Source organism: Schistocerca gregaria, chromosome 4 (genome assembly GCF_023897955.1).
Source record: "Schistocerca gregaria isolate iqSchGreg1 chromosome 4, iqSchGreg1.2, whole genome shotgun sequence".
Taxonomy (NCBI): domain Eukaryota; kingdom Metazoa; phylum Arthropoda; class Insecta; order Orthoptera; family Acrididae; genus Schistocerca; species Schistocerca gregaria.
Window position 1 is genome coordinate 208337746 of NC_064923.1, and position 72089 is coordinate 208409834.

At 40.4% G+C, this 72089-nt stretch overlaps 1 long non-coding RNA gene across 1 annotated transcript; it reads left to right on the forward strand.

Moving 5' to 3' along the window:
- The first annotated feature begins 20009 nt into the window (after positions 1 to 20009).
- LOC126266934 (uncharacterized) lies at positions 20010 to 39788 on the forward strand. The gene is made up of 3 exons (XR_007548950.1): positions 20010 to 20160; positions 25579 to 25757; positions 39514 to 39788. It is a non-coding gene; the product is annotated as an uncharacterized LOC126266934 (long non-coding RNA).
- Positions 39789 to 72089: the final 32301 nt, after the last annotated feature.

The window sequence follows — 72089 nt, forward strand, 5'->3', positions numbered from 1 at the left end:
AGCAGGAAGGGCTGTGTGTACTGAACACTGTTACAAGCGGTTCCTCTTGAGACAAAAACGAGTAATTTCTTCTGTCAACGGCCGATTCGGGCGCTAAGCAGGAAGGGCTGTGTGTACCAGAACACTGTTACAAGCAGTTCCTCTTGAGACAAAAACGAGTAATTTCTTCATCTCAACGGCCGATTCGGGCGCTAAGCAGGAAGGGCTGTGTGTACTAAACACTGTTACAAGCGGTTCCTCTTGAGACAAAAACGAGTAATTTCTTCATCTCAACGGCCGATTCTGGCGCTAAGCAGGAAGGGCTGTGTGTACTAAACACTGTTACAAGCGGTTCCTCTTGAGACAAAAACGAGTAATTTCTTCCTTTCTGTGGACATAGTGTCTGTAGTTGCTTTAAATTTCTTGAGAGTACTTTCGTTCTGTCATTAAAGTTACGAAAACGCATGATTTTTTTTTCACCAGAAGAGTTTCGCTTTATTGAGGTAAAGCATCATCAGTGGTCTGTAATTAAGTTATTTACATTTTGATTTGCTTTTAGATCGAAAAACAGTTCGTTAAGAATATGTTGATTTGTACTTTCGGTGGTTTTGCTTGATTTATCGCTTAAATTTTGAAATGCCGTCTACTAGTTGTTTTTCTGCGTTAGACGGTGATAATTTAGGTCGAAATTTTAGTTGTTCTACAGCACTATGCATTTCTTATGTTTTTGACATCACGTTTTTATGCACACCACTGTTTTCTGTTTGTTTTTGTGCTTCTGTGTTTGGTTTATGTTTTGTAGTTTAGCAAACGTAACCTTTCCACTACTTCGTCTTTGACCCACAACCTTCTTTTTATTAGATTTTTGTATGTGTGTAATTCTATTTAACTATGTTTTTGTGTACGTATATAATGTGGAAGATTAGGACAGGAACAGTGATGGAGGGAATTTCTTTTTCAGTGTAGATGAGGGAGAAACCATGATGAGTGCACATCAGTGTATAGCAGTGTGATCGAGTGTAAGATAGAGGAGAATATGAGAAGCCAGAAGCGAAATAAAATTGTGAGTAGGGGGAAGGTTGTGGGAGGAGTGAGTGACGGAAAAGGCTCTTTGCCTTTACGTGTAATATCGTCTTCCCTACTCTTGAGCGCTTAAAACTCTGGCAATTGTTGTGAATGCTTTGGCCGTTTACCACTAGGATTTTAATATTCCTGCCTGTGGGAGACACTTCTTTCGATCTTACGGTGATACTTTTCGGTTTCCTACAGCTATCGATTTCTGGATTGTGTGCATCCCACACACAGTCAGCTGCCTGAGTAGCAGCCTCCGATGTGTAGTGCACACCTGGCCCATTTCGGGGGATCCTACAGTTCTCAACCTTATGACGCATCTCTAGGAAATTACAGTCTAGAGTGTCACAGAACCTTCGAAGTCTCTGGTTCAGTCCTTCTACTCGACTAAGAATCAAAGGGCCAAGGTCAGTTCTGGGGCCAACGCTGCTAATTGTGAGCTTCGTTGAAACCCTATGCGGAAGGCTTTCTTCTCAACCTTCTCTGTCACTCGTTGTGGAACGACCGAAGTATGGCCTCGGAGCCCAGCCGTGTTCCAACGTTCACCACAATCTGTAGCTCGTTCCAACCTGTTCCATCAATGGCTGCTGGAATAGCCTCTTCAGCATAATGAATGACGCCCCCAGGCATACACACTGAGTGTACTTGGTGTCCTATCCTATCCCTTGCTTCCATTTCCCTAAGTGTTACCATTATTCGCCGTACGTTTGAAATGCCGAAGCTTAATTCGTGTCAGTATATTGCAACCATGACCTAATGAACAGACGGATCAGCATTATTCACATCTCCAGCACCAGTCCTTATTCGAATTTGAATTAATACATTCTTCTTGTAGCTGGAAGGTAATTCTATTCTCAAGTTCCAATGTGTGTGAATTCCTAAGGGACCAAACTGCTGACGTCATCGGTGCCTACACTTACTCACTACTTAAACTAACTTCCGCTAAAACAACACACACACCCATGCCCGAGGGAGGACTCGAACCTCAAGCGGGAGGGGCCGCGCAATCAGCAACATTACCCTTCTAACCGCGCGGCCACTGTGCGCGGCAGTTCTATAGTCTTATATATCTCGCAGGTGGAATAGTATTTTCAAAGATCTCAATAGTTTGGATTGAATATCGTCTACTCCAGGTGCCAAGTTTGACTGAGCTCATTCAGTATTCTGTAAAATTCTTCTCGCAATAGCATAGCTCCTCTTCATTTACTTCATCCTTCCTTTCATAATAAACTCAAAGAAAAGAAAAAGACGCACCACGAACACGAAGAAATTACTGGAAAACAAATGATTACAAATTACGAGATGTTTAATGACTTACCGAAGCGAAAGATCTTAACAAACTGAGCGAGTCAATAAGGCATCGGTCCACTATTGGCCCTTATGCAAGCAGTTTTTCGGCTTCGCAATGATTGACAAGGTTGTTGGATGTCTTCCTGAGGGATATCGTGCCAAATTGGAGCATTAGATGTCCAAAATACCAAAATGGATGGAGGAACCTCCCCATAATGTTCCAAACGTGACCCTGCGGAACAAGAGAGGTTTTGGCAAACTCGCAGTCAAGCGGTAGAAACTCTCCCTGTGCGGGCGGAACATTATCTTGCTAAAATGTGAGCCCAGGATGACCTGTCACAAAGAGCAACGAAACGATGTGTAAAATATCGTAGATGTACCGCTGCGCCATGAGGGGTGCCACGAATGGCAATCAAAGGGATCCTTTTATGAAAAGAAATGGAACATCATATCATGACTCCGGATTGTTGGGGTCGCAGGTGGTCGGGGCTCAGTTAAAAGCGGGACTCATCATGGAAGACAATTCCACTTCAGTCAATGACATTACAGACCGGAGGTCGGTATGTCGACGATATTCTGTGCCCCAGTGTGAAGCTCATCCTCTTGAATAAATTATCCAGTTTTCCTGAAAGTGTGATAATTTGTTTGTCTATACATGTAAATCACATCTACCGATTTTCGAAGCATTCTGATGATTCCTTCGTGGTGCGTCGTTTCCCTCTGTTGTATACACCTAAATATTACTTTTAAATTTCAGCCTTGCCTTCTTTGCTTCATACTGGCTTGCCATGTTAGCTCTTAATATTCATAGAGCTGATTTTCTTTTTGACAAAGGTCTCTAAAATTTTTCTGTACCCATCTTGCCCGAAGTCATACATGGTTCTACAGCCTTGCGCTTATCCTCTTGATATTTCTGCTGTGCTATTTCGTACTTTCTATCAATCTCTTATTTTAGAAGTCTTTATTCTCTTTTGCCTGTTTCATTTGTTGCACTTGTATGTTTCCCCGTGTCATCAGTCAAATTAAGTATGTCTTGTGTTATCTAAAGTTCTCTACTGGACCCTCTCGATTTGCCTGTTCGATCCTGCGATTTCATTATTTCGTTTCTTAAAGTTAGCTATGCGTCTCCTGTTTTATTCCTTTCCCGTGTTTCGAAGAATAGTTGGATTATAATCTCTATGAAACTGCCAACAACCTCTAGTTATTTTAACGTATTCGAGTCCTATTTCCTTCACTTACGTTGGTGCAACTTCGTTTTTGTAATTTGCCTTTCACAACCAATAAATTAAGAAATGGAAGTCACGGTTCAGATACTTCACTTGTTGTTGTTGTTGTGGTCTTCAGTCCTGTGGTTTGATGCAGCTCTCCACGCTACTCTATCCCGTGCAAGCTACCTACTCCGAATTTTTCTTTTGTTTCCTTTACTGCTTGCTCAATATACAGATTGAATAACATCGGGGATAGGCTACAAACCTGTCTTACTCCCTTCCCAACCACTGCTTCCCTTTCATGTCCCTCCACTCTTATAACTGCTTCTACTAGTTTTTCCATTCGTCTGTAAAGAATTCTCGTTAGTATTTTACAGCTGTGACTTATTAAACTGATAGTTCGGTAATTTTCACATCTGTCAACACCTGCTTTCTTTGGAATTGGAATTATTATATTGTTCATGAAGTCTGAGGGTATTTCGCCTGTCTCATACATCTTGCTCACCAGATGGTAGAGGCCGTCAGTAGCTCCACGAATGTTGTCTACTCTCGGGGCCTTGTTTCGAATCAGGTCTTTCAGTGCTCTGTCAAACTCTTCACGCAGTATCGTATCTCCCATTTCATCTTCATCTACATCCTCTTCCATTTCCATAATATTGTCCTCAAGTACATCGCCCTTGTATAGACCCTCTATATACTCCTTCCACCTTTCTGCTTTCCATTCTTTGCTTAGAACTGGGTTTCCATATTAGCTCTTGATATTCATACAAACCGCTCTCTTTTATCCAAAGGTCTCTTTAATTTTCCTGTAGGCAGTATCTATCTTATCCCTAGTGAGATAAGCCTCTAGATCCTTACATTTGTCCTCTAGCCATCCCTGCTTATCCATTTTCACTTCCTGTCGAACTCATTTTTGAGACATTTGTATTCCCTTTTGCCTGGCTTCATTTATTGCGTTTTTATATTTTCTCCTTTCATCAATTAAATTCAATATTTCTTCTCTTACCCAAGGATTTCATCTTTTTATCTACTTGATCCTCTGCTGCCTTCACTACTTCATCCCTCAGAGCTACCCATTCTTCTTCTACTGTATTTCTTTTCCCCATTCCTGTCAATAGTTCCCTTATGCTCTCTCTGAAACTCTGTACAATCTCTGGTTTAGTTAGTTTATCCAGGTCCCATCTCCTTAAATTCCCAGGTTTTTGCAGTTTCTTAAGTTTTAATCTACAGTTCCTAACCAACAGATTGTGGTCAGAATCCACATCTGCCCCTGGAAATGTCTTACAATTTAATCCGGGTTCCTAAATCTCTGTCTTACCATTATATAATCTATCTGATACTTTCTAGTATCTCCAGGATTCTTCAATGTGTACAACCATCTTTTATGATTCTTAAACCAAGTGTTAGCTATGATTAAGTTATGCTCTGTGCAAAATTCTACCAGACGGCTTCCTCTTTCATTTCTCTCCCCCAATCCATATTCACCTGCTACGTTTCCTTCTCTTCCTTTTCCTACTACCGAATTCCAGTCACCCATGACTATTAAATTTTCGTCTCCCTTCACTGTCTGAATTAGCGTATGGCTAATACAGACATATCATGAAATTACATATACATATGTACATATTGACACACAAGAAACTTAAGTTTGTCTTTACAACTGAATATCCAGTCCTTCAATCAAGCGCACTGCATCTGGAGTTGTTAGCAGGAAGTCCTCTTTGGCGCCGTGATAGGCTCGAATCCAGGATTCACTGACAATGTGGTGAACAGTCTGGTATGGAGCCCCGCAGTCACAAGCTGGATCAGGCAGCTTCTTCCACTTAAAGAGAGCATCCCTGCATCGCCCATGGCTGGTACAGATTCTGATGGGAGTAGACCAGGTCTTGCGTGGTAAGTCGAATCCACTTGAAAGTTTAGCACCTGAGAAGATGTTATGCAGGTGCACATCTGTCACTGCTTCCCACCGACGTTTCCATTCTTCAAGAGGTTTGAAATTCTTAGCAACCATCTCAGCATCATCGCATAGAGTTGGATGGCGTGATTTCAGTCTCTTGCGATTTAAAAGTGGCAGGTCGCTATGCACGGGTAGGTTATAATTCCTGGAGATCTTGTAGAATTCTCTCATAAGGGCAGTACATCTACGTAGATCAGAAGGCATTATACCGGTTAACAGTAGAAGTCAATAAACTGGAGTAGATCTGACTGTGCCAGATATTATGCGCATTGTCGTAATCAGCTGGGTATCAACAAGCCTTGTATGATGACTATTAATCCAAACAGGTGCGCAATACTCAGCACTTCAGTATACCAATCCCAGAGCTGAAGTTCGCAGAGTGGTTGCTGAAGATCCCCAGGTAGTTCCGCATAGCTTATGGAAGATGTTGTTTCGAGTCCTCAGCGTTTGAGCTAAGTTAAGGAGGTGTTGTTTTAAGCATAGTGTACGATCCGGGATGACACCAAGATATTTTGGGTTCCAATTGTGACGAAGAATTCTGCCTCTGAAACTTACTTCCAGTTTTACGTTCGCCAACTGGTTATTCAGATGGAAGCAACACACTTCTGTTTTACTCATACTGGGTTGGAGTCTCCAGATTTTGAAGTAATTGTCTAATGCAGACAGGTCATTAGCTAAAATCTCTTCTGTTGTCATTTCCTGGTGTTTGACGGCTAGAGCCAGGTCATCGGCATAGCAGTATTTTCTGGACGAAGTGTCAGATAGGTCAGATAGATATAGGTTGAACAATAAGGGTGAGAGAACTGATCCTGGAGGCAATTCGTTGTTCAGCTTCCTCTCCTTACTTATGTTGTTTCCAGTGATTACCTGAAACTTCCGATCACTTAGCATGCTGTTAATCAGTCGAGCCATTGTTCTGCAGGCTATGATGCGGAGAAATTTGTAGATAAGTCCTTCCTTCCACACAGTGTCGAAGGTGGCAGTTAGATCAACAAATTCCACGGATGTTTTCTGCTTCATTTGGTATCCTGACTCTATGAAGGATGTGAGAGACAATACTTGGTCGCAGCAGCTACACCCTGGTCTGAAGCCTGCCTGATCAACTGGTACGTTCTCTAAAATAGCGCTACCTATTCTGCTTCGCCTTTTTAAACTCAGATGGAAGCTGACCAGTCAGCAGGATGTCAGTGAAGAATTCTGCCAGCCATTTCTTAGCTTTTCCTCCCATATGGATCAGGAATTCTGGATGGATACCATCGAATCCAGGTGCCTTAAGAGGTTTGAAGTCTTTCAGTCCAGAGTCAATGTCTGAAACTGTGAAGGGATGGGTATACTCAGATGAGGGAGATGCCTTCTTTTTCAGGTCACGAAGCTGTCGTCTGATGTCTTGTATGTTTCTTGTCAGGAGGTACTCTTGAGGCAGTAATGATGTGGGAAGCAATTTGGTCTGGTGTTACTCCGGAATTTTTTCTGCATGCTGGTGCACTTCCTCCCAGTTTTCTCAGAAGACTCCATGCTTTCCTGCTCGAGTGGGTAAAGTCCATAGTTTTGACTGTTTCTGCCCATTTCTGCCTCCGAGACATGTCCAAGCTGGACAATAGTTCCGTAGCTATCTCTGGGTCACCACTTTGCTGGAAATATTGGTACAGTGTTTCACTTTCCTCACTCCATCCTGGAACATATTCTTTTCGGTATCCTCTTGGCATACACTTTCTAGCTGTTGCTGTTACTGCACCAATGAAGCGTTGATAGTTATTAAGTGATGGATGTATGCATCGAATGGTCTTATCCAGTTCCGTTGAAAACTTCATCCAGTCGGCTTTCTGGAAATTCCATCGAGCATGCGGAGTTGATCGTATGACAGGAACAGTGTAGCCAATTTGTATTATTACAGGTCTGTGTTGGCTGTGAGGAAAGGCATCTATCACTTTCCTTGTGGTGTTGATGGGAAAGCCAGTTTCGTTGCAGCTAACAAAGCATAAGTCACGATTGGAATCCTTGTCCCAAGCAGCTGACCTGAAAGTGCCTTGATCTTTGGCATCAAACACTAGATAAAGATTATTCTCTTCGATCTATTCTGCAAGCATGCTCCCATTTTCATCATTTTGAGAGTACTTCCAAAGTTCATGGTTACTATTGAAGTCTCCTATGTAAATTGCAGGAATTGTCTGAATAATTTCTTTTATCTCATCATACATTTTATCAATCTCTTCGTCATCTGCGCAGCTAGTTGTCATATAAACTTGTACTACTGTAGTAGATGTGGGATTCGTGTCTATCTTGGCCACAATAATGCGTTCACTATGCTGTTTGTATTAGCTTACCCGCATTCCTATTTTTTTAATTCATTATCAAACCTACTCCTGCATTACCCTGCCACCGAACTTCACTAATTCGCACGGCATCTAACTTAAACCCATCCATTTCCCTTTTAAAATTTTCTAACCCACCTGCCCGATTAAGGGATCTGACATTCCACTCTCCGATCTGTAGAACGCCAGTTTTCTTTCTCCTGATAACGACGTCCTCCTGAGTAGTCCCCGCCCGGAGATCCGAATGGGGGACTATTTTACGCCCGTAATATTTTACCCAAGAGGATGCCATCATCATTTAACCATACAGTAAAGCTGCATGCCCTCGGGGTAAAGTACGGTTGTAGTTTGCCTTTGCTTTCAGCCGTTCGCAGTTCCAGCAGAGCAAGGCCGTTTTGCTTAGTGCTGCAAGGCCAGATCAGTCAGTCATCCAGACTGTTGTCCCTGCAACTACTGAAAAGGCTGCTGCCCCTCTTCAGGAACCACACGTTTGTCTGGCCTCTCAACAGATAACCCTCCGTTGTGGTTGCACTTACGGTACGGCCATCCGCGTCGTTGAGGCACGCAAGCCTCCCCACCAATGCCGAGGTCCATGGTTCATGGTGGTAGGCTTACTTCGCTCGTAATGTTCTAGATGTCTGTCTTTGACGGTTCTTGAATCAAAATGTTAAAATTTGTTTAAATTGTTCTTTGTACAAATTCCTTCCATGTTGTACATGCTGTTCTACTATTTTACCTGGCCGTCCTTTCCCCACTATCGAGTTCCAGTCTGCGCTATAAAAATTAAATGTTCGATTGCCGACAAGTAACAACGACATAGCATACCATGAGCGTGTTTACAACGCAGTAGCCGATTTTGGCCGACTTGCTTTTCAGCTTCAGAGTACTTTTTTGCCAAGTGTTTCAATGTCAAAAATAACAACCATTATATCGTTGTACTCTGCTTTTCAAGCACCTTCGGTTGCCGTTAAAAAAAACCATTCTATTTTTTTAAACCATACTTGCTTCAACATCTCAGTTAAGATTTTATGTTACATACGAAAGTACGTGCCCCTTAGCATATTATTATTTGTCGAAACCATAGTTTCGATATCTGAAACGGTTCAAGATTTAAAATATTTGTTACGGCATTTATTTATTTATTTCTCAAGTAAAGACCTGTTGTCTGTTATTAAATAGCAGATCGCACATTAATTATTTTACATGTTGTATCTTACAAATCCAGTTTTATTACTTGCATGTTTTCCAGAATTTTACGAAAGGATAAAACTGAAGATAAAATAAAAAACATAAAATAAAATGAAAAAAGGAAAAAACAGAAAAATTACAAATGTATATATACTATTTTGTTCAAATTTGTTGCTGACATAAATAATTATGCTTAATAACATACAGAATAGGTTGTGGATGTATTTTAAGTTAAAATTAAAATTTTATTCTCGACAATGGCACTAAACGGTCAACAGTTCCCGTGTAGCAGCCAATACGCACGAGCGGCCCGCCGCGTCATAATTGATGAACTTCCGTTCCTGCTTGTACTGCTATGAGTATTATCATTTAACAGAAGAAATGAACCGATGATCTGAATGTGACTTTGAAATGTGCTATACCTGCGGTGACATGCTTTGTTTTTGACTAACCTGCCTGTTCAGCAATTCTGTTTATGCTTATGGATGTATGATTTTCGATTTGAGATTGTATAAGTAAATTTTTTTTATTATTATATACGTTAGTGACACATCTCATTTTTAAAATGCTCTTGACAGTTTTCAACAATCTGTTATTGTGCATTACCTTAATAACACTTTCGGATCTCTGTGCTATACTTCTATGGAGCACTATCGACACCTAACACGCACCATTGAGTATTTACGTGTTACTGCAGGTATCTGTGGATTTAGAAAGAACCGTTTCTGAGTGTGTTCGGGCGCTCGAGCACAATGCAAAAGCGCCGAAACAGTGAATATGAGATTTAAAATTATGACGTTGCCGTTGATGTTAGATCACATTGTACATAATAAATTAAAAATTGAATCTTGCGAACTGCTTTTTGAGAATATTTCAAGTGCAGAAATTTATCAGACGCCTTAAATTCCTTCGTGTTCTTACTTGCGACTTCACAAAGAACAGGAAACGTTGATGAACTTACAGATTTCCCGTCAGAATTGAGGAGAAGTATGCAGCAGTTTTAATTCTGAAGGGGCCTGTTTTTATAATATAAGCATACAATCTGTAAAATAAACTTGAGATGCGTCTAGTGTACGCACTTCAAAATCCAAATGTCGACACCAAGATAGAACATATTATGAGACGTCAAGGGATCAATAGTTTACTGTTGGAGGAGAGTGTGGAGGGTAAAAATTGTAGCGGGAGACCAAGTGATGAATATGGAAGCAGATTCAGAAGGATGTGGGTTGCAACAGGTGAAGAGGTTTGTACAGGACAGAGTACCATGGATAGCTGCATCAAACCATTCTTCCAATTGAAGACCACAATAACAACTTACTATTATTATTGATTCCTGACTTTCCAAAACGCTGACGTTTTGATAATTTTCTATAATACAGCTAATGTTGTTTCCAGTGATTAAATCTCAGAGATTGTTCCTGATGAAGCCAATTTATAGCCCATTATAACCGTTGTAGCATCCAGATTAAAAATGTAGTTTATTTTCTTTGTAGGACGGACACGAATGATGGACGTATTGGGGATGCAGGAAGGAATATATCACTTCCCTAGCGCACAAAAACACATACGGCAAACCATGTCTCTAATTATCTTTTAAAATAATGTGAGAAATATGTATATGAATGTTTTTCAGATTATCGTTATGGTTTTAGAACATGGTGAAAATTTTTCAGTATTTACTTTAACGCAGTATACTATGTTAGTAAGATTTAAAAAATTAACCAGATTTTCAGATGATCAAACAGGAATCTGAAGTCTTTAACACGAGATGATTTCGATTCAATATGAAGAACATCGTTGTGGATAGGTGTGTACGGGTGTTTGGTTTTATTAAGAGATACTGATGGCTGGGTATGAATCATAATTGACATACACTCCTGAAAATTGAAATAAGAGCACCTTGAATTCATTGTCCCAGGAAGGGGAAACTTTATTGACACATTCCTTGGGTCAGATACATCACATGATCACACTGACAGAACCACAGGCACATAGACACAGGCAACAGAGCATGCACAATGTCGGCACTAGTACAGTGTATATCCACCTTTCGCAGCAATGCAGGCTGCTATTCTCCCATGGAGACGATCGTAGAGATGCTGGATGTAGTCCTGTGGAACGGCTTGCCATGCCAATTCCACCTGGCGCCTCAGTTGGACCAGCGTTCGTGCTGGACGTGCAGACCGCGTGAGACGACGCTTCATCCAGTCCCAAACATGCTCAATGGGGGACAGATCCAGAGATCTTGCTGGCCAGGGTAGTTGACTTACACCTTCTAGAGCACGTTGGTTGGCACGGGATACATGCGGACGTGCATTGTCCTGTTGGAACAGCAAGTTCCCTTGCCGGTCTAGGGATGGTAGAACGATGGGTTCGATGACGCTTTGGATATACCGTGCACTATTCAGTGTCCCCTCGACGATCACCAGAGGTGTACGGCCAGTGTAGGAGATCGCTCCCCACACCATGATGCCGGGTGTTGGCCCTTTGGGCCTCGGTCGTATGCAGTCCTGATTGTGGCGCTCACCTGCACGGCGCCAAACACGCATACGACCATCATTGGCACCCAGGCAGAAGCGACTCTCATCGCTGAAGACGACACGTCTCCATTCGTCCCTCCATTCACGCCTGTCGCGACACCACTGGAGGCGGGCTGCACGATGTTGGGGCGTGAGCGGAAGACGGCCTATCGGTGTGCGGGACCGTAGGCCAGCTTCATGGAGACGGTTGCGAATAGTCCTCGCCGATACCCTAGGAGCAACAGTGTCCCTAATTTGCTGGGAAGTGGCGGTGCGGTCCCCTACGGCACTGCGTAGGATCCTACGGTCTTGGCGTGCATCCGTGCGTCGCTGCGGTCCGGTCCCAGGTCGACGGACACGTGCACCTTCCGCCGACCACTGGCGACAACATCGATGTACTGTGGAGACCTCACGCCCCACGTGTTGAGCAATTCGGCGGTACGTCCACCCGGCCTCCCGCATGCCTACTATACGCCGTCGCTCAAAGTCCGTCAGCTGCTCATACGGTTCACGTCCACGCTGTCGCGGCATGCTACCAGTGTTAAAGACTGCGATGGAGCTCCGTATGCCACGGCAAACTGGCTGACACTGACGGCGGCGGTGCACAAATGCTGCGCAGCTAGAGCCATTCGACGGCCTACACCGCGGTTCCTGGTGTGTCCGCTGTGCCGTGCGTGTGATCATTGCTTGTACAGTCCTCTCGCAGTGTCCGCAACAAGTATGGTGGGTCTGACACACCGGTGTCAATGAGTTCTTTTTTCCATTTCCAGGAGTGTACTTTTACGCTCTGTAATATGCCTCGCGCTAGAGGTCTACTAACATTTCTGTGTATTTATCAGTGTGAGACGCTGTACTGAAAAATGTCTGTAATGATGCTGATGTCTGCCGTAACAAAATACACTCTCTTAGCACTTGTCCATGTCAAAAATCACACTGCAAGGGACTTGAAAGATTTGATTCATGTGATATGTAAGTTTCTGATTGATGTAGTAGCGTCGATCTCGAGACACGCATTGGAACGCGTGCAGTCAGTGCTCGCAGAAATTCCAAAGCCATATGGTACCACAGAATACTACTAGTGTATATGCCTATTAGTTCTGCACATGAGTAAAAGAATATATGATTAGATAAAAGAAATTATTGAGATCGTTAGAACTAGGAGGAATTGTGTTGTCTATGGCAGGTCCTTTCTGTTTCGGCATTTCTTGCATGCAGTCATATATACCACTTAGGAGCAGTTACATTTGCTACTTCTATATGGTGAAGGTCGAACGAGTGTTGTCAAAATAGTAATGGAAAACTGGCGACGAATCTGTTTTCCACAAAAACCTGGAAACCTACGGCACATTTGAACTAGTTTTCCTATGCAATATCTGATGCGCCAGATGGTAGCATTAAATCCATATACAAAAATCATAGCCAACGTTGTAACAGCGTCGCACAGGAAATGAGATTTTATCTTAGTAACGTAGGCCTACGTATACGACGGACACTGGCACAATGGAGCTCCACTTGGTGGTGTTTACACCAGCGCAATACCCGACTCTGGCGGCGTTGCTTCTCGTTGTAGTACACTTCTCGAACTATTTAGCGAAACGTTTCAGTGTCAGTACTAACAAGCGCTGTTGTTTTTGTGGTTTTCAGTCCTGAGACTGGTTTGATGCAGCTCTCCATGCTACCCTATCCTGTGCAAGGTTCTTCATCTCCCATTACCTACTGCAACCTACATCCTTCTGAATCTGCTTGGTGTATTCATCTCTTGGTCTCCCTCTCCCTTTACGATTTTTACCCTCCACGCTGCCCCCCAAAACTAAATTGGTGATCCCTTGATGCCTATTTATCGTTCATGTTTCACTTCCACAAATGGCTACACTCTATACAAATAATTTCAGAAAAGACTTCCTTACACTTAAATCTATACTCGATGTTAGCAAATTTCTCTTCTTCAGAACCGCTTTACTTGCCATTGCCAATCTCATTTTATATCCTCTCTACTTCGACCATCATCAGTTATTTTGCTCCCCAAATAGCAAAACTCCCTTACTACTTTAATGTCTCTTTTCCTAATCCAATTCCCTCAGCATCACCCGACATAATTCGACTACATTCCATTATCCTCGTTTTGCTTTTGTTGATGTTCATCTTATATCCTCCTTTCAAGACACTGTCCATTCTATTCAACTGCTCTTCCAAGTCCTTTGCTGTCTCTGACAGAATTACAATGTCATCGGCAAACCTCAGAGTTTTTATTTCTTCTCCGTGGATTTTACTACCTACTCCGAATTTTTCTTTTGTTTCCTTTACTGCTTGCTCAATTTACAGATTGAATAACATCGGGGACAGGCTACAAACCTGTCTTACTCCCTTCCCAACCACTGCTTCCCTTTCATGTCCCGCCACTCTTATAACTGCTTCTACTAGTTTTTCTATTCGTCTGTAAAGAATTCGTGTTAGTATTATGCAGCTGTGGCAATTCGTGTTAGTATTATGCAGCTGTGGCTTATTAAACTGATTGTTCGGTAATTTTTACATCTGTCAACACCTGCTTTCTTTGGGATTGCAATTATTACATTCTTCATGAAGTCTGAGGGTATTTCGCCTGTTTCGTACATCTTGCTCACCAGATGGTAGAATTTTGTCAGTACTGGCTCTCCCAAGGCCGTCAATAGTTCCAATGAAATGTTGTCTACTCCGGGGGCCTTGTTTCGACTCAGGTCTTTCAGTGCTCTGTCAAACTCTTCCCGCAGTATCGTATCTCCCATTTCATCTTCGTCTACATCCTCTTCCATTTCCACAATATTGTCCTCAAGTACGTCGCCCTTGTATAGATCCTCTATATACTCCTTCCACCTTTCTGCTTTCCCTTCTTTGCTTAGAACTGGGTTTCCATCTGAGCTCTTGATGTTCATACAAGTGGTTCTCTTATCTCCAAAGGTCTCTTTCATTTTCCTGTAGACAGTATCTATCTTACCCCTAGTGAGATAAGCCTCTACATCCTTACATTTGTCCTCTAGCCATCCCTGCTTAGGCATTTTGCACTTTCTGTCGATCTCATTTTTTGAGACGTTTGTATTCCTTTTTGCCTGCTTCATTTATTGCATTTTTATATTTTCTCCTTTCATCAATTAAATTCAATATTTCTTCTATTACCCAAGGATTTCTACTAGCCCTCGTCTTTTTACATACTTGATCCTCTGCTGCCTTCACTACTTCATCCATCAAAGCTACCCATTCTTCTTCTAGTGTATTTCTTTCCCCCATTCCTGTCAAATGTTCCCTTATGCTCTCCCTGAAACTCTGTACAACCTCTAGTTTAGTCCGTTTATCCAAGTCCCATCTCCTTAAATTCCAGCCTTTTTGCAGTTTCTTCAGTTTTAATCTACAGGTCATAGTCAATAGATTGTGGTTAGATTCAACATCTGCCCCTGGAAATGTCTTACAATTTAAAACCTGGTTCCTAAATCTCTGTCTCAGCATTGTATAATCTGTCTGATATCTTTTAGTATCTTCTTTCATGATTTTTAAACCAAGTGTTAGCTATAATTAAGTTGTGATCTGTGCAAAATTCTACCAAGCGGCTTCCTCTTTCGTTTCTTAGCCCCAATCCATATCCACCTACATCACTATAATAGTCTTTCCAAGACCTATTGAATGCTGTTATGAAAAGAGTATAGTTCCATAAAAAGTAAAAACAATTGTTTCAATACGTAGGTTGATATCGCAATTTAGAGCATTCTCCACACAAAATATTACGTGCCCCTCATCACACTATCAACTCCAGAAAATCTTGTTTCGTTATCTGACGTTAGGGAATTAAACTGGATGTCACATCTTAGGTGACTTACCCTGTATAGTGCGAAGTCGTGAGAAAGTAACCCTATTATTTTATTTTTCCTATGGGGTAATTTAAACAGCAAACATTCTATTTAATGACATTTTTAAATGTATACCCAAATTTGGGGTCTATGTTGCTATACGGTAACAATATATTGTGACCATTTAATTTTTGTGAACTAAATAGTGTTCGAAAGAAGACGATCACAATGCTATGCAAGTTTAAAACATACGTTCCTTGCGAAACGTGTCAATGCTTCTTCTCAGGCTCCAGTCTAGGTGTCAAAGTACGAGTGAATAAAGTACCATTACGTTTTCTTTTTTAAATAAAATAGCGATATTCCCACATCTCTACCAATACATACATAACTCTCTTAGGTTTCTTGATAAACATTTTCGCCTATGGCAAGCGTTATCGCTACAGTGGCTTAATCATGGATAATCCTAGTGTTTTGAGTGGTATCGCCAAAACGCTTGGCTCCGCTGTTAGCTAAAATGTGTAAACCACTTCTCTCGTCTATCGGTTGTTAGAGTAGTGGGAGTCCTATATTGTCTTTCTTGTTACAACGCAAGACCGTTTGTTTTCTTCAGGGAAATTCTACGGTTCGCTGATGTTCCTGGTTGTGGCTAATTTAACTTCATAAAGATACGATATACAAGTCTATATCTTATCTTAACCATCAATTGTTTATTTGGCTCCCTTATCATGCTAAGATGTCGTAGAACTGTTGCTACTTGACACTCTCACATAATCTATGATTTGATTGGAAAAACTAAATTTCTTATACGTGTGTTTTACAACAATCGCTGTTTCCTGCGTGCAGTACGCCGAAAGTCTCTATTACATAATTGTAATGTCGCCCGGCTGCCTACTTTATGTGGCTTCCTGAACTTCTTGTCTGCATGCTCTTTTCGGTCTTCATCTTCGCGTTTCATTGGACAACTCCATGTTCATGCGAGCCACCCGCTCTCCACCTGTCGACTATGTTACCCAGACTCCAGCATTCTATTTCGTTCGTGTCTCTAATATCTTTGTCGTCTTCATTCTTTGTTTTATACGGTATTTGATATGGAACCACATAGTATTAACATAGCTTGAAAAAGAGACTCGTTTTACCTGCAGCGGGAAAGACATGGCTTTTTGGACATGTATTCGTAATTTCATGTACGCTAACTAGAACTTGTTATAGGCGATAAAATCCTAGACTGCATCCATATAGGGCTATGGCATAACCACAGCAATCCATGCATATTATAAACAAGGATTTATGTATGTATGTACGCATGTAGGTATGTCCTATATCTCCTACGAAGCATCTGGACCGATTTCAACAAAATTTGATACACACATCCATCACCGTCATGCAACCATCTCTTTGGAGGTGAGAATCTCCTACCTATCACAGTTCAGGAGATATGACGTCATAAACAATGATACGCGTGAAAAACAGCCGCGTTATGAATGACGTTTACATTTATTGCTTGTATGCTACTAACTCTGTTAGCAATAAATTTCACAAACAGTACCCAGATATACCGCCAAATGTACCTACCAAATTATACCATGGTACAACACATAGTTCACGAAATATTTAGTCAAAAACACTGAGATGCGTGAAAAACTGGCGAGTTGTGCATGAAGTTTAAATTTATTACTTCCTTGCTAGTAATTCAAATCGTAACACATCTTTCAAACATTATCCATATATGCCGCTGAATGCAACTACAAAATTATATCATTGCATGATAGATGAGGAGATGTAATGTCATAAGCACTGAGATGCGCGAAAGAATGCCGTATCATGCGTGAAGTTTTAATGCATCTGTACTTTCCTAACACCTGGCAGCTCTTTTGACAGCTTTCAACTGCGAACCGCAGACGGCTGTGAGCGAAAACAATGGCTGCCAGTTGGACTATGAAGAGGCGTTGGCACAGAGGCGTTTACAAAACGCGATATAGATAAGCAAAGCAGGTGCGTGCAGCGTACAGAAACTGTGCGTTTGTAATGGAAAATTGGCAAAATGAATAGCCGGGCAAAGCCTGGTTTGTCAGCTAGTGGTATACCACTGTTATGACAATAAATTGTCGTTCGAGCTGCTGAAATAATCTCTTCATTTCACCTTTGTTTTCTCAGTAAAGGAAGCGGATTTATACGATTCGTCAGGAGTTCGTCCAACCAAATTGAAAGCGTTACAAACTTGTTCAGCAAGTGCAGTGGGAGATTTTGTTTATCACGGAAAAACAAACTTTTTAGAACTCGAAAGGCGCGCGTTCCCATATACCTCTCACTTAACGTCCACGACACTCAAGTTAGAGAAATTATGTTTGCAATAGAGTTTCCTGGTGTATGAGTACGGACTCATGTACGAGTGTATCAAATGTTTTAATTAACACCTGGGAAAATCAAGTTACGAACATGAATAAAGGCAAGCTGCGCATATGACACTTCTTGTTAGTACCTGCAACGTCGTCAGGAGATGTCGATGGATGCTGCTGTGGCGCTTTGCCCCGTACAAACATAATCTCATACTACGGCACTAAAAACAATGGATATCAGTTTTTCCAACGGCGACTGAGTCTTCACATCTATTGGTGCCGGACTGCTCCGCTTCCTTTGCTCCTTTGTCTTGGGACATAGTGAAACCTAAGACTAATCCCTGCTTATAAAGAGACTTTACAAATCGTTTGTAGTGGCCCGACACATTGCAATATTTTCGCTATTGCCTCGATTCGACAGGCACAGCGGGTGGCTGTCTCCATCATGTTGAACATATACCGTGTGAGATAAAAACAGATCAGGGACTGATTTTCACATCTTCCACTATCATCTTGAGTTTTAGTAGCGTGGTCTTCGAGCACTAGGGCCTCCGCTTGTCTTAACATTCCAAATTATTCACTGAGAGGTGGTCTCCACTTCGTTCTTCGTCATTCAGAGTTGTTAGACCACGCTGGAAGCATTTGTGGTACGTAGTTACATTTCCACAAACGTTGTGTTACAAACTCCATAAACATCATCTTTTGAATGTTGTAGCTCTTCTTATTTGCGTGGTTTCTGAGATAACTAGAGACACCGTATTATAGCTTTACCCAAGCATGTTTCACCACTCTGTGTGCTATCTTCAGTGAGTATGTTTACTATACCTCTGAAAAATTATTTTTGCATGTTATCTTCTTACGTCGGTTATATTAACTTTTGACTCAAAAGAATTTAAGTATGCAAAGGGGGAGATTATTACGGCATAAAACCACTGTAAAATTTTTAAAAGAATTATTTTTTAATTATATCAAAGATTCTTTGGACCTTCTAAAACATGAGGGAAAAATTCTAATACTTGAAAAAAAAAGGTGATCTGTGTAATTCCGAGCTCCTCTTCTAGCGCCTCAGATGACCCGAAACGGCCACCTGCGCCAACTCGATACCTGCAATAGTAGTGTCTCGGTATAGTTAGAACCATTGCAACACAACTAGACATCTACTTGGCGTCAGCAAACGTCAGTACGTGTACGATAAAAACAATTATTTCGCTTCGAATCTTAATTTTGTGTGCATTATTGACTGTTGATAGTTTATTTATGATCTTATGGTATACAGTTTTGTGTTTCAAGTAAGAATGAGCGGTACGAACGGGCAGAAAAGTGTCGAAACATCGCATCCCACGCGACGTCGAAGCAGTATGCCATCAAAGCGTGCAAAGAATAGATATGAGACTGAGAACAGTTCAGATGAAGGTAGTGCACACACAGTGAAAGGATTTTGAACTGAATTATGTTCAAATGTCTCTGAGCACTATGGGACTTAACTTCTGAGGTCATCAGTCCCTTATAACTCAGAACTACTTAAACCAAACTAACATAAGGCCATCAGACCCATTCATGCCCGCAGCAGGATTCGAGCCTGCGACCGTAACTGTCGCTCGGTTCCAGACTGTAGCACCTAGAACCGTTCCGCCACCCTGGCCGCCAACTGAATTATGTACTGAGGTATAAGATTATAAACTTACTTGGTGTGAAATGAAAAACGTGTGATGCAGCAATCGCGTTACAAGAACGAAGGCCTCGAGACTTAGGCTTCACAATAATTTTTACTTGTTCAAACTACCCACGAGTTGTTGACGAAGTAGTAAGTTTATAGGGAATGCATGTAAAACCAACAATCGAATCGCCTGGCAGTGCGCCTACTTGCAGTAGGGCTACACAGAATTGTCTAAGTTTTGTGTTTTTTGTTGAATTGACTTGAAGTATTTCAGTTGTTTTGTCATAAACTAGTGGATATGATTTCGATCGCAACTACAATACTATGACAGGCCAGTCGTGGGATACACTCTATGCATTTACTGTTATGCCTGCTGTCATGTCCATTATCGGGATTTATTTCTGTCTTATTGTTAGCAAAATTGTCATTTGTTAATGCTTTCTTTATTAGTCCGTGTGTATGTGAAATATATAACGGAGAACCGGCGGTTTCTGCAAAACGTAAGGAATTAGATTTCTCCCTGATTATTTCACAATTACACAAAACTGTTCGTTCCCGCATATTTGAATGTAGTTTCTGCGAGAGCAAAGAACGCAAACGTTTATCCGGTCACAGTTCTGGCCGAAACGACAGCCATTTTTCTGCCTACAATGAACAATACGTCACACAATCGCTACGAGTTTGTCTTCCGACGAAAATTAGTCATTGTCAGTCTGGAACCTGATCTGTACAGATCAGATTGAGCAGCAACTCCATTGCCAATTTTTTGGCAACTTCAAAATTCTCTGTTCCTTTGGTTAGTTAATAACCACACCACAAAATGCCTGGGTAAGTGAAAATAATTTTTCAAATTTCAGTCGTTTTTAGTATGTGTATTTGTGTGTTTTGCTTCGTGATAGTTTTCATATTTATGCTACGTAATTAAAAAGTTTGTTTTATAGTTCGGGTGAAAGAGCGTTTGTGACTTTTGTCACAACGCGTCTCTGGCTGTACATTCTGACACTAGCCATAATCGTATATTTTTGTGGGCCGTTTTTTCGTTCGTTTTGCTGACTACAACGAAATGTGATTTGGTATGCAGATTTATTGGGACTTAGTTAAATGTGTTTGAACAAAGTTGATGCTATTGTAGGATTTGTTAATCGGCTTTCGTAGAAAATGCAGCGATGAATTTTTACAAATTAACATTTCTCGTATGAATTTAGTTTAGATTTCGCCAGGGTTCTTGCCATTAGCGAAGAAACTAAATTAACACAATAACTTTGTTTTTTGAGGAAATCGTTTTTGTAATGAATATAATTGCTGCAGGTGAACATTATCGTGGTTTGAGCCTCAATGAAAATAAGATTTAAGTTACGTATGTAGAGTTCATGATCGCATATAACCGGGTGTGGTTTATAACCCTGATCCGGTTGTTTTTTTCTCTAATTTAGATCTGTGGATTTACTTTAACAAGAATGGTGTTTCGACCTGTACTTGTGCTCAAGAACGCTTAGAAGCAGATAGAACTGTTCCACATTTAGAATTAAACTGTGCCTTAGTCGTCTTTGCGTGATTGTTACAGCGCACAAATTACCGCGAGAGACTGTTACAAATAACACGATAATTTTCTGGAATCTTTTGTGTGTACCATTAATGTTAACGTAGTTGAATTTCGACCGTATCAAGAGACCCATTCTATTAATGCTTCTCCGATAAATAAATGTACCGTTCAGTATCATCCCCTTTTAAAACTGAATATCGTTCTTTTACTATATTTGTGCCATGATCTTTGGCGAGATTTGATATTCTTTACTTCTGAAGCACTAACAATGGACGTGATAATTTGATAGGATTTCATTCAAACTTGCGATTTAGTGTAGCCGTACATGTTGATGCAGTTTACGTTCTTATGCACGACAGTTTTTTTAAATTTTTATTATGGGTAGAATAATCACTTCATTCGGCTTTAAGAAAGTACATGATACAAACAAGCGTGATTTCTTTGAAATATTCTTATGACTGTCCAAGAATATTATTCATACGACATAAAACATTCGAGGACAATTTCTTTGGAATATTCATATGATTATCCGCGGACATGATTCATATTGCTATCCACGAAGAAATAATATCCATTTATCTAAGAAATAATATCCATTTATCTACCTGCACTTAAAGTAATGTTTCGCATTTCACGATACTGCATTTCCTCCTTAATGTCGTTCCGTAACTTCGTTTTATTCTTTGTGGTTATTCAACGTTACCTAAATTTATTTTAATGTTTACTTCTTCGTTTTAACGCACACTGAGAGAAACTGTCGTGACATTAAACTACACTTACGTAGTAGCATCGGAATTTGAGGAACTTCCTTTGCGAATAGTAATATCTGTAAAAACGCTTGTGAGTCTTACATCATCCGAATTTGCCAATATTAGCTTAAATGTAAATCAGTAATCGGAAGTTTTAAGTTCACGTATGAATTCAATATGAATGCAAATACTCGGATTTTAACAAGCAACTATATTCTTTTGGTTGATCACTCAACATATGCTAATTTTCGTGACTTTACTAAGTGAGAATGCTGTTGTGAATTCAAAACTTAACTGTTTTGATGCCTTTCTGGCATTTATTCATATGTTACAGTAAAAACTTCGGGACTAACCTTAGTTGTTGCAAATTACTGTTTAAATATATCTGTCAGATAGTTCTAGATTATATATTAGCTGCAATGCTTCTTGCCGAATACTGACACTTGATCACATAACCAGTCATAAATACTCAGCGTAGTTACTGAAGATAATTTTTGCTTTTGCGGATTAACTTTGTCATACTTGGGGTTAACTATAACATTTGTAACAGAATATCGACATTTGATTTGAACGTCGCGCATATAACCTGTCGTGGACAATTAAACTAGTCTTTGAAGAGTTTCCATTGCCCATATTTTATTATGCGCGAAACAGTTATTTCGTAATTCGAGTTCGTAAAGACATCTGCTTTTAGATGCGTAGTTTTGAAGTTTGAGGGCAGGGCAGAAAATAGTTTCTCTCGCTTTGTGTACATAGACATAAAAATGTCATTCACTAAATGTGTTCACTTCTTGTATGTTAATATGACAACACTGGACATTAGAAAAGAGAATCTTCTTAGCCGCGCAGAAATACAAGATTTGTCAGCAGCTCCATTTTGTGTGAACGTAAAGACTACGCGTAACATCCCCTGTATCCTAATAATGTCTGAAGCTGTAAACGGAGCGAATAGTGACTAGAGCCTTTAGTTATATACGAATTGTATCTTTGTATGTCAAAGGGAGACAAACGGCAAGGGATATAAATGAAACACAGCTTCGTGTTAGAGATAGTGTCGTGTTAGTGATAGTACTAACGGAAGAAACAAGGCTTATGTTAACGACGTATCTAATTGTCATTGTGTCGTTAGAGGCAGGACCGAGAACGTGGAGATTTGTCACTTAGATATTTAATTAAATAAAATATAATTCTTAAAATTTTTGTTCTGGATAAGTACATGGGCCCGTAGTGTTGAATCATACAATTCGTATTACTCCATGGTGTACAGTAACAAAATAATGCCTTCATCCCGTGGTAACTGCATTCCACTCTACATTTATCATCTCATGTGATAAATAAAGCATGTGAACATTAAATGGAGACAATATATTTCTTTGTTGGTGCTGTTGTTGCCTCTCCTGACTATACCGTATACTCCTGTGTTCTTTGATATATTCCTTATTGGTTCCCATGCTGCGTTCCTTGCTGATTTTAATAATACTCCGCAAACATAAAGCGTAGTTTTGCCGGGAGAGGGAGCCAAACCTTATATTTATATGCTTGTTACTGTGCCTACGCTACGTATTGTGCAGTATACTATGCTAGATGCTGACAAATTAATATTCTTTATAGCATTGAGCAATAATGAAGCAGCCTTTGTTTCACCCTGTGTTGCTTGTTAACTATATATTTCACAGTTGCAGTCCATACTGCTACGTCTGTTTTGTCCATTCTAGACTGTGCTATTTCCTAATGAGACTTCTGAGTAAACCTACTATCTCCGCTAAAGTGCACTGGATCAAGAGGAATACTTAGCACTAGTGGTCGGTTTCAGCCAGTGAAATATGAATGGCTTCTTTGACGCAACATTTAGATATATATTTTCAGTTTGCGGAGCGAACAAATGTGAAAGGGAAAAATTTGATTGTGGTCACGGACTGACCTGCAGATTACCCGGTGGTGTAAGTCAACAGAAGTGAAAGCAAAACACCTGGTTGTTGTGACAGACTGATTTGAAGCTTAGTCCGTTTGAAATAGTCGCCATGCTGTTTATGACGTTTGGCGCATGTTTCTACGTCACCGGTCGAAGCCCGCGATCCAGTATGGAATAACCCTTTTCCAGTGCACTGCTCTCCTGCTGCTTGTTGCTGTTGGCAGTTTATCGTCCGTCGTAGCCAAGGGCTGATAGTGCACGGTAGCCAATGAGAATCGGTCTGAATGTTTTTTCCGAAGATGTCACGATTAGGTGATGGTTAGGTTGGGGCCTAATAGCATGCGTGAAATTGCTGTGACTAATAGAACCAGAAATGAAATTAATGATAGTAATATTTTTTTTACGTTTTCCGTATTATGAATTTCGAACTGTTGTTTAGAATGGGATATAATTGCTCAAATTGCTGCAAGTGAAATAAAATGATAAATAACGTCACTTATGAAGGACATGAAATTATGAACAAGCAATATGATTGGATACAACATCATCCAATTCATAGTTCATGTTCACTTCCCCAACAGTCAGCACCGAAACAGTTACCATAGCAAAAGGCACAGCAAAAGCTGCGGATGCTGTGATTGTCCTTTTACCACTGGTTCTTGTTCTTGTAACTAGTGCTGACAATGATTTCGTGCTACTAGATACTGAGTTGTGTCGTCTCACATGCTCGCTACTGCAACCCAAGTCCCATGTAGATCATGTGGCCCTATGTTGTCTGAAAAATATATTCATATTTACAATTGTTGTAGTTGCGTATTGTAGATCGTGTTGTGCACTCTGCTACATGCTGTTTTGTGTCCTGCGCTGACTGCCTATATTATTTATATTTGTACCGTGTCTAGGATATAACACCTACGAGTATACTGCACAGTAAGACTTATATCTGATGGTGGTTGCAGACTTTTTTTTTTGCAGCTGTCATACTTGCTATGGCCTCTTCAGTACCACACTGAATGTTCTTTTGTGTCATGAGCTGAATGTTGATGTATTCATGGTCTTTGCAGTTTCAGTGCTATGCTCCCTGTTACAGCGACTGCATGCCCTTTTATGCTCCTTGCTGACAATTTCACATTCGTTTGGTTGCAGTCTATGCTGAGGCCCCAGCTGCGTGCCATGCCACATGCCTTGTGCGCCGTGTTGCTGAGTCCCTTGCTGACAGCTGACGATGTTGACATGTTCTTTGCAGAGGTGGAGTTGCTGTAATCCCTGCTGAGGCTCATGCCATATGCCTCGCTGTGTCCTGTGCTGACTGATGAAAATGCTGCTGAAAATGCACTCACATTGTTTGCAGTTGCGATCCATATTGTTGCTCCTGTTGATGCCCCTGCGGTAGCCTGTGGTGTGTGCTTTGCTGTGTCTGTGTTGACTCCTGAAAATGTGTTCATTGTTTGTAGTTGCGGTCCGACTGTGGCCCCTGCTATGCGCTGTGCCACAGTGCAGCTGAGACCCTTGCTGACAGCTGACAATGTACACGTGCTCTTTGTAGTTGCTGTGTTCCCTGCTGAAGCCCACGCTGCCCTGCTGTGCCCTTTCCTGACTGTTGACAATGTAATCAGTGTCATTTGCAGTTGCTGTCCATGTGCTCCATATTATGGCTCTTTTTGGTCCCCCTGCTAACTCCTTTGCTGCATGTTTCGCTCTATTCTGTGCTGACTGCTGACAGTGTGTTTCACATTGTAGTTGCAGTCTATGCTGTGGCTCCTGCTGGCGCCATACCATATGCCATATGTCATGCTGCTGAGTCTTTTGCTGACAGCTGAAAATGTACATATGCTCTTTGTTGTTGTGGCCCCTGTAGACACTCCTGCTGTGACCTGTGCTGCGTGCTTTGCTGTTTTCCATGCTGACTGCTGAAAATGTGCCCACTTTGTTGTAGTTGTAGTCCATACTGTGGCCCCTGTAGACTACCCTGCTATGGCCGGTGTTGTGTACTTCGCCGTTTGGAATGCTGACTGCTGATAATGGGCTCCCTTTGTTTGCAGTTGCGGTCCCTGCTGTGGCCCCTGCTGCGGCCCTTGCTGCGGCCCCTGCTGCGGGCCGTGCTGCGTGCCCTGCGCGCCGTGCTGTGTGCCCTGCTGTGTACCGTGCTGTGTGCCGTGCTGTGTCCCGTGCTGTGCACCCTGCTGCGGCCCTTGTTGCAAGCCTTGCTGCTGATAAACAAGTAAGTCCACTTCCACCTCCCCTCTGCATTTGTAGTCACGCCAAAGAAGGAAAATTAGATAAAATAATTCGTTCTGTAGAAAGTTTTTGCACCATGCTAGGAGGAAGTTATGAACGAGATACTAAAAATCCTGAGCGCTGGAGTGATCGTTTGTGGGGGCGTGTTAAATGTCACCTTATATTTTTCGTGAACAGCTCGAAAACTGTGGCTTCTAGCCTGTAGAGAAAATGTTTCTCATTACGAAATTAAACATTAAATTTATGAGAAGAAAGATTGTTGACTTTTTTTCTCTAGTTTCTGCGTTGCACAGGACAGAATAACGGCACTTGGTTAAAAATAGTTCTAACGGTAAAAAAATGTTTATCTTTAATGAAGTGGGTCAAAAACAAATATCAAATGGTTAAGAAAAAAAATTCCAAACAAGCTATGTGTGCGATTAGCTGATTTCGACCGTTGGCCATTTTCAAGAATTTACCACAAGCCTCAAGTGTCATACCAAAAGTAGCTAGTACATATGTAAAGCCACACATTTTCAGATGTGTGTGGCACAAATACAGCTGAGTGGTACACAAGATAACTTTCATATGTAACACATGTATAAAGCTCCCATTTATGGTGTTGCAGCTTTCCGTATGTAATTTTCGAATACAGCGTTAGTGCTACTTGACAGTCGCAATGATGAAATATCTAGGCGTAATGCTGCAAAGCAATATGAAATGGAACGAGCATGTTACGACTGTAGTAGGGAAGGCGAACGGTCGACTTTCGTTTATTGATAGAGTTGCAGGAAATTCATCGGTAATGGAGACTGCTTATAGGAGACTACTGTGACCTATTCTTGAGTACTGGTCGAGTGTTTGGGATCCGCATCAGGTCGTGTTAATGACGTGGATAGAGGGCGATGTTTTTCACAATGAACGCTATTGACAAACTACAGAGAACCAGAATTTGAAGCTGACTGCAAAACGAGTCTACTGAGATAGTTAAATTTCCTACTTGTAGGCTGTACCAATACGCAAGTATTGACAAATTACAGAGAACCGGAATTTGAATCTGACTGGAAAACGAGTCTACTGAGATACATATTTAAATTTCCTACTTCTAGGCTGTACCAATACGCAAGTATTACAGAGATGCTTCAGGAAATCAAATGGGGCTCCATGGACGGAGAGCGACGTTCTTTTCGAGGAACATTGAGAAAATTTAGACAACCGGAATTTGAAATTGACTGCAAAACGATTCTACAACAGCCATCGGAATTGGTTGGTTAGTAGTGGTACAGGTGCCCCCACCACGCACCCTACCTTGGCTTGCGGAGTATGTATGTAGATGTGTTACTAATGGGCGTCATCTTGTGCACTACTAGATTTTATTTCTGTCACAGACGCGCATGGAAATAAGTGCCTTCCCATATGTACTGTTCTTTATGTGGAGCTTAAGGATGTTTGCATAGCTATACTGACACTCCACTGCGAAGAATTTTTTTATTGGCTCCCGGGACCTGCTCAAACGGCCATATCAACATGGAAAGACGATACGACAGTTGACGACAATTCAGAACATTCATTAGGATCATACCGTTTCGTGTTGACTTTGCCATGTGAGGCCATTCAAGCTATTTTCGTGTCAGGTGTGACGATGCGAAGATCACGGTACTTGTGAATCGCTGACGACGTAGTATACTGACATGCCTACTGACATGTTATGAGGGTGTTTATTTTCCGTAAAATACGTTGACACTACATTGAAAGCAGATACGGTTTAAAATAAAACTAACGCAAGAAACACATGTGTACAGAATCCATGTAGATATCTGCCCAACGTTTTACACCGCTACGGGACAAGTCGATTCATAGTCGTGTACAGAGGTTGAAAGGCAACTTTCTCCACCTTTTGCGCTGCTCGATTTTCAGATAACAGACAGGTCTTTCCTTTCTCAGCATTGTCCATTAATTTGATGTGAATAGTTAAAACGAAATCACTGAGAATGTAGTGGAGTCGCTGTAACTGATGCTTTGTTAACGTGCGTCTGCGGATAAGTGTAGAGAAAGTCAGATCGATCGCAATGAGAGTGCTAATTATTAAATGGGTTTTTGGCATGTGACCATCCGTGTTATATCTACAATTAATTTAATTGTATGATCGTTTTATATTGTCTATCAATAAGTAGTGGAATGCGATGAATGTTAATAGCACTCTTGCATGAAGAATAGCACGGACAGTTGTAAAGTAGTAAAACTGAAGAATAGTGAAACACAGTGTAAAGATACACTAATTTTCACTGGTTAAATGTGTTTTTAAATTTCGATTGTCCCCTCCCTGTAACGCGGAGCCTATGTTACATTAAAGAAAACGAATGGGAACCTTTTCATAAGATGGGACATCGTCGCTACGAGTTGTTTTTCGTATTAATAAAGAACATAAAAATGTTACTTCTAAACGCCTCCACTTCAGCCCACCCCAGTGCTCACACTCCATCTCGGTCAGAGTATATTGTTTCACTCCCTCACACCATTGTACACATATTTGCGACTACATTTGATTCCCCCCCCCCCCCCCCCCAGTCACGCATGTTTTGGTGCTCGTTGACTGGGCTATTATTACTCTTCATTCATTATCATCATTCCTTTCCTTTATGAGGGATCGTTATTCGGATCGTTTGTAAATAGGTGCACCATCAGCGTTTATTCATCGCGACTTTTACTTTGCGTAGTAGGTGCAGGAAATGGACTGAAAATGTTATCGTGTTTAGAGGTGGCTACACGCATAACATCATGCTTGATGTACGCATGATCAAGTGTTTTGCGCAAGCATGCACAAAATCCCTCCGCCTCCACAAGACTCAAGAATGCGCTTGCATGTTGGTCCAAGATTGCGGGTAATTTTGAGGTCGAATTTTCCACATTGTGCTGGTTGCAATGATGGAAAACATGGAGAGTTCCTTCAGCTGCAAATGGGTCGAAGTTTTCTGCAGAATAAAGAATTGTTTAGGAGACTTTCGCATGTCACTGAACACTTTGGAATGACCATTCACAATAACTACTATACGTGTGTTCATGAGAGGAAATGCTTTTGCTTTCATGTTATAAAACTTTATTCTATTCCCTATGGTAACAGTATGATCTCTGTGGAACTATTAAATTACTTTAATTATACTTTCAAGCATGCTGTCGTATGCTTTCAGACGATTGCCTAATTTAAATTCTATGAAGCAGCTTGTACATTCTTTATGCTCCTCAAATCTATCCTACAGGCTCAAGCGTGCTTGCGCAAAACCCTTGATTATGTATGCTTGTCAAACATGCAGTTACAAGTGTAACCCCAGTTAGCGATTTATATAAGTATGAAGATGACTCTCCTAATAGTTAATAATTGTTTCGCTATGTTGTAACACGTTTTCTGACAACCTGCGGGAAAGAACTAATACTGAGCTGCTAACGTGTTGATTATTTTCAAAACATTCGAGAGCTCTTCCGACCAAATGTTAGGGCAAAGATGTAAATATTAGAGGCCTGTTACTCAATGTGTACGTTGTGCTTGATGTTGAATAAAGCTGGGACGACAGCTTCCTTCCCCTTATTTTTTATGAAAGGTTTCTTTCGAAATATTTGTTGTTGTATCGTTGTATTTTTCCTTTTGAAACTAATTGAATTGTAACGTATAGTTAACATCTCTTTAGACATGTATGCGGAGGTGGTCTAAACTGAGCGTAAAAACATTCGTCCTTTGACCTTTGAAAAACTACGATACTTGTTTCGATAGCGTCAGGCATTTATGAAATAATCATGACAGTAACAAACGCTAGCTCACTGCATGTAACGATGTTGGGATGTGCTTCCTGTCAGACATTGAGAGCTTAAATGGAACTGAATATCCTATACTGGTGAAAGATCAGTGTTCATTGGTAGGATACTAGGAAAATGCAGTCAGTTTAGATAGGAGATTGCTTGATTGCTCACAAACATGGAACTGAATATCCTATACTGGTGAAAGACCTGTGTTCATTGGTAGGATACTAGGAAAATGCAGTCAGTTTAGATAGGAGATTGCTTGATTGCTCACAAACGACCCATGTGCCCCATCGTAGAACACTGCTAAAGTGTAAGAACCCTTACAATGTGAGACTAAAACAGGATATTGAACGTATACAGAGGACAGCACGAATGGTCATACGTTTGTTTGGCCCTATGGAGAGCTTCGCAGATTCGCTGCGAATGGAACTGGAAGACGCATTAATATGAAGTATAATGGACAGTATCCTCTGCCGTGAACTACGCAGTAGTTTGCAGAGCGTATATGTACAAGCATACGCTTTAGCTCTTGCACGAACAATACGAAATTACTTTCTTTAACTTGGCAATTTCACCAAATTTCAGGAGAATACATCCTTAATTCTTGACAAAGCAGCTAGCTGTCAGAATAACGGTTTCTTAAGTTTACGGGCAGTAACTCTTCGGATGACACGTAGTTGTGTCCAACTGTCCATTTTCGTTCGAAAATTCGAAAGAAGATAGTTACAAATTACACAGCGACATAATTGATCTGGCTGTGCTAGCGTTAAACCATCGGTAGCATATGAATAAAGTGAATTTATCCCCTTAAAATAGAATTCATTTTTTTATTGAACAACATAACACAAAATTACATTGAGTGGGCTTTGTATTTGTAAGAGTAAAGCAATTTCTGAACAGTACGTAATTCATCGTTTTGGAGGCATCTGGTGTCTGAGTTAGGGCATATCGCTACGGAAAGGGGAATAATTAAGTTTGATGTAATTAGACGTTACAGCCACGGTATTCCAATAACAATAATTTTGCAAGTAACGTCTGTCGAAATGAACCTGTACAAAAATTGATGGCTGAATAACAGTAACCGAGGGTGTTTACAAACGAATTTAAATCTGTAAGTGAAACGATGTCCTAAGCACGTGACAGCATTGGTGGATATACTTAAATTCTGAAAACTTCTTTACCGTCACACATCAATATATAGTCATAATAAAGCAGTAACTTACGGCATTATAACGGAATATTTTTCCTGGGGCGGCTGGGACACAGTCACAGATACATGAAATGAAAATATCAGTGTTCGATGCTAGTGTCTTTTTATACCACTGAAGATGGTCATGTGCCCAAGCAATGAAAGAGCAGATGCCATTGTCACAAATACGAATAAGGGCATCTACGTTAGCGGATTTGTTTTTATTTTCAGACAAATTTTCGATGTAGAGAGCATTTCCTGCACTTAACATGTGGAGAGATCAGATCATTGGAGTACCGTAATGGCAGCAGTTTTATAACTTTTGCAATATGTAGAATCGGAATCCTACATTTCGTTAAATCATATATTTATCAGTTCCTCATATGGATCATTTTGTTCCCAAGCTGAAGTCTTAGGTTAGGTATTAAAGGTAATTTGGTAATGAGTAGTGAAGCTAACGAGTATGAACGTGAGATTGTTGTTAACACTGATTTTCAGCGTAGACTGATACCTGCGTTGTGCCATATTTAATGGATTTTGCACAATAATGCACATTTCTTTTTAACTAAATCTTCATTCTGAATTCAGAATACCCAAATTTTTTCGTACATACATTTGGTGCCTGCATAGTACATACCCTATGAAAGATGCAATGGAGGCACTGCATAACTTTTACCGTTTATACCGATGTAATGTCAAAAACTGACAAGTAATTCGGCACAGATCTTTTTCCCAACGTACCCACGATTAAGAAGCTAATTACACATAAACGAAAACACAAAATTCCTAAAATCCCGTCAGTCCCATATGTTTTGGGGGTCTGTTCACATATAACAGAAGGTACGATCTGTATCGAGTTTCTCTGTTGCACATATAAACAGAGGTTCTTTTCACCAATAATTCTTGTCAAACACCGTCATTAATACCGGTTACCAACGTTGATGCAGCAAAACACTTCCAAAAGATTTATTAATCTACAAAATGTTCAAATGTGTGTGAATTCCTAAGGGACCAAACTCCTGAAGCCATCGGTCCCTAGACTTATACACTGCTGAAGACCTAACTTATGCTGAGAACAACACACACACCCATTCCCGAGGGAGGACCCGAACCTTCGGCGTGAGGGGAAGAACAATCGAGGGCCACTCCGCGCGGCTATTACTCTTTACACGTCATCTAATCGCGTTTACTGTTACGTCCGTTCTAGCCTAACTATATGGGGAAATTTCCAGTTAATCTGAACAATGAAACATTTCGCATTTCGATGTTGTCTCAGCGACTTTCCATATGTTATTGCTGCATGAAGCAAAATGAATCATGGCGGATAACAAATGAAATATGGTGACGGAACTATTTTCACATTCTTCGATCTGTAACATTCGACATTTCTGGATATAGAGGCCACAAAGCTATTTTTAGACTTCAAAATATGGGTCATAATGTATCAAAGAGTTATCACCTATAATTGTTTAGTGAGTTATTCTACAACACAGGAAGCTGTATGAATAAGATGTTGGCACTGTGTATTAAAATGAAACAGGCTAATACAAAGTGAACCATAGTTGCTCTGCATATTTTATCGGATTTTTTAATGTGAGTGCTAGTTGACAAAAGGATGTGAGATTTGAAATAGGCTGTTAAGTCTTCTATTAAAACTAAGTCTTCTATTGAAGCTATAAATTGGTTTGTAATTACGATTCGTTTCATAGGCACTTTCCGGTCTTTCAGTAAATCGTATAATTGATGCGAAACATTCATCTCTGGGCAAATCGTATTTACACGTGGCAGTTCTGTTTTATCCAAGTACGAATTGTTTACAAAGATATTTACGAGATGTTACCTTAGTATTTGAGTAGCTGTTTCGTTTTCTACCAGTGTTGTTGCAGTGCGAAAAACACACGCGCACTAAATATTCTAGAAATGTATCGAAGGTCAGGGATGGGGCTTGTGTACGTTAGTTGCTCAGTTTCGAGACGTGTAGTGCCATAAGAACCAAATTTTATAGTTGGAAAATTGTTGATTATCCACTCAGAACTGTGTACTGAATAAAAACTCTGTATTGCGCATTACGGGGCAGTGGACACTTTCCTGCGAGTGTATTGGCGGACACAAACTTATCCGTGAATGATAGCGGCGTATAGCACTCATTCTTTTTTACTTACAAACTGCTACAGAATTCGGTATAAATTGTTCATTAGGAGGTTCTAACAAATCAACTATTAACACATCCCCTATATCGAAACTCAGTACGTCAATTCATACTGTTGTACTTAATCACCTTCATTAATTACTGATGGATTTATATTCATTTGCTTAAAGCGTAAATACTGCGAAATGTAATTCACGCTTCTATGTTAATGACCTCGCTGTTGTGCGCTCTTAACACATATTCGTATGCTTCGTGGGCTCCAGTCACTATATGTTCATATTTGTGTAATAGCCTGTAAAGACTGTTAATGTCTAGCGCCCGCGAAGCAGGTGTGGCGCTCTGATAGTATCTGAAAGGAGTGCAATTAAAAATATCGTCCACCCGTTAAGTAGTCGGTGCTTTTGTCCCTAGTATGTAGTAGCGCAGTTTCTTCCACTGGGGTCCTCTTTTCGCCATAACGCCAGCAACGAAATGGTTTAGATGTCTACTGAAAGCTGAATATCCACATAAGTGATTTAAGTTGCGTGCACATTTGTGGTCTCACAATGCGATTTCGTATCGAGATAGACTATTTTTCGTTCTTCAGGTGTTAGTCATTTGCCTGTTACATCCTCTTGTTCTGTGCCTCTACTGCTAGTTTCTGTTCGGTCTGTTAACCTCTTCCTTTTGGGGTTTTATTTTTTCTTTAATTGTCGATAATTTATTGCTATTTTGGGCAGTCTATTTTCATTCGTCCTCCTGGCATGATTCCTTCATTGTTCTTGATCTGTTGTCTGTCTTATGGTCTTGTCTGATTAGTATATTCCTTGTGAGACAGTCTGTAGTCAGCTGCTGTTCTTAAAACGTTTTTTCCAAACCTCGCATTTTTCGTTAACTTCCGGAAGTTTTTGTGCAAGTACCACTATTACTAAGTTCAGATCTTGCTATTGTTTTGTAGAACTTCTTTAGGGTTTCTTTCCTCATCTATTCAATCAGTGCTTGTATATCGTCCCATTAATATAATTGTTTCCCCAGAAGTTGAATTTATTTACCCTAGATTTTCTGAACGTATGTTGGTATCATATCTTTAACCTTTGAAAACCATAACATTAGTCTGAGATTAGTTATAGATCTTGCAGTTATATTTACGAGTAACTTGTAAATGATTTTTTGAAGGGTGTTTTCGCTGTCGATTTTTAGCTAGTCATCAGCAAAGTTTGACAATGCTAATGCCGTTGGCTAAATTTAAAGGGTTTAAAACTATTTTTCTACTTAATTATTGTCGCAATGTACCATCGACATAAGATATTAAAAAAGAATCAATCTGCATCCTTGTCTTAGTAGATTTCTTATTTTAACTTTCTCCTTTCCGTAAATCGCAACTGGAAGATAGGAGAGGAAGTACTGTCGGAAGTAAATCTGTGAAGAGGGGTTGTGAGTCGTGCTCGGGTAGCTTAGTTGGTGGAGCATTTGCCAGCAAAAGATAAAGATCCCGAGTTCGAGTTTCGGCCGGGCAGACAGTTTTAATCTGCCAGGAAGTTTCATATCAACGCACACACCGCTGCAGAATGAAAATTCGTTCTGGAAACATCTACCAGGCTGTAGCTAAGCAGTGTCTCCACAATAGCTGTTCTTCCGGGAATGCTAGTCTTGCAAGTCTCACATTAGTACTTCTGTGAAGCTGGAAGCTAGGAGCTCAGGTACTGGTGGAAGTAAAACTGATGGAGTGGCCATGGGTCGTTCTTGGGTGGCTCATTTAGCACAGCACTTGCCCTCGAAAGGCGAAGGTCCCGAGCTCGTGTTTTGATCCTGCACACAATTTTGATAGTCGAGGAAAGCTTCATAGCATCGTACATTCTGCAGCAGAGTGAAAATGCAGTTTGGAAATGATTTGTCTGACTAGAACATAGCCTTGCTGAAAGCAGTTTGGTCTTTCACCAGGATATTTTCTAAAATTATTGCGAATCTTTACGTTATCTTCGAAAATATTTTTTATCCTATGTTCTCAAGATATGACACTGTAATTCTGTGTTTCCCAACGCCTTTCTTAAATTTAAATATTATAGCTAATTTTTAGCTTTCAGACATTTCTCCCATTGTCTAAGTAATAGTTATGTGAAGGCACAGACTTAATTTTTGTGGTAATACCATTACTGGTTCCACACTGTAAATTCGACTCGGGTCGTGACTGGCCATGGCTTACGTATTAATATGCAGAGCTACGTGCTACCCTGAGGATTCAAGGACAGACGACATTCTGAGTCACAAAGCTGATCAGATCACCGGCAGAATTATGTAACTTCTTTAATATTACACATTTACGTGTAAATCTGTCTCCCTGAGTTTATCGCTTTTTCTTAGGATGTGACAAGTAGTGAGGATGCAATCAGCCATAATACCATCAGTGCAGTATATCCTAATATACAATCTGTGGTTTTCACTCTGTTATGTAGAATCATCTTCTGCTATAGTAAATAAGCAGAAGTGAGCAGTGAGGTTATTGTTTAGATTGTCATATTTTTTGCAGACGCCAGTTGAAGGATGTTTTTAATAATAAAAATGTCATCTGTAAGGTAGATAATCAGAATACAAGAAATAAAAATAAGTTACATGTAGACTTTGTTTCCCTCTCTAGGTTTCACAGTAGAGCTATGCAGGATGTTACTTTCACAAACTTTGGAGACATGTTTCTCAGACGAAGACAAGAAAAAAAAATTCTAGTAGACATGGGCTCCAAAATGCACACCTTAAAATCTATGAGCACTAATTCACCGATTCAGTGAAGCACACCTATTTTACTACAAGCTCTTTGCTTTCCGTATTGTGGGAGGAGGTTGTACTCACCAAAAGGCCCTAAACCTGGGTTCTAAACGAATACCTTGAGAGCTATGCACACTTGTACATCTTCTCTACAGTGAAACACATTTATTCTATCGAACTATTTCTCTAACCATTTTAGAGACCATGTATAGTGAAGTTAATTTTTTTTTCGTACTCTCTCTCCTCCCAAAATATTGCAGTAGAAGGGGTATTTCACATTAACGGTGATGAACAAGTGCTCATAGTTCTTAACGTATGCGTTTCGAAAGTACACCCGTAGTATTTTTACTTCTAGTGGTGTAAGCAATTCGTCCCCAAAGTTTACCCGCATACTCTGGAACAAATGTGTTCAGAGCTCCATCTCCCTAAGTCAAACAAGAAAAAGAAAATTAAAAACATATCTCAAATCATCATCGATCGAGATTTTTTGCGTGGAAAGAAGCAATGTTCATATTAAAAAGTGTGACAAATGTTCATGAGGATTTCCACGTGAAGCGGTCTACTTTTAGAGAGGGTCCTTATTTAGCCATCTCAAGTTTTTTCAAATTTGCTGTGCGCGTTTACTAAGCGACTAAAAGAAGATCCACATGTTTCTAGCACACAAATTTTAGTATTTTGTTGGTAGGACCCTGTTAGTGATGGGTGCACAACTGTCGCAATGACATTTCTGATACATCAGCCATGTTCGAAGAGCTGTAGTTCAGTGGAAACGTGTGTTAAAGCTACAAAAGTCGGCAAGGTAGAGTAATTTGATTTGCGCACATTCTGAAAGTTTTCTGTCAATTAGTTTACACCCCAAGTTCTCAAATTTCCTCATGACAAAATTTCTCCGATGTAGAAGTAGCTTGAACTTCTTAAGTAGTAGAATTAGAAACCTCTCATTTTGTGGTGTCATTGCCTAGGACCTTGTTTGTGAAACATTTATTACTTTTTGGTTTAGAGGTTTTTGAGATAGACGTGACGTGATTATTGAACCCTTATTACTTCAGAAGGGATATCTGAAACACTTCTTATTACTATTGTCGGAACTGACACTTCATGCACGACGTACACGGTTCTACAACTGGTTTATCAGGAAAGCCTCGATTAATCACACTCTTGCTATTTATACATTTTAAACTTTAGATTCACTATTTTCACATATATAATTACACAGAACATCCACTTTTATGTTCAGATGAAGAGAAGTAACTACGTGAGGTATTGTCCTTTGTCAGGTTGCCTACCAGCATTTAAAGACCATGTTCAGTGATGCCCTGTGTCAGGCTGGACTTAATATAGGAGTATTTCCTGATTCTAGTTCTTGTTACCAATGTACGGGATATTCTAATGTAGTACTACTCTATAATATTCATGTATTTTTTTTATTTAAAAATTTCTTTTTCTCATTGTCCTCAGAGCCATTTTTGAGCATTCTTCTGTAGCACCACATTTCAAAAGCTTCTATTCTCTTCTTGTCCAAACTATTTATCGTTCATGTTTCACTTCCATACATGGCTACAGTCCATACAAATACTTTCAGAAACGACTTCCTGACCCTTAAATCTATACTCGATGTTAACAAATTTCCCTTCTTCAGAAATTCTTTCCTTGCCATTGCCAGTCTACATTTTATATCCTCTCTACTTCGACCATAATCAGTTATTTTGCTCCCCAAATAGCAATACTCCTTTACTACTTTAAGTGTCTCATTTCCTAATCTAATTCCCTCAGCATCACCCGACTTAATTCGACTACATTCCATTATCCTCGTTTTGCTTTTGTGGATGTTCATCTTATATCCTCCTTTCAAGACACTGTCCATTCCATTCAACTGTTCTTCCAAGTCCTTTGCTGTCCCTGACAGAATTACAATGTCAGCGGCGAACCTCACGTTTTTATTTCTTATCCATGGACATTAATACCTACTGCGACTTTTTCTTTTGTTTCCTTTACTGCTTGCTCAATATACAGATTGAATAACATCGGGGACAAGCTACAACCCTGTCTCACTCCCTTCCCAAACGCTGCTCCTCTTTCATCCCCCTCGACTCTTTATAGCTGCCATCTGGTTTCTGTACAAATTGTAAACAGCCTTTCGCACCCTGTATTTTACCCCTGCCACCTTTAGAATTTGAAACAAAGTATTCCAGTCAACATTGTCAAAAGCTTTCTCTAAGTCTACAAATTCTAGAAATGTAGGTTTGCCTTTCCTTAATCTATTTTCTAAGATAAGTCGTAGGGTCAGTATTTCTTCACGTGTTCCAACATTTCTGCGGAATCCAAACTGATCTTCGCCGAGGTCGGCTTCTACCAGATTTTTTCCATTCGTCTGTAAGGAATTAGCGTTAGTATTTTGCAGGTGTGACTTATTAAACTGATATTTCGGTAGTTTTCACATCTGTCAACACCTGCTTTCTTTGGGATTGCAATTATTATATTCTTCTTGAAGTCTGAGGGTATTTCGCCTGTTTCATACATCTTGCTCACCAGTAGGTCGAGTTTTGTTAGAACTGGCTCTCCCAAGGCTGTCAGTAGTTCTAATGGAATGTTGTCTAGTCCTGGGGCCTTTTTTCGACTCGGGTCTTTCAGTGCTCTGTCAACTCTTCACGCAGTGTCGTATTTCCCATTTCATCTTCGTCTACATCCTCTTCCATTTCTATAATATTGTCCTCAAGTACATCGCCCTTGTATAAACGCTCTACATACTCCTTCCACCTTTCTGCTTTCCCTTCTTTGCTTAGAACTGGGTTTCTATCTGAGCTCTTGATATTCATACAAGTGGTTCTCTTTTCTCCAAAGGTCTCTTTAATTTTCCTGTAGGCAATATCTATCTTGCCCCTAGTGAGATAAGCCTCTACATCCTTACATTTGTCCTCTAGCCATCCGTGCTTAGCCATTCTGCACTTCCTGTCGATATCATTTTTGAGACGTTTGTATTGCTTTTTGCCTGTTTCATTTACTGCGTTTTTATATTTTCTCCTTTCATCAGTTAAATTCAATATTTTTTCTGTTACCTAAGGATTTCTACTAGCCCTCGTCTTTTTACCTACTTGATCCTCTTCTGCCTTCACTACTTCATCCCTCAGAGCTACCCATTCTCCTTCTACTGTACTTCTTTCCCCCATTCCTGTCAATTGTTCCTTTCAGTTTTAATCTATTGTTCATAACCATTAGATTGTGGTCAGAGTCCACATCTGCCCTGGAAATGTCTTACAATTTAAAACCTGGTTCCTAAATCTGTTTTACCATTATATAATCTATCTGATAACCTTTTAATATCTCCAGGATTCTTCCATGTATACAACCTTCTTTGATGATTCTTCTTCATCTGCAGAGCTAGATGGTGAGAAAGAAAATTACATCAATGGCCGTTCCGCCTCTAGAAATAAAAAAAAAATTATACATTGTTCTTTGATGCTTTCCCTGTTTGTAAATAATTTTAATTTAATATGAATACTCGCAATTTAATGAGGTCAGTAATTAAGAATATAAGAATATTTTGTTAAAAATTATAATACATTATTTGTTAATAAATATTTCCATTTATTATATACATAGGGAATTGAAATCTCCTACCGAGATTCAAACCAGTGACATGTAATTACCCAGCTATCGGTGACTACATTAAAAAGAAAAAAACTTTTTGTGCTTCAAAACTGTCGTGAATCTTCGAGTCTGCAAAGCGGTTCATTTGCAAATTGTTTTATGAGAGCTGCGTACAATTTAGCATATTAATGCCCGGTCACAGATATTAAAGTCTTTAAAGTATAAAGAAAGATCTTGTTTGTTAGCCTGTAAAAATAGAGGGATTAGAAGCTGTGATTAAGATGAACGGCACTGTTGCAGGTGCCCGGGTGAGGCGCTACCATCGTCCAACTGGGACCACAATGTGATACCAGGCTACGGAAGTACCAGCCTATGGAAGTACCAACCACTATACTATTCTGGTGCTGTTTCCTCCAAGATCTTTGTGTGCGGGTGAACATCGAAGCTGCTGGGGATGGCAAGCCCAGGCTAAACATTTCCGACATTCTGTGTAAACAAAAGTTGCTGCTCAAACTAAATTTTTGTTGTAATGTAAATCATTTTTTGGGTCATCCAAATAAAAAGGACCGACAAAAGTTTGTTTTTAATTTCATTACAACTCTTTAAATTGCTATTTACTATACTGTTCACGTATGTGCTTAAATTTATGCATAGGATTTGAAAATAAGACAAGTAGTTACACATTCATACTTGACAAGGTGCAGTTCATCAGTGTGACGTTGAATAGCGTTATCGATACGGAAAATATGATCACTCGAAACAAATTTGAAAAAGCTCACTAAAATTTATGAAGACTGAAAATATTATGCATGAATGTTTTACGAAGGCCAGATCAGGATTTGGTATACAGTGTTCTTTTGCAAATTGTTTTAAGGAAAAATATTTTTTCATACTCTGTGATCGTACGAAGAACTGCACTATTTTCCAACAATTTGCAATATGTCCCAACACATTTAAGGTTACCATGAGCCTTAACAGAAACTAACGTTATTAACGGTTTTTGTTCTTTTCAATGCACGGCAGATCTTTCCGGAAATTGTTCTAAATAAAAATATTTTTAATGTTTGTGAGAGAACTACTTACCAACATCACGTCCAAGTTCAACACATTTATAACGTTTTTCAGTGTAACCATCGCGGATGACGAATTGCCGCGAACATTGACTGATGCCTCAAAAACATCGGATTTGACACTTAAAATTTACGTTAGTGTTAACGTATGTCAGAACCAAATGAGCCCTCGGTCACAATTTTTTAGTCTTGTGACCGAGGGCTCATTTGTTACAATTTTATAAACGTATGTGTTTGATATTTGAATTCTCATCAAGATACACTGATACACGTTCAAGATTTGAAATCAAGCTATGCGCATTCCAAATATTGAAATGTTACACGAAAACATTCTCGCCTTTTTGCCGAACTGCAAAACATGCACCTTCACATATGTACTTAAATTGAACTTACGATTTTCAGTCAAGATAGCAGAAGAAACTGCAGAACGTCCAAGATTTGAAATCCAGCTACGCACATCTCACTAACACATATTTGGTACGAAAAAATGTGAAATGTTACACGGAAACATTATAGCCATTTTTACTTAACTGCAAAAGGTCTACCTTCACATATTTACTTAAAATGTATAAGATTTTCCAAGATGACAGTTTCATATTCGTACATGACTATATGCTGTTCATCAAGGTCATCTAACCGCTTGGAAGAAAGAACAGAATTCTCTATACAGAAAATGTAAACGGTGGAAACAGATCTGAAAATCTATACAATATAAAACGACACAGAAAACATATTGACGTTTTGTCTGACAGTAGCTATACGAACGCCTGACAAAATATGGTTTCATGCTTTGTAATCGTACTGAGAAAAGACCATTTTCCAATACATTTACCATGTTGTATATTCGACACCTTTATGGGTACCATGAGCACTGATAACCCACAGCTAATTGTACAATTAAACTGTACGTTAGTAGTGTTCTGCAAAACGTTCAGTCCCACGAAGTTATACGATATCTGAATTTTCACCAGGACTGGAAAAAAGGCAAAACATCCAGGACTTTAAAACTACGCCCACATGCTACGAAGTATATCTGATATGAAAAATGTGGAATGTTAAACGAGACTGTTTTCTCCAGTTCGATACCACGTAAAATCGCTCGTAAACTTATGTATTCGATATCGGAATTTTCATCAGGATAGAAAGAACGAATACCCATACAGGATTCAAAAACTACGCGTTATACACGTGTTTGTTTTGTACCATTCTCACCTTTTTTACTTAATTTATTGCAAAAGTTTCGCAAAATACAGCAGCGTAGAGTGCCTTACATCTTAACTATAATCATGACGTCATTCGTAATACGAATAAAACTTTGGAAATTCAGATATTAATAATCAGTGCCCAAATAACTTCACGCTTAATATACGTATATAAATCCTAACGTAAACACTGCAATTCTATTCGTTAGGTAAAATATGTTTGTGAACAGAAAAATTGATGCTCATGGAAAACCAGTCGTTGGACAGTATTGTCATCAGTGACTGACGAAATTCTTTTGAAAAACACACAACAAGAGTAAAAATACTAGTCAGAATCGCTAGCCTGACTGGTTTTCACAACATTTTTAACGACTCGCATTTTATTTATACAGGGTCAGTCACTCAAGACGAGCATCCATTTCATTTGATGAACGGTTACACTTCGAAAATCGAAACACGGTTTTCGGCAGATGTTATAGCGTCGACAGGCACGTAGTTTTTTGTTTGGTTTGTTTTTAGCGCTGGTATCAGCGAGATATTGAAGCGAGTTTTTTAAAATGGAAACGTATAATTTTTATAACTGTATTAAAGAAACGTGTCTTAAAAAATTCGAGAAATGTCCTAGAATGTGAGCACGGTGGCCGGATAGAGCAATTTGCAGTGCAAACACTGCCAAGCAGGCGTCTCGGACTAGGCTGCGTAGATGTATACTGTAAGGTAGGCCTCTGCTGCAAGAAAACTTTATTTCCCCTTGTACCACCTTAAAGGCCTAAAATTTAATGTTGTACAGGGTGTTTCAAAAGTCTCTCCGCAGTGCCGTATGATTGGTAGCCACGCGTGCCGTATTTGAATATACCGAAATGAAACTCAGAGAAATAAAAGTTATTAATTTATTGAATATTTATTTTCACGTTAAATGTTGTAAGTGTCCCCCCCTGCTCTTTGAATACACATTTCAATTCGTCTAATCATGTTTCCAAACCAAGCTGTAACATTTCTTATGTAACAGAAGCAGTGAAAGTCGATATTGCAGTTTTCAATTCATCGATGGATTTTGGATGGTTTTTATTGACAGTTGATTTCGCTGCATCCAAGAAGAAGTCTTGTGGTGTTAGGTCAGGCGATCGTGGAGGCCAAAGCCCCTGTGAAATTATTCGATCACCAAAAACATCAGCAAGCAGTGAGTTGAAACGCGAGCTGTATTCGCGGTTGCATTTCACTTAACACAAGTTCTCCTACGAATGGGGACAGTGTATCACGGCAGTATCGTTTTGCTTGTATTGTTTCGTTGAAAAATATGGGACCCAACAATCGGATGTCTAGAAATTACCGTCCAAACTCCTATTTTCACAGAATGAAGTGGTTTCTCATGAATACACAATGTATTTGCAGTACTCCACATACAAGAATTTTGCAAATTCATGTAAATGAAACCACGTCTCATCAGTGAAAAACATTTTATTAAAAATATCCCTTCCATTTTTTTGAACAAAATTTTTGAGCCATTGACAATAATGTCGTCTCTTGAGCCATGATCAGTATTTTTCAGTTATTTCACAACTGTCACTTTGTATGGGAAAAGTTCTAATTTTTTCCTTACAGCTGTGTGGGCCGTTCCGACACTAACATCGATTTCCTGGGCGAGTTTTCTTACTGACTTGTTCGGACTCGTGGACATTTTATCGGATATATCGAGTAGTTTATCCTCAGACAAAACGCTAGGACGACCACTGGTCGGTGCATCTGTCACTGAACCCGTACTTCGAAATTTGGTAGTCAAATACCGCATAGTATCGCAATGTAGGAGTGTTGTGTCCGGGAAAACTGAATTAAATGTCTGACGAACTAAAACTATGTATTTACCGCCAGCTTTGAACGCTTGTTCGCCTAAAAACAAACGTTCTTCAGTGGTTAGCATTTCAACAGCGACAAAATCGAAACAAACGAGCAAAGGAACTAAACTTAAAAGTTCACGTCAGCACGTAACGACACACACCAACGATACTACAGACGCTGGCTGAAATAGACGAAACAGCGGATTGTTGGGAGAGTCCACTTGAAGGGAAATAACCCAGTCAGGCGAACAGTTATACGGCACGCGCGGCTTCAATCAAACGGCACTGCGGAGAGACTTTTTGAACACCCCGTACATGTGCACTCACCCTATATATATACTTTCAACCTCATGTAAACGAATGGATACGATGTCTGTATTTTCACCATGATAGGGAAAGAAACCAACAAACATCCTGGATTAGAAAATTACGCCGCCGTACGTATTTTTTCTTTGTACAAAACATAGTTCTTAATTTAAGTTGTAGCGTTAAACTCACCGTCTGAAATAATTACAGGGAATTTTATATACTATGTTAATTTTTTTATGTGCTCAAGGTGACCATTCAAGTGACTGCAATCTTGAGAAACATGCATGATCAAGCACTCTGTGCAAGCGTGCTTGACTCTGTGTGGTAATTTTGTGCAAAAATTATGACTGTTCAAAGTCACTGGCGCTTGACAGATTTTCAATCACGGAGGCTTCAGCGGGCGTAGCAATGTACCAAAGTTTTTGAATGCTTGTATGTGTTTACCTACAAACAGATTGTACGATGGGGTCATATTCGTAGGATGATATGCTGTACACACACATGAAGCAAATCATTATGGAATCCTAGGTAAGCTAATTAGAATATGCCAAAACTAGCCTTGTCCTATCAACGTTGGACTGTCACAGCAAGCCCAAGAAGGATGTTCCATTTGTCATACTCTAAATAAAATACAAAGCAGATGACACTGTGATAGACAAATTGAGCATCATTCTCCCAAACGTAAGTACGTAATGAAAAAAAATCGGCAATAGTTATTAACGTAGATCAGGAAGATATGACTGGGTCCTAATGTCTCGTATCTTAATGTTCGTGGTCCCTGCGCGATATGTCTGTTGGCGGCAGTAGGATCACTCTGCAGTCTGCTTCCAAATAAAATTTCTCAATGTTCTTCGAAATAAATTTTTCCTCCAGGGATCCTACTTGAGCTCCCGAAGCATAACCGTACCTCTTAAAATTTAATCGAACCTATTTCTCTGATACTCATTCTTGTGGTGACAGAGCTTCTTTACTGATCCGTCGGCCGCTGTGGCTGAGCGGTTCTAGGCGCTTCAATCTGGAAATGCGCGACCGCTGCGGTCGCAGGTTCGAATCCTGCCTCGGGCATGGGTGTGTGTGATGACCTTAGGTTAGTTAGGTTTAAGTAGTTCTACGTTGTAGGGGACTGATGACCTCAGATGTTAAGTCCCATAGTGCTTGGAGCCATTTGAATTTTTACACCAATCATGTGATTATATCCTCAGTACTTAATGTGAGAATGTCGTTCGTTTCATTAACCGGCCTTTGCTAAAACATGTTTCCTCGTGTTTCTTCCCTACCACACTGCTGGCCAAAAATGCAGATAGTCTTCGGAATCCATATATTCACAGCACAAACCTATGTTTGTACAAGGATGCTACGACAGATTGTACGTGAAACGTGTTTGTGCATGCTTTCACGAAACGCTTTATGCGTGTTTGTCATACTTGCCGTTACGTGTGTGATTACCTTAACAAAGGACCATCCCCTCCCCTCACAGCGTTTGGAGTTAATTGGTTTAAAGACGTGCCACCAGAAGCCAAATGAAAATACTAAAACGATATTCTAATATTCCTTTCTGCATTGTAATGAACAAAGTACTCAGGTTCTAAATGTAAATTGCGATGCGTATGCTGAGGTATTTGGTACATGAAGAACCAAAAGTATTCATTTACAAAATTAAGAGTTAAAGGAGCCCACCGTTAGAGGGGCTTTGCGTGATTTTCACTTGAAGGGACTGTCGAATTGCTCGGACAATGGGTTCCAGAGATTCCTTATAATCACATGTAATAAACAACTATTCGTTTGGGACAGTTTCTGAACCACCGAAATCGCTTAAAAATGGTGTTGTTAGAACGATTAAGATTGCCAGAGTAGCTGATGGTTCAAAATTTGACGATGAAAGATGAAACGTGCTTTTACCATTTGTTGAAAGGCGTGACCTTTCATAATGTCATTCTGCATAATATTTCGTATTAGGTCAGGATCAATAACGCAGAATTGCATCAGTTTATGGGAAGTGTTCACTTGTACTGTGTTATTTGGCGTATAGCACTCCAGAATGGTCATGTTAGTGCAACCAAGCGTTGCCATGTTGTGGAGGTAGAGGACCGTACAGTACAGAGCACGCAAAACAGTGTGGCCGGTAGATGTGCAGTCAGCACGATTCGCGTCGGGACAGTGGTAGAGGTGGGCGTTACGAATTGGCGCAGTTGGGGAAAAGCCAAGCGCTAGAGGGGAAGTGCCGTTCTAAACTGAAGCTCACATTTTTGTAAATATTAATTGGAGCCTCTCCATGCATGGTGATTATTCACAAAGATCGGTCACATTTGCGTAGGTTAACCCTGCGGCGGGCGCATGGCGGCATACTGTGACGCCAATTTTGTTTTCGTTCAATAATTACGTCAACGCGCCGAGCACACGATAGTGGCGATAGATATGCTTCGGTTGTTTAGTCACTGCATTACTGCGCCGTCATTATACCCACCATAACAGCTGTGACTCACCTGTGAAGTGGGCGACTGCACCGAGACAGCAGGGCGTACCGCACGCGCCAGTTAATGTAAGTACATGTAGCCGTATCATTGTCGAATGTTTTGATGATTAGAAACTTCGTTTTACAACTTTTTGGGTGAATGTAGATTTAGTTATTAACATTGATTTGGTATTAGAATTATTTTAAAGTCTCCCAGGTCCGCACAAAGGAAAGGACTAACATCAGAAGAAATTGAGCGTCTTCTTCTGCAATCATCTGACGAAGAAGATTACGCAGATTTCTCTGACAGCGATGAGGAAGCAGAAATAATTGAAACTGCAGATCATTCCAGCATTCATGAGTTTACGGGATTGAAGTGAAAGGAATGCCACATGATGACTGCCATTTTTATATTGGTAAAGACCAAGAAACTTTGTGGATAAATAATCCGTTAGCACTACCAGGGAAACCAAAACGTAAGAATATAATCAAAGTCCTACCTGGCCAGAAACGCAATGATAGAGAAGCTAAAACTGAAATTGAAAGTTTTCTAAAATTGTTTGATCCTGAGATAATTGATTATATCGTAGCAAACACAAACAAGTACATAAATAGCAAGAGATCATCTGTGAATTACTCAAGGGCTAGAGATTGCAAAACTACTTCTACTTCTGAAATAACGGCTCATTTAGGAGCATTGTTTCTCATTGCTGTACAAAAAGGAGAACGCACAAATATATTAGAAATGTGAGCATCAAATGGAACAGGAATGATTATTCTAAGGGCAGCATTTAGCTACAAGTGCTTTCTGTTCTGCTGCGGTCACTCAGGTTTGATGATACTTTACAAGAAAAGAACGACTAGCAACTGACAAACTTGCTGCCATCCACAATCTCCACTCAGCATTTCTGAACAACTGCAGAAATAACTACAGTCCAGGGGAGTTCACAACAATAGACGAAATGCATGTCCCATTTCGTGGACGTCGTGGTTTTGTTAACAGTACATGCCCAATAAGCCCGCTAAGTACTGATTGAAGTTGTATGCACTGTGCGATAGTACGACATTTTATACTATTGATTTTGAAGTATACTGCGGCAGACAGAATCCTGGACCATATGTTGCATCTAACCAGCTAATGGATATTGTGAAGAGATTGGTTGAGCCAATCGAGGGAACTCACAGAAATGTAACTACGGACAACTACTAGTGTAGATACCCAGTAGCCCAGCATCCTTCAGAAAATGGGCTAACGGTCATTGGAAGATTGAAAAAGAACAAGAAGGAAACTCCTCCCGTATTTTTGCCCAACAGGTCACGAGAAATTGAAAATTGTCTTTTCGGATTTCAAGATGACTTCTGTCTTGTTTCGTGCCAAACATAAAGGAACAAGGCTGTCCTTTTCCTGTCGTCAATGCGTGAAACTGCTGAAATCGACACTGCTACAAAAAAGTCTGTTGTAATTTTGGACTACAATGCAACAAAAGGTGGAGTCGATACTGTGGATTATATGTGTACATCATACTCTACACAAAGGACCACTAGAAGATGGCCCTTAGCATTGTTTTTTCGTTATCTGGAAATTGCTGGGATAAATTCCCAGGTGTTTTTTTGCAAACAATCCAGAGAAAAGATTCAGAAGAAGAACCAACCTATCAAACCTGGCCTTTGCTCTGATGGACTGCCATTTGAAAGAAAGGGCTCAGCTCTATGCCCTACCACGAAATATTCAAGGATTTCTGTCACCTCATCAATCAATTCTCGCCAATCGCTACAAGACTGTAAGGTGTGGGAGGTGTCATCTTTGTGGTGCTAAAAAAAATAATAAAACTACTGTCACTTGCAATAGCTGTAAAATATTCGTTTGCAAGCAACATTGCCACAATGTTGTCACATGTAATGATTGCAGAGCTTCTCCAGGGGAAGAAAGTGTGTGATTCTTGATATGTATTTAGTGACTGCCTTATTCTTTATTATTACTACGAAGTTTTTATACATAGCCGTTTTTGTAAAACTGACCTTAACAATGGTAATCAATCGAATCATATCTGTGGTTATAATTTATTTAGAATTTGTTATTAAAGTAGCGCTTAGGAAATATCCTGGTAACGTATGTCAGTTATTCTGTAACAATTTTAATTTTCTCATCCACCTTGAATATATGTATACAGATCATATTAAAAGTTGCTGTTAATAAAGACGTTATAAACAATAAATAATTGATTCCACCAAAAAATTAAAAAAAAAACGCTTTTTTAAGTATTTAAATGAAGGCGGTACTGAGTGCTGCACGCGCCCGCTGACGCAACTTAAGCGCGCCAACCGCAGGGTTAATTTCTAAAAACAATTAGAGTAAAAAAAGCGGTGATTATTTTCATTTTGTTTGTTAATCAATAGTAAACGTCAGACAAGCATCATGATTGGCGAATTTTGAGTAAAACCTACATAGTTCTCTTGCTGCCTTGTTCATAGCTGCCTTTGCCAGAACTCAGGTGTGCAAACACAACTGCGAGAGAATTCGGAAGCAGCGGTTTACCACGTGAGCAGCTGAGGAAAAGTAAGATCAGCAGCTTATGAAAAAGCCTCGCTACAGAATAAACGTCTAATGTCATCAGTTATGTTGCTCCCAAACCCATAAGATTCCTCGCTTCAACAGTCTATGCCCCTTAAAAATTAAATACTTCCATTAAAAAAGTATGTAGTTACTGGAATAACACGGTAGGTAATGAAGTTCTGCATATTAAACACATGGCAGAATACTTTCCTCTTTGGGTGCCGTCGTTCAAAAAATCCCTTTTCGCTATCACAGATCGTTTATTAAACATGTTAAATATTTCACTCTGGTTTTATCAATGTCGCGATCGCAAATGAGTGTGCTACATCAGATAAATTTTCACGAGATTGGTGACAGACTGAGACCTCCACCAAGTCTAAAGACAAATTCGATATGTTAGTTGAATTTCATACACAGCAACATATTACATAATATGCACCAAACGCAAAATCCTAGCGACCAGTATTTGTCATTGCAAACATTTTTGAATTTCCCACAGTATCTTCCATATAAATATCACTGCAAGTATGAGCATTAACGAAATGATCACATCGTGAACCTGATATATAAAGCTAAAATAATATTTTTTTGCCGATTTGTTTCCATAAAACCGTTTTTCAGCAGGGCGCGCACCTCGATTCTGTTGTCATCTGCCGAAATGTGGCAAAAACTGCTGGCCTCCACTTTTGAGCAAACGAATAACACTCGAATCACTTTAGACGAAAATTGGTCACCACGCATCGTTCACTGTATCCTTCGCGGACACAAACTGAATTGTACATCGCCAACGAATTCTAAAGCATAGATAAAAACAGTAAAGCCAGTAAAACGTGAGACTTCGAGGTGCCTAACGAAAGGGTGGGTGGTGGGGCGGACACCTACTTTAGTTTGGCGGTGAATGACGAAATTGTTCCGATCTCAACAACAAATAGCTTTGTTTTAACTTGTTACTATTCAGCATCCATTACATGCCCTGCGTTTCTTGAACCTGATATAGGACTGATAAGTCAATCTCTTTGGTGGGGTATGGCGCAAGTTTAGTTTGTGAATTTTTGTTTCCGTAAGTGGCTGGGGGCAGGAAGGGGAGGGGAGGGGCAGCTGCTCTGATATCTTCTTCGTTGAATATGCCCTTGATAACAAACAATATCTATCAGTGATTCACCATATATAAAATGACAAAATTATTTTCGATTCAATGAAGTCATCAAATGTGAAAGTCTCTTCACATCTATCAAATGGTATTCCGCCTTTGTTGAAAACGACAGTAATCTTCATGTTCTGGTTTCGTATGGTCTGTTTTGTTATACCGCTTAGCATTTCCTCGATCGGAATATCGCTAATTACCATAGAGACACATTGTTCCGCATGCAAGCTTTACTGTGAAATGTATAGCCTCTTTCTACGATTAACTGCTGTTAAATTAGTTTTATTGAACGTAATGTCAACAATTAATTCCAAAATACACTGCAGTCATTAGTAAACCCCCGATTCTCTTTCAAGCCTCGTGCTCCCATGCATGAAGCAGTTTCAGACGCCTCATTAGTTTACAAGTTAAAATGCTAGACTTTCAGAAGCATATAAGCGAGAGGAAGTTATAAAATTTTTGAAATCGTGTGTTTTGCTTGTAGCAAGTCATAAAGTGCTCCCATTCTCATGTACTGAAAGAATAAAATCTCTGTAATCGCACGAGGTGAGTTACAGACCTTCACACACACACACACACACACACACACACACACACACACACACACACACACACACAGTTCCTAATTGTAATACTAGTCTTTCTGTGTTAAACTATTAACATAAGACAATACTTCATAATGAGCAGATTATATCAGCATTTTAATTTCGGTCAGTAATTTGAGAAATACTGGAAGTCGTTACACAGTCTTCTTGTAACTGAGACTGTGAAGCGGCAGTACATGAAACACATTCACTGTTGTGCCGAGTTGATTCTGCGATCCTGGCTGAACTGCCCGCCCTCCTCCAAATATTATACTATAGTGTTTACTACGCAGGCTTGCCAAATTTTATAATTTTATAAGTAGGTTTAATATGGCTGTATGAACATGAGCATCAGGAACAGTGAAACATACGTCCAGTGAGATTAGACACAATGGGCTATTGCTTAAACATTGAGCGCTATGCGTAGCAAAGACACTTCAGACTTTCAGGGCTTTAGCATGTGTCAGAGTTTTGCTAGTGCTAGATTAACAGCATATGTAATGCATAAGGGAAGTCTACTTCCAGTAGTATTGTGACATTAGATAATTGATCAATGCAGTCGATTACCTTTAGCAGATCACTCGTTTGATTACACGAGGGTTCAGTTTAGCCGAGCAGGGTACATCAGACTAATGGCTTATTGACAAAACAACCCAACAATCAGCCGCGCTAAACGCTTAATCTTGAGTTACTTTTTATTCATACATCTTACTATACCAACTGAAACTCGGTAACAGCGAAAGTACTGGCTCAACACGGCGCACACAGGGGCGTGCGCAGTCTATGTCATACACTCCTGGAAATTGAAATAAGAACACCGTGAATTCATTGTCCCAGGAAGGGGAAACTTTATTAACACATTCCTGGGGTCAGATACATCACATGATCACACTGACAGAACCACAGGCACATAGACACAGGCAACAGAGCATGCACAATGTCGGCACTAGTACAGTGTATATCCACCTTTCGCAGCAATGCAGGCTGCTATTCTCCCATGGAGACGATCGTAGAGATGCTGGATGTAGTCCTGTGGAACGGCTTGCCATGCCATTTCCACCTGGCGCCTCAGTTGGACCAGCGTTCGTGCTGGACGTGCAGACCGCGTGAGACGACGCTTCATCCAGTCCCAAACATGCTCAATGGGGGACAGATCCGGAGATCTTGCTGGCCAGGGTAGTTGACTTACACCTTCTAGAGCACGTTGGGTGGCACGGGATACATGCGGACGTGCATTGTCCTGTTGGAACAGCAAGTTCCCTTGCCGGTCTAGGAATGGCAGAACGATCACCAGAGGTGTACGGCCAGTGTAGGAGATCGCTCCCCACACCATGATGCCGGGTGTTGGCCCTGTATGCCTCGGTCGTATGCAGTCCTGATTGTGGCGCTCACCTGCACGGCGCCAAACACGCATACGACCATCATTGGCACCAAGGCAGAAGCGACTCTCATCGCTGCAGACGACACATGTCCATTCGTCCCTCCATTCACGCCTGTCGCGACGCCACTGGAGGCGGGCTGCACGATGATGGGGCGTGAGTGGAAGACAGCCTAATGGTGTGCGGGACCGTAGCCCAGCTTCATGGAGACGGTTGCGAATGGTCCTCGCCGATACCCCAGGAGCAACAGTGCCCCTAATTTGCTGGGAAGTGGCGGTGTGGTCCCCTACGGCACTGCGTAGGATCCTACGGTCTTGGCGTGCATCCGTGCGTCGCTGCGGTCCGGACCCAGGTCGACGGGCACGTGCACCTTCCGCCGACCACTGGCGACAACATCGATGTACTGTGGAGACCTCACGCCCCACGTGTTGAGCAATTCGGCGGTAAGTCCACCCGGCCTCCCGCATGCCCACTATACGCCCTCGCTCAAAGTCCGTCAACTGCACATACGGTTCACGTCCACGCTGTCGCGGCATGCTACCAGTGTTAAAGACTGCTATGGAGCTCCGTATGCCACGGCAAACTGGCTGACACTGACGGCGGCGGTGCACAAATGCTGCGCAGCTAGCGCCATTCGACGGCCAACACCGCGGTTCCTGGTGTATCCGGTTCCTGGTGTGTCCGCTGTGCCGTGCGTGTGATCATTGCTTGTACAGCCCTCTCGCAGTGTCCGAAGCAAGTATGGTGGGTCTGACACACCGGTGTCAATGTGTTCTTTTTTCCATTTCCAGGAGTGTATATGGTCTATGGTCGTGTCTCATTCCAGGCCACAGTTATCAGAAACCCGCGGAAGTCGGAGACATTTATATTTGCTTCTGCACCCGGCTGGCCGACTTTCGACGCTCTACAATGCCTTCGCAAAGAAGCTGCCAGGAAACCATTGTTGATCGCTAGTGAGCTGTGTACGTGGTAGCTGGTAGCTGTGTGAACGAAGCGCACTGTTGCCACCTGAACCACATTAGCCATAGACGCCTGTTCGGTTGGGTTGCTCCTTTACGTTGCTATTTGAATGAAATAGCACTAGAAATGACACTGTGACAACAGAATAAGTCTACAGTCTGTGGGCCGACACATAGGCTTTTCCTAGTACGCAGAAGATAACTACATACGTTTTTCCCTGCTAACTGATAAACCGGATTTTTTTCTTGTTTTTGTTTAGTCAGCCTACGGCCTCGGCGATGGCCTGTTGGCTGCCACAGACAATTTTGTACTGTATTCTGCAACGTTGCTTTCTTCGAAGGCATTTACCATCTGTCATTTCTTTTCTGTAGGGAGGAATTTTGACTGGGCTCTTTCCAGGTCATTTTTGATTTGCAGTTTCAAGGGTACAGTTTCCAGTCGTTCCGTGTACGTTAATATCTTGTGTGTAAGCCTTGTTTCCGGGAGACAATAGATACGTTCATGAAATTTTAATTTTCTTGTTCGGATGTCTGCCGCGGAGTTAAATGGGAATTTTAGTCTGTAGCCATCTTCCATTACATTTAGGCCAAAAATCCTTCTCTTAATGTGTTGCCAACCTTTGGATTGCAATACAACAGTCAAGTACGTAGCCAAAGGTGGGAGAGGAGTCCAGGCCCACACACAACCTAAATTAAATTACACACGACTCAATTGCCATGTAGTGAAACTGAAAGATATATGTGCCGGTCGAAAGTTTCCTTTCGAGGGCGTTGCTGCAAACAGGCAAAGTAGTGCGACTCCGAAAAGGGTATACCTAAGCACCGAGACGTGGGCGAGGGATTAGTGGGGCGTTCAAGTCTTTCCGAAGTGCATGCGTTAAATGTATAAACGTGAACTATGGCGACGTTATTATCAAGTTCGTTCCAACAGGACCAACGTGCTGCTATTCTTTTCTTTTCTGCGAAAGGGCGAACACCGGTATACATCCATGGCAGAATGAAGAATATGTGTGGGACAGCATGTTTGTCTAAAATTGCTAGTGAGCAATAGTGTGGCAAGGGGTGCTGCTGATTAATAACGTCCCCATTTTTCAAAAGTCTCAGCGCAGAAGTTACGCGAAATCAATTGGGAAAATGGCAATAGTGAATTGCCGAATCCGGTGATCTATATGTGGCAGACACTCCTGACCTATAGTCCCTGTCTCTCACCACGATCTCACAGTCCTCTCCTCATGCTCTCTTAAAATGGCCTCGAAAAGTCGACGATTCCTGTCGGGCGCGAACATGCATCAGGCAGTTATCGACTTCTTCACGCAGCAGGTCACGGTATTTTACCAAGCGGGTATCTTCAAGCTGGTTCGTCGGTGGCATGATTGCCACAATGCCCTCGGCGAGGTTGCGTGAGTGATATATCTTGACTGTACGGCATCCGAATGGAAACCTTTTGATCACCGCTTATATTCCAATTTTCAGTCAAAGACGAAAAAGGGATTGCACTAACTACAGTCAACAAGGCCACTGATAGATTTAAGCTATCGATGTATCGGAGCTATCGATATATCGGTAGCAAGTTCGTCTATCCCAAATTCTTTATCTACGACAAAATATTGTACACTGTAGGCCTTCTATAGTTCAGTGGTTGTTTTATTAACCAGTTGAGTTCTTATTTGTAGTTAAATTTAATGCAATTGCGGCCATTTATTGTTTTTGTGCTGTGGGCGGATTCGTCGATTAGCGTTATGGTAAGTTTGTGTACGCACTACAATAAGCATCTACCTATAACTGTTTTAACTTCAGTACTGGAGTCGTTATTTAGAGACTGACAGAACGTTTCGGCTGGAACATTTCAGTATTTCACAAGACACCCGAGCGGTAAATGTTATTGCAGATAAAATTATATAAAAACGAATGAATAAAAATTCTCTTGGATTTGCCTATGTCACCATAAAGTCGCGTGGATCAACAAAAATATCATCCAGCCGTGCGGAGTGGCCACGTGGTGTTTGGCACCATGTCACGGATTGCGCAGCCCCTCCCGCCAGAAGTTCGAGTCCAAGTAAGTTTAAGTAATGTGTAAGTTTAGGAACCGATAACCTCAGCAGTTTGGTCCCTTAAGAATTCTCTCTCTCTCTCTCACACACACACACACACACACACACACACACACAAATATCATCCAACGGCGGCATGGTTGCATTTCACTAGGCCACTTCTCAATTAAAAAACCGTTTCCTATAGACAACGATGGGCAGTGTTTGTGGAGAGCGGAAGTAGTAAGTGAGACAGCTCGTTTCTACAACATTTTTTCAATGGGCTGTCTGACTTTAAACGAGCCGACTGCTCGCTGCATTCTTGCCGCCCCTTCCTTTCATCCAAAATCTAGTTATACTCTTGGGATAATAACGGAGCCACGAATTACCTGCACAATTTAATCTGAAATTATGCTTTCATTCATGCACTATCAAACGACGAAACACAATTAAACCAAAACACACAATTTCATTTTTTTATTGTGATGCTTTTGTGTTATTTGTAAACAGTGTACAACAGCCAGGTTCTCCAAATTATCGCGAACAGGGTGTTCTGCGCCTTGAGGCGATGTGGTAGCAATCCCTGGACTCAAAACGCAAGTTTCCTCGAATCGATCCACCAGCGACATTAGAATCTTTTTTATGTGATTTCTCATTTTCAATTTAGGCAAATGCGAGGGTTGGTCCCTTACTACGAGTCCCAGACAATACTTTCCGAATTCCTTTTTCTCCTGACAGATTCCAATTCCCTTGAAGATGCGGCCTTTCTACTGAAATGAAAAGAGCTGCATCGAATGCGAGCCGAACACTAAAATCCATGTTTATATTGGAATCCGGCTAGCGATCGACATTTTGCACTGTTTTTCCATGAATAAAGATGGATCGCTTTTGAAACGGGGAGTTATCAAATCTTCAAATTTTGTCATAAGAACGGCGGTTTCGGTGAAATGTCTAATTCAAAATATCCCTGCAACAGTGAGTTCAATCATCACGACTCTGACGTGTTTGTAAATAATTAAACTACGACGCACGTTTTACATCTTTTTTGGGGGGAGGGGGCGGGGATGGGGGGGGGGGGGTCATCAGTCTTCTGACTGGCTTGATGAGGCCCAGCACGAATTCGTCTTCTGTGCCAACCTCTTCATCTCAGAGTAGCATTTGGAACCGACGTCCTCAATTCTTTGCTGGATGCATTCCAATCTCTGTGTTCCTCTAAAAATTTTGCTCTTTACAGCTCCCTCTAGTACCATGGAAGTCATGCCCTCACATCTTAACAGATGTCCTACCATCCTGTTCCTTCTCCTTGTCAGTATGTTCCACATATTCCTTTCCTCTCAGATTCTACGTAGGACCTCATCATCCCTTACCTTGTCAGTTCACCTAATTTTCAACTTTCGCCTGTAGCACGACATCTCAAATGCTTAGATTCTCTTCTGTTCCGGTTTTCCCACAGTCCATGTTTCACTGCCATGCAATGTTATGCTCCAGACGTACATTTTCAGAAATTTCTTCCTCAAATTAAAGCTTATCTTTGATACTAGCAGACTTGTCTTGGCCAGGAATGCCCTTTTTCCCAGTACTAGTCTGCTTTTGATGGCCACCTTGCTCTATCTGTCATGGGTTATTTTGCTGTCTAGATAACAGAATTCCTTAACTTCATCTATTTCGTGACCATCAATCCTGATGTTAGGTTCCTCGCTGTTTTCATATCTGCTGTTTCTCATTACTTCGTGGTTCTTCGTTCTGCGCGGGGGAAACACTATATCACTGCCTTACATCCTTTTTAAGCCTAGCGCTTCATTCTTGATCGTTCACTTCTATTATTCCCTCTTGGATCTTATACATATTATATACTACCCATCTCTCCCTATAATACTCAAAATTTCGATCATCGTATACCAGTTTACGTTGTCGAAAACTTTTTCCAGGTCGACAAATTCTTTGAAAATTTCCTTATTTTCCTTCAGTCTTGCCTCCATTATCAATCGCAATGAAGGAATTGCTTTTGTGGTGCCTTTTAAGGCCAAACTGATCGTCATCTAGCACATCCTCGGTTTTCTTTTCCATTCTTCTGTGTATTATCGTGTCAGCAACTTGGATACATGGTCTGTTAAGCTGATTGTACCACAATTCTCGCACTTGTCAGCTCTTGAAGTCTTCGGAATTGTGTGGATGATATTTTTCCGAAAGTCAATAGTATGTCGCCCGCCTCATACATGAAAATGAAGTGAGTGTGTGGCATTGCTGGCCGGGATGACCTATGCTGGAAAGTACGGCCGTCGAGTGCAAGTCTTCTTTCAGTCGACGCCACATTTACGTACCGGTGATGAGGATGAAATGATGATGACGAAAACACATTACCCAGTCCTCGAGCGGAGAAAACAAGACTATATCGTCATTCCTTACTACTCTCGTATCCGACTTCTTTGCATATTGAATCTTCCTAACTAATCTCTCAAACTTCAGACTACTCTTCATCACAACAATATTGTAATCTGAGTTTGTATCTGCTCCTCGGTACGCCTTACAATCCAGTGTCTGATTTCGGAATCTCTGTCTGACCAGGATGTAATCTAACTGAAATCTTCCTGTAACACCTGGCTCTTTCCAAGTATACCTCCGCCTCTTGTGATTCGATATTACTAACTGAATTTTTTTACAGAACTCAACGAGTCTTTCTCCTCTCTGATTCCTCGTCCCAAGCCCACATACTCCTGTAACATTTTCTTCTACTCCTTCCCCTATAACTGAATTCCAGTCCCCCATGACTAATTAGATTTTCATCTCTCCTTACTCTTTCAATATCTTCATATACTTTCTCTGTCTCTTCCTCTTCAGCTTTAGACGTCAGCATTTATACCTATGTTGGTTTGCTGTTGATTCTGATAACAACAACCATATCACTGAACTGTTCACCGTAACACGCTCTCTGCCCTACCTCCCCATTCATAACGAATCCTACTCCCGCTGTACCATTTTCTGTTGCTGTCGATATTACCCTATATTCATCTGACCAGAAATCCTTGCCTTATTTCCATTTCACTTCACTGACACCTACTGTATCTAGCTTGAGCCTTTTCATTTCCCTTTTCAGATTTTGTAGATAGCATACCACGTTCAATCTTCTGACATACCACGCCCCGACTCGTAGAGCGTTATCTTTTCTTTGATTATTCAACCTTTTTCGCATGGTCACCTACCCCTTGGCAGTCCCCTCGCGGAGATCCGATCTTTTGCCAATGGAGAGATCATCATGACACATTTTTCAATTACAGGCTACATGTCCTGTGGATACAATTTAAGGGGTCTTTAATGCAGTGGTTTCCGTGGCTTCTTCCACCTTTAGGGGCAGTTTCCGAACGCAAGGACAAGAGAGGGACCCGAACCTCTGCCCGCTCCTCCGCCCTCTTTTGACAAGGCCGTTGGCAGAATTCGGGCGACTTCTTATGCCGAAAGCCCACGGCCGCCAATGCTGATTATTTATCAAAATTTAAGCAGTGGCGTATTCGAAACCGGGACCGACGACGTTTTGATTATTAACCAAAGGTACTATCTCCCTTTCTTTTATTTGATCTTATTTTGTTCTGTATTGTTCGTTGTAAGTGTTCGAGGAGGACTTCCCATGACCTCCGTTGTAGGTGTTAATTGGTATCAAAAACTGTATAACAACATTACTAGGGAGAAAAAGAAATTCATTTGTGAGGTCGTATGCATTAGAAGCCTGGTTGAAATTAACGCGCGAATCAGTTTCAAGATCTCAAAACTGTAGCTCATAGTATTTGTGTACTCCGTGTTGCTTTATAAATAAATTTAGTTGCTACAGAGTCAAGCAGATTGTTGAAATACGAATTTAAAAACGAGCCCTTGATCACTTAATGAATTCAAAGAATTTTAATGAAATGAAAGATACTTGGGTTTGAATTGAGATGTGCTGAAGGAATTCTGATTTGGTGTCAGATAAGTCGTACATTTAAATACAAGACCGTAGCTGGAGACAGATAACTGTTGTCTAAAGAGACTTGAACTTGAATAAAATTTGCTCTCTGCAGTGGAGTGTGCCTTGATATGAAACTTACTGGAAAACTAGAACTGCGTCCGGACCGAGACACGAATTCGGGTCCTTTGCCTTTCGCGAGAAAATGCTCTGCCATCTGATCTACGCAAGCACGACTCACGCCCCGTCCTCACAGCTTCACTTCTGCTGGTACCTCGTCTCCTACCTTCCAAACTTCACAGAAGCTCTCCTGCGAACCTTGCAGAACTAGCACTCCTGGAAGATAGGATTTTGCGGAGTCATGGCTTAGCCACTGCCTGAAGGATGTTTCCAGAATGAGATTTTCACTCTGCAGCGGAGTGTGCGCTGATACCAGTAGAGCATTTGCCCGTGAAAGGCAAAGGTCCCGAGTTCGAGTCTCGGTCCGGCACAAAGTTTTAATCTGCCAAGAAGTTTCAGATTTGAACTTGTTTAACTTTGTAAGTTATTCAACACAACGTCAAGTTTATTTTGCTGTAATATAGTGAAACTTGTGTTAGAAGATTGCACTGTGTTTTGTTAGCAGGTACGCAATACATTACACTCGAATTTTAATTTGTTTTTCAATAGAGTGACGTTATCATTTTACCAAATAACGAGATATTTAATTGCGCATTTGGGCATTACATGCACCAAATAGTTTTTGGACGAAGGCCTCCCAAAAGCTAATTATGTACGTAGAATTAATAAGTAAATGTTTTTAGAATAAAAACATGAGTATTTAACAAATCGGACCCCCCTTCCCCTCCCCCCTTCCCGTTTGACAAAATCATGGCTACGTCCTTGCAACAGCGAATCTACATGGTAGCGATCGGAAAAGTTCTCGGTAGTTTTACACATATAAGCGGCACGCACAACTCAGGTAGTTGCCGTAAATTACAGGCAATTGGCTTGTAGGCACGCGGATGGCGTGCAATAGCTTTTCAGATGTGTTGCATCCGGTTCACATTAGGTGAATTTAGTGTCCAAAACATCGTTGTGAGTTTCTATCATGCTCCTGAAAAAACTGAACTACGATTCTGTGGAACACAGACTGTCATCCAGATGGAAGGTGCCAGCACCGACGGGAAAGCTATCGAGCATGAATGTATGAAAGCTGTGATGTTCACATAGTCCGCAGCTGTCACGGTGCCTTCAATTATTATCACTAGTATCTTGGAAGCCAAGTTCACTCACAATAAAATAGTCCCCTTACTGCCTCTTGTCCGAGGCGCGGTGCTTTTCGAGCAGCCGTTCTCCCGGGTAATAGCATATCAGGCCACTACTGTCTGTCTGGTGTAACAGGAAGCGTAATTTCTTCGACCAAGTAACACGTATCCGTTGATCCACGTCCAATCTCTATGATCCTGTGCCCACAGCCGTGCGCTGAAAGATTTGCTCGGAAGCAATTGTTGTGCCTGCGTCAACGTGTACTCTGTCGTTAGAGCTGTCGCAAATGGCCGCATATCCTGCTTTACAGAGAGGGAAAATCCCTGATTTCTACATTCTATGATGAGTTGTGGATATATTGTCAGATCTAATTTGCATGAAGTCGGGTCTTATTGAGTAGTGGATTAAAAGTCTGTGGAACAATGACTGAAAAGTCGGAACATTAAACATTAAGAAAGTGACGATGTCAATCTTGATCGGATGACGGCATATGCCGCCTGGAGTGATGGCATATGCCACCTGGGAGATAGCAGATGTACTGTTAACGGTTTCAACGTCGTCAGCCAACAGATTGGTACCGCAGTGGCATCTTTGTCTACACTTTAATAGGGAACGCTCAGAGCCAGAAGGCTCAGTGGTGTGCAAACGTGTGAAGCAAGCAGTCAACCATTACACAGAGATGCGCTTCTGCTTCCTACAGCCAACTGATGGAGTCTGAAAGGGGCCCAGTTGTGGTCTTCAGAGTGGCGGGATGGACCTTTTGGAGAATTGTCCCAGACGTTGGATGTGCTGCGTCAGTTGTGAAACGATGCTGGTGTTAGTGGTCACTTGAACGCTCTCACACGCCTAGACGAAGTTCTGGACTCCTCGCAGCACAGCTACCACAGCGTAGGTAAGAGGGCTTGTGAGCCCAGAGGCGTAAGCACGGATGATTGCGAAACGGTTATTTGCAGTGGGATTACGGTCACACCTATAGCCCGTCTTCCACTCACGCCACAGCACCGACATGCACTGCTCGACAGGTGCTATCAGATGATCACTTGGAATGGCGCTGTCTTGTAGAGGGCATTCTCTAAGCCACACTGGCCCCAGCGGATGCTTTATGGTCTCGGGTGTGATAAGCTATAGCTCTCGTTCACCTTTGGTGTTTCTGGAGGGGACGCTAACCACGCTCAGCATATGCAGGATGTTGTTAGACCCGTTCTTTTTCTGTTCTTTCAACTGGAACCTGATGTGTTGTTCCAACAAAATAATGTTCACCCACACACAGCCCGTGAAACTCAACGTGCTCCGCAAGAAGTGCAACTTCCCTGGCTAGCACGATCTCCAATCTCGTATCCAATCGAAAGCATGTGAGATATGAATAGGACGAGAAGTGATTCGTGCGACTTGTCAACCAACAATTCTTACAGAACCACGTGAACAGCTCGAGAAGACGCGGAATGACGTGTTCCAGATCGGTATTCGCTATCTGTACGATGGACTGGACAGTCCGGAACCGCGCGACTGCTACGGTCGCAGGTTGGAATGCTGCCTCGGGCATGGATGTGTGTGATGTCCTTAGGTTAGTTAGGTTTAAGTAGTTTTAAGTTCTAGGGGACTTATGACCTCAGAAGTTAAGTCCCATAGTGCTCAGAGCCATTTGATGGACTGGATGCCAGTGTCAGAGCCTGCATTGCCTCCTGTGGAGGCTACGCCACATACTAATTCAGTGTTTCAGCATGGATCCATACCTGGTATCTCAGAACCGCTGGTTCTGTTAATCTGTAAATGTAATCATTTAATGTACTCCATATCCACTGTTGCAGCAACAAATCTGGACTGAACTGGAGAGCTCTAAAATGGTGTACAATTTTTTTTCCGGTAGTGTATTAGGAACAATGCTCGTACTCTTGCACAATTACATGTAGAGACAAAAATGTAGATTAAAAAATATGGCTCTAAGCACAACGGCACTTAACATATTAGGTCATCAGTCCCCTAGACTTAGTACTACGTAAACCTAACTAACCTAAGGGCATGACATACATCCATGCCCGAGGAAGAATTTGAAACTACGACCGTAGCAGCAGCGTGGTTACGGACTGAAGCGCCGAGAACGCACGGCCACATCGTCCGGCTGCAGATTTTCGATGATTAGATAAGTAGTAGGCTATTTCCTTATATTGCGAATATTTAATTACAGTTCCTGGTCTGAAAAATCTTATCTAACTCACACATTATCCTAAAACAACCTGGATCAACTTCAAAGAGAAGTAGTTGCTTCAGACGAAACTACAGAGGTCTTGAGTGATCGAAACATGTATCCTAATTAAAATGTGCAAATGTGACTGAACAATAAATAAAATTATCTTAATATAAACACAGTTGCTGACCCTCACGACTCGAATATGTCGAATGCAATATCTCATGTTTCTTCCGCATGAGACAACAGTCGCTTTCAAGTACAAAACGGATAACTCCTAAGTTCTGAACATTGCAATTACTCCGAAACTAGTCATCTTAATTTGACGAGTGAAATGCCGTTGAAGTCATAGCTTTTAAAACTACGGTACTTCTAGCAGAAATAACAGTAGTTGATAATGATGTCACTATAAATAATGTAGCTATGACAAAGTATTCGATGTTTAGTGGAGTTTCTCACAATTCATGTGGCTAAAAACAAAATACAATAACTTAAACGGTTGGGGTTGTATATGAGTTGAACATCTTACCTTACTCAGCCTTTAACAGAACCAGAAGTTTCAACATCGCTTCGCGATTATTTCCTGAATATTTCGTCGAACCGTTCGGACAATATTTATCAAATAATGATGATGTTCATACGATGGCGTTCACAACACAATAATGTGGACCGCGATTTTTTACTGTTGTATTACCAATGAAAATGAAGGACTAGAGGAAAGAACCAGGTAAGTCAGTTTCTATGAATTTCGAGAAGAAGCGATTTTAATGGTTGAACTGTAATCTCATCTCTATATAAGATCATTCATTACTTTTTATTTCATAAATTAAGCTTTTTGGTGCATCGAATGGGAAATAGCATTATTGACGTCCTGAGTGTTGCCAGAATGAAGTAGTTTTCAAAAATTCAGTCAAACGTCACTTTTAAGGGGAAAGAAACAGGCAAGTCAAGCGAGACAGATGCAGTAATTCCAAAACGGTCACGACCAGAGACTCTGACTCATAAAAAATATTGGAGGGGGGGGGGCGTACTGGGGGTCTTGCCGAGGGAAATTTTCTAAATTTTAGATGAAAAATAGTCAATTTTAAAGTTTATTTTTAAGAATTTTAGAGTCATGTGATCAACAATAGAACCCCGAAAACTGTGAAACGTCCCCTTATTTGCTAGCAATAAACAAAAGCTACACTTATTACACAAACTACAACAAAAAATCACAAAGTTCCAATGAGGTATCCTGGCAAGGTCGCGATATAAAACGTCCCCTTGGAAAAATTAAATGTATTACTGTGCTGATAAACCTCTTACGTTATTTGATTTTCAAACAGCTGAGCAGAGATGAACGTACTCAGACATTTCTCTCTTTACTTATACTGATCAACACTACACTGACATACAATATTTTTAGCGCAACGCGATCTGACTTTCAAATATCCCTACAATAGAATAGCCTTGACAAACATTAAACTATACCTTTCACAAATCACTTACTTCACCAAAATCTTCGTTACTCGAACTACAGCAATACAGCGAGCGCCACTGTTGCCGGCTAAATAAGAGATTCAAACTACTGAAGGCATAACTACTGATAGGCATAGTTAGCAAATGAAAGATTTTGATAGAGAACAAACAATGTATTTACCTTAATAGTGTTCAAAAGTCATAATATATATAGCAGTTCATGACATCCCTTCTTACAAATGTACTGTTTTTGATGGACACACGTCCAGATCAGCCGCTCAAAAATCCACCATCTCACTTGCCCACATCCACCACTGCTGGCGGCTCACCTCCAACTGCTCAACGCTACATTCTGTTAACATCCAGATGCCCAACACTACAATGGCAGACAACAATGCAAACTAGCCACAGAGTGCACACAGCAGAGCCAGTGATTTTCATACAGAGCGCTACGTGGCGTTACCAATAAGAAAACCTAAACAGCTTACTTAACAGCGCTACGTGGCGTTACCAATAAGAAAACATAAACAGCCTACTATTATAGCCCCCATGCTCCCCACAAAAAATTTTACAAATTGTTTTGGGCCAGGTCAATAATGATTTTATAAAATTTTTCATAATTACAGTAACAAAGATATCAAATGCACAAACTTATTCATACAATGTTGGTCGAAAGCTAAAATTTTTTCACTGTCCATAAAGACAGTCCTGATCACAGTAAAATCATCACAGTAAAATAGCAGTGTTTTTCTCAAAGTCTGAGCAGTAAAAGAAAATGCACACGGAAGTAGTGGATTTCCACGCAGTCTTGAAGAAGTAGTGTTGTCCATCCAACGGAAAGACAGTGCTGACTCTCGACAGGTAATGGGCCACAACAGAGCAAACCCACAGCAGAGTCAGTCGAAGTTTGGAAGAATGTTGGTAGGTAGGTCATCACAGAGCAGACCCACTGTAGTCCTGGTAGAGATTATGGTATTGGTGGGCCACCAAAGATGCAGACCCACTGTCGTACTTGTAGAGATAATGGTATTGGAGGGTCATCAAAGGTGCAGACCCACTGCAGTCCTTGCAGAGATTGCCAGCAGCCATTTGTTGTGACTGTGCAGATGCCCAATCGCCGTGGAAAAGTCTTGCGGACAATATAGCAAGTCCATAAACCACCACTTGTGCAAAGTTTTTGAAATGGTCCTTAGAACCAGCAATTCTGTTAATCAGTCCCTTGCTGAATTATCAACACACATGCGAGCCCTAGCAGTCCTCTTTTTTCACATATTGTGCATATACTATGACCAACAGAAATGTGTGCAGTGAAATGTATGCTTACAAGTTACTTAATTTATTGCACTGGTGTCCATTACAATTTTATAACATGAGAATACAATCACAAAGGTGCTAAATACATCATTAAAGAACATAACAGTACAGATAACATTTGTAGTAACACAGACTTTACAAAAGAATAGAAATAAACATATACATCAATGTTACAGGAATTACGACATAAATACATACAGAAAAGATCGGAATAAGTTTCGAAACATCAACTTCACACATGAGCAACAAAACAGAACAGATAAATAATGTCTAAACTTCTTTACAAAGTAAATAACATAGTATTAGAAAAATTCTACAACTTAACTCTCATCAGCTAAACACATAAAGACAGGAAAAACACAAATAAACAAGGGTACACAAACACATAGCAGCATACCACAAGAGGAAAGTGCAAGGTTTATTTTCAGTGTAACATTTGGTAGTGCAATCCAACCCAAAACTTCATTCCATAGATCTTTCGTATTATTTCAACATTTGCTTCCACCAAAAAAATCATTATTTATTTTTCATATCTTACCTCATCATTTATTTCCAAGAAAATCCTACCTATACCTGATGTCCCTAAACCCTACTTTCTTGTTCATATCCTCTTTCAAAATACTTTTTTGGCCAAACCATTTTCTTATAGCTTCTCAATACATTTCTTCCAATTCATCACAGCTCATTCTCTTATATAGTCTATACCCTCTTAAGCTAACTTAAATCTACTGAGCTCAGATGCATCAACTAAGGAACACGGCAATGCAGCAACACATAACATATTAACATAAACAGCAATGACAAAAAATGCAAATTGGCAAAGCAAGCAGCAGGTTATCTAAAAAAGGCAATGTGCAACTACAAGAAAAATAAATAAGTAGCAAAACTGGCTTAACAGAGTAACACAAAGTGAAATTTAGTAGCACTATGCCTGGCAAACAGCAGCAGCAAATGCTTTAACTTATACCTAAACATGACAAAGCTCAAGCAGAAAAAATATTACAGTAAAGATGGCCATGTCTAATACCTATGTCACATCTTAACATTAGAGTGATGCAGCACCTTGACTTACTGTACCAAAAAAGTTACCAAGTCATTGACAAAAATTATCTATGCAGTTCCAGTGAAGGGAAATGTCTTTTTGTACTCCCTCGTTTTTTTGGAAGTAGATCATAAAATTATTATTTACTGGATCTGTAGGTATATATATATATATATATATATATATATATATATATATATATATATTAGTACATCTATTAAATTTTATTTTAACCAATGCTGCTGCAGCTAGAAACAAGATACTAAACGAAATGAGCATATATATATATATATATATATATATATATATATATATATATAAAGTAAAATATGAAATGTCATTCACTAGGCAAATGGCGTCTCCAAAGGCAAAAAAATCTCTCAAATAGAAATACAATAGATGTAAAATGTTTCTCATCATTTCATTAGGCATTTTAGTAAATATCATAAATTAAGAGCTTCTCAGTGTAATTATATGTTTTCAAGTTTGATCGTGTCGTATTTGCGATACTTTCTACAAAGAAATGTCAATAGCAAGGATAATGGCCTCTTTCTTCTCCACCTAATAGCTTTTTCTCATGGCGGATGGCACCCCTGGCCGCTCACAACGCATTACGTCTCGGTCACTTACCTTTCTTACCGAAATATTTACGACAGTAGTTTCCGCTACAATGACAGTCTCACATAAAAATTTCACAGGTCGAAAATTTGCTTTACAAATGGGTAGAGACAAAATCCTGTAAATATAACAGTGTCTAAAAAATTTTCGCCTGCATTGTGATACATTCACGCATATACACACATTTCATAACTCTTAAAGTACGATTCTTGGTTTCCAACATCCTTCTCATAAATCAAGAGTCCCTAACCACTACTCCTTATTCATTACCTTATTACACATGTACATATTCATATTCATAAACACGTCCTCAATATTTCATCATAATAAATATATAGCATAATCAGATTCCTCATATAGCATCATCTCATTGATAATAAACATAACTCAAAAGCGTAATACACATCGTCGTAATAATATCACAAAAACTCAGCCAAATCTCAAAAACGTGGTAGCTTTCTGTAATAATTTCAAAATCTAAAAAGAATTCTCTGCTCATTTCAATAGTGTTATCTACCTCAACTCTACTTTAAAAATCATGATCCCATACCAAATACATCATTCAAAGCTCTCATAGTATCATAATGGTTCTGAAAAAATATGGACAGTTCACAAAGTACAGACAAAATACAATTTCATGAGTTTGAAGTTATCCAACTGTGTAATTGCGTAAACATGTGTCACTGACGTAGTAAAAAAAAAAGTTTGCCTATCTCTGTTAAATGGTCAGATAGCTGTGTAATTCTGTGTTAGAGAAATATGGTACCGATGTGTAAAGTTGTATAAGCAAATACCATATTAGCTAGGGCTCCTTGTGCTTGCTAAACACATGGTACACAAAGTAGGCGTGTACCCCCCTGAGGATTAATGTATTTATACCCTCAGGTGTTACAGATTACAGCAATGGAATGAAATGTATCACGGAAAACTTTCTTTGTAATTCAAAAATCATTAAAAATAAATGTTCTAAGTATACAATTAATCACTCAAATACATTTACTGCCCCGCTAAATTGTGCGTCTTCTTGTAACATAATCTCCGTCATTAATTAAGGGTAAAAATGTAGCAAGTGTCGTAATTATCGTCGTCCGTAAGCAAAGTTCTGTAGAAGTCAATGTACGTATCTCGTAATAAACAAAGTGAATTGCTATGCGTATAGATATCGTAGTTATTACATACAGTACCGTGATGAAGAAAGTATTACGCTGTAACGTATTGTTGTGCACAAAAAAAGCTGTCTCATTGTAGCTACACCAAAAAGTTTCTACTAAAACATGTTTTACTTCCCAGAAGAATTCAGAATAACTGTGCAGATATAAAGCAGATACAGTACAAAAGCAACAATATAAACTGTGTCACACATTAGTAGCGTCGTGTTATAATCGTGTAGCTGTCAAATAAACCAAATACTAAGTCATCTTTAATCTCACAGAAAGTACTTCAAATAAAGAATGTCTTTTCAAGTAAATCAAAATGTTGCATTAAAATCTCATTAGCAGTATATGTTCTAAGTATGTAAGCCTGATACTCGTTACGTAATCGTGCAACTAACAAGCAAGAATGTACAAATAACAACACTGTGTCGTCTGTTCACTATAACAATGCATTCTTAATTTCTATTCCCTAGGTTCTAGACTGGATAGTTAATTTTAAAACATAGTTGCATGTTAACAGTTTCTAAGTGTGACAAAGCGTACTAGTAACGTGAAGTGAAAAATTTTATAGCAAAGACTAACTTAAAAAGCAGATTATCTCTCAATAAACGGTTTTACATTTGAAATATGGTATAAACCTTTACTCTTCCTAGTACACAGAGTTTCAGTTTCAACGCAATTATCATGCGGTATACGTCGGAAAGGAACGCTAAAATGTTTCTCAAGGTTAGCGTCAATGTTATTTTTCTCAGCGCCAACCGGCGCACGTGGCTGCCTGTGATGCGAGTCATTGTCTGTCTCTTTGTTGGCGTGCGTCGTTATTGGGATTAGGAGACCTAACTTCTACAAATTCAGCTTGCCGAGAGGGCCCAGCCCTGTTTGAATCCCTCCAGTTCTGATGAAATTCAGGTCTGTCGTTACGATTATATCGTCTGTCGTCATGTCGGTAGTTCTTGTAGTTTCTTTCTTGTCGGTTAAGTGGTGGAGAATTTCTCCCTGAATTATCACTGCACGGTTGGACCGTTGCGTCTGAAGTTATTCTGTCTCCCGTGATAATAATCGTTCTGGTTGCCATATTGTCTGTTTCTATGGGTGTCTCTGTCATATTCATTACTACGGAAATGCGATCTTTCTCTGTAGCTATTACTCTGCCATTGGTTGTCATATGGGTGGTGTCTGTTTTGTTCACGATTTGCGTTGTAAGAATGGCCTTGTCGTGTCCAGTTATTATTTCTTTCATCGCAGAATTGTGACAGATGTGACCTGTAATTGTTGTGTTCCTGTTTTCGCGTCCCACGATTGTGAGTGCCAATTTCCAATTCTTGTAACAGTACCTGAAAAGCTTCAATCTCGTCTTTGCAACGTCCTGCCAAAATAATATGTCACAAATGCGGATGAGTTCTGAGGGGTTGTATGGGTTTGAGAGGTACAGATTCTTGTGCAACATGTCTTCAAAATATTTCACAACACTGGAGAATTCAGATTGTTCGAAATGTTTCATCATTATGATGCTATGTTTTACTCGGTCTTGTGTAGCTTGAGACCAATATGCTGAGAGGAAGGCATGGTAAAATTCTCCTTCACTGTGACAATCGTGAATGACCGATCACATTCTTAAAGCTGGTTCATTCTCTACATAGCCACATATAAATTCTAATTTGTGCTCTTATGACCAGTTGGGAGGAAAACAATGATAGAACTGATGGAACCACGCTTGTGGATGAATGTCGTTACCAGAATTCTTAAATGTTTTGAATTTACGTGTAGTAATGAACAGCTTATAGTCAAAATAGTCGAGTCGCATATCGTCGTGTCGGCGGTTCCATCTCAAAATTCGGTGTACCTTGCCAATTTCTTTCATAATTCCCGTAGTACCCCGTGTTATTATTTGTGGCTGTTCCGTATTTCTATGTCCCTCTTCCCGTATTGGAGCGAGAGTGTCCTCTGAAATACGTAATTCTTGAATTAACTGCGTCAGCTGATCTTGTACTACCCGGATTTCTCTTTGGTGTTGCGTATTGATTTGACTCTGATTTTGTTTGAATTTCCTAATTTGTTTGCACTCTTCTGTGTCATTAAAGACTACCGGTTTTATGTCATTGAGATTATCATCTACCTTTGTAGATAAGTTAGTGAACTGATCCGAAAGTTCGGCAACTTTTTCCGATAGTGAACTGATTTCCGCTGTGTGTCATTCTGAACCAAATTTCAGAGTGTCCATTTGTGTTGAAATCGTATCTACTGTATCCTTTAAGTTTTCCTGAGTTTTTGCAAGTTGCGTAACGGAATCGGTAGATGCAACTGAGTCAATTTTAGCTTGCAAGGTGTCGTGATTTTCATGAACAATAGTTTGCAGTTCTTTTATGGCTGCTTCGTAATTCTGTAATGCATGTTCATGACCCGAAAAAATAGGGTGAAAATGCTCACAAATTTGTATTTTTACGTCATTACAGACTTTTTGACATTTCGATTCGATTTTAAGTAACTCAGCAGTTAAACCTTCGCGTTTTGGTTCAAGCGTTTGTTCTAATGAGTCAAACTTTTGAAGCTGTTGCTGTATTTGTCTCTGATTTTGTTCCATCGTGTCTAACTTTTGAAGATTTTTTTTTCCATTGTGTCTAACTTTTGAATATTTGTCCCATTTGTTGTATTAACTGTAACAACAATGCGCTGGTGTCTGAAACATGTTCCTCAGTGCTTTTCGGCAGCGAATTTGCATCGGCAACATTCACATTTTGACAAGCAGAAAATGTGTCTTGTCTTATTTGAGAAAACGGTGAGGACCCAAAACCTGAATCTACAGTATTTGCGAGATTGTGTCCTGTCATTTCGGATTCCTGAGGCGAGCTGTTGCGACCGATCGATCGATAATGCTTGAAGTGTAAACGCAGTCTCTCAGTGTCTAGGACATTTTTCAAAAACTTATTTGATTTTTCCAAATTGGTTTCACGGCTATTTACTAAAAGAAAGCGCTAATGTTCAACTGCAATGAGCTGTGTAACTAAAGTTGAAGCAAATCACTCAGTAATGCAAGGTTCCACCGTTTCACAAACTTCAATATAAATATCTTTGCAGTATTCCTTTGCGGTTTTGAAAGTGTGCAATGAGCTGGCTTCGTAGTTTTCATAGTTCTTTGATGTACTTCGATTCCAAGAAAGCGAAGGATCATCAACTTGTGAAGGTTTTTCTTTTAAACACAATTCCCAAAAGTGTTCAAAACTATCACGCCTTCCATTCAGTTCACAATTCAAGCCCTGATATGAGCCGTGCAGTGCACATTAAGTGCTTTTGGTTGTGTAGCTAAAAGTAACTATTTTAGTCCTTTGAACTTACCTCTGATATTTGAGGCACCATCATAGCACTGTCCTGTTTAGTTATCCACTGACAAACCAAGACGAGCAAAAACGTCTTTTAAAATACTAAACAGAGTATGTGATTCAGTGTTGGGGGTCTCGTATAAGCCAATAAAGTCTTCATTGATGATTAAGGAATCATCGAAAGTAAGAATACAAAATGACACTTATTCGTGATCAAAGAATGACTTGTTTCGTTAACCATAATAGAAAAATGCGGAGTCTTCTTGACTGAAGCCAATACATTTCTCAGCACAGACTTTCCTGGTAGATCAATGATCTCGTTTTGAATATCGTGGGACGTCCACTTATACCCCGAACGCCATAAAAAATCTTTAAACTCAGATATGTCATTCTTTCGGAGTTCCAACAGTTGAACAAAATTTGAGTTAAATTTTCGTGCCCTCTAAGTGCTAGTCCTTGGTGGCATAGAAACTGCACGATAGTAAAAATTGTCTCAAGTGCTAAACAGGCTTGCTTCATGTCACTATCTAACTTTCCATTCAATTGGGAGGCTACAGTTCGGTTAGTGAAAGAATTTAGCTCCATAACACCTTCTTTATGCGTAAACATATTTTCATGAAGGCGGAATTTTTAAGGTCTATTTCCTGTTAGAAAAAGCTACAGAAGTAAATGCATCTTTTTTCTGAAGAAAATTGTAATAGATTTTTAGCATCTGCCTCTTTGCAGGTTTTTACCGCACCCTAAGTTACAGTGGCCGCACACAGAGAATGTAATTTTGATCTTCTTCAGGCCACTAACTTGACCGAGAGTTGCTTAATGAATGAAGGGGAAGAATTTATTTCGACCACCAGTAGAATCACAAAATGTACAGGATGATCCAGGAGAAGTAGTAAATGTTCAGGATTATGACAGGAACGATTTTTCGAAGCAAAACAGTTTACTAAAAGTAGGCTGTAAAGAGTGCGGCTTAGAAGGTATCAGACTTGTTCATCTTCGCCGTTGTGCAACACATCTCCTCTACTGAACAAGTTCTCACAGTTATTAAGGTATGCATTTTAGAGCCCATGTTTAGTAGACAATCTTCCTTT